The sequence below is a fragment of the Schistocerca cancellata genome, chromosome 6 (assembly GCF_023864275.1).
Source record: "Schistocerca cancellata isolate TAMUIC-IGC-003103 chromosome 6, iqSchCanc2.1, whole genome shotgun sequence".
In the NCBI taxonomy this organism is placed as follows: domain Eukaryota; kingdom Metazoa; phylum Arthropoda; class Insecta; order Orthoptera; family Acrididae; genus Schistocerca; species Schistocerca cancellata.
The window spans coordinates 397,336,598-397,408,686 of NC_064631.1; the positions used below are offsets into that span (position 1 = coordinate 397,336,598).

At 41.2% G+C, this 72,089-nt stretch overlaps 1 protein-coding gene across 1 annotated transcript; it reads left to right on the plus strand.

Annotated features, from left to right (window-relative positions):
- Positions 1 to 4,647: 4,647 nt before the first annotated feature.
- Positions 4,648 to 49,805, plus strand: LOC126191504 (calcium and integrin-binding protein 1-like). Its single transcript, XM_049932394.1, has 5 exons — positions 4,648 to 4,780; positions 26,813 to 26,847; positions 27,142 to 27,389; positions 32,646 to 32,844; positions 48,890 to 49,805. The coding sequence occupies exons 1-5, from the start codon at positions 4,730 to 4,732 to the stop codon at positions 48,909 to 48,911; spliced, it is 555 nt and encodes a 184-aa protein (XP_049788351.1). The 5' UTR covers positions 4,648 to 4,729; the 3' UTR covers positions 48,912 to 49,805.
- Positions 49,806 to 72,089: the final 22,284 nt, after the last annotated feature.

The window sequence follows — 72,089 nt, forward strand, 5'->3', positions numbered from 1 at the left end:
TGTTGGTGGTCGCCTGGTGGCGCTACGGCAAGGAATGTAAGCAGAGCTGACATGGACGAGGGATCATCCTAGCCAAGATAAGGGCTGCAAAAGGAGAAATCCATTGAGATGAGAGACTTTTACAAAGGCCAGATTATTACTACTCAGAGCCCGTGAACACATATTTCGAAAATGGCTAAGCTGGTCAAATGTTAACGAGATGCTGTCGTGAGCATCTACGGGAAGATGGTGATCTGTGGAATCTCTGGCGAAAGAACACATTGTTGGTGCACGCAGAGTGTTTCGGAGCACACTGTTCATCCTGCGTTGTTGAACATGGAGCTCTGCAGCAAACCATTCATATGTGTTCACATGTTTACCCAACGACATCGTCAATTACTATTGCAGTGGGCACGGGACCAGCGGGATTCGACCGTCGATCAGTGGAAACATGACGGCTCTTTGGGTGACTCACATTTTTGCTACACTCTGCGTCGTCATCGAGATGACTCGAAACGTCCAGCGTGACACAGACACAGGCTGATGGGAGCAGTATTATGCTAAGGGAGACATTCTCCTGCACTTGCATGGGACCTGTGGTAGCAATCGAAGACACGCTGACAGCCGCGAACCACTTGCATCCCTTCACGCTTGTTGTCTTCCTCGATGGCCATGTCATCTTCCAGCAGTCTAATTGTCCATGTCTCGGAGCCAGAAAGGTGCTACAGTGGTTTGAGGAGCATTGTAGAGAACTCACGTTGATGTCTGCGCGATCACTTGTTCCTAATGTGTGTGTGTGTGTGTGTGTGTGTGTGTGTGTGTGTGTGTGTGTATGTGTGTGTGTGTGTGAATTCCTAAGAGACCAAACTGTTGAGGTCATTGGTCCCTTGACTTACACACTACTTAAACTTACTTAAACTAACTTATACTAACACCAACACACACACACACACACACACACACACACACACACATGCCCAAGGGAGTACTCGAATCTCCGGCGGAAGGGGCAGCGCAATCCGTGACATGGCGCCTCTAACCACTCAGCCTCTCCCCGCGGCCACATTTTTCTAATGTAAATTCTATGGAATCCATCCAGGTCGCTATCGGGCACCATCGCCGCGTTCACACATCAGGGGCTCATTATTTACGCTAAATGTCTAATGCCACATACCTCTACAAACCCAGTAAAGAACTGTCAGATACTTGGTACGCTGAATCAGTGATGTATTTCGTTCCAAAGACCGACAAACAAGCTATTAAGCATGTCGTCGTAATGGTTCAAATGGCTCTGAGCACTATGGGACTTACATCTGTGGTCATCAGTCCCCTAGAACTTAGAACTACTTAAACCTAACTAACCTAAGGACATCACACACATCCATGCCCGAGGCAGGATTGGAACCTGCAACCGTAGCAGTCGCGCGGTTCCGGACTGAAAGCCTAGAACCGCTAGACCATGTCGTCGTAATGTTCTGGATCATCAGAGTATTATTCTCACGCTGAATACCCACTGCAAGGGCCCCAATACCTATGGGTGGCCGCCCCCTAACCCTCAGGGAAATGAGAAAGTATAGTGTATTCAGGTGTTTCTGTTTCAACAAATCGATTTGAAAGTCAGTATTGTATAAGTTTTTAACATGTTTGGTCTAGCCCTCCCCCCTCTTCTACAAAATTTCTTATGTGCGCCTTTGGATCAGTGTACTGTTTTCTGGTAGGTACAGCGTTCGAATTGCTGTATTTAGAGATCTGCATGGCTGAGAAAATACCTTTACAGAGTGATACTAGTACGAGTAAGTTTCAGATCTTGTTTTCCATAACTTCACGCAGAATACCCAGGAAATGGTATGGTCTTTCCATGTTGGCTCCTTGCGCTATGGTGCCAGGCACACACTATGTCGAAGGGATAATATCATTTGTCAAGCCAGGAATTTAGTGGTCACCAGATCTCCATGATAAACTTTAAAATGTTTGGTTCTGTTCTTCCTGGTAGGCTTTACAATCACCTTCTCCGGCTTAAATTACCTTTAGCTAGTAGATCTGCTTGATGGCAGACGCATAACAGCGGCCAGCAGCTGTAATGTTAAGGTGAATCGCTGAACAATCTATGTTCGTTCTTCAGCATAGCCCCACACACCAACAAGACAGACAGGTAAGCAGGTAGATAACGTTTATCTTCGGTATTAATAAACTGCTTCAGCTGTCTTTAATCTGTTTTTTTAGATCGTTACCAGTTCATGGTACACATCATCAGATGATCATTTAACTACAACGATAGAGCTAAAAAGCTCAGAATTTGGAACCTCATTGAAAAAAACAGCCGGATGCATGGATTGCAGTCCAATACGGTGTACAGAGCCTTTTCTTCAGTCTGTACACAGTTGCAGAACAGGGTAAGTGACTGCATAATGTCTCTTACTGAACAGCGAATGTTGGGTCCTTAGTCCTTAGTTCTAATATATGTTCACCTGAAGATATGGCTCTTAGCATCATGATCCAGAAATCAAAACATTTGTAAGTAGCCTGTTTGTATGTTGGCAGCGCTATATACTGTGTTAATATCACTAACAGCGCTCTGCGCCCTCAGCAAGGGATTCTGTGGTTGGACAGACTAGAAGTTAGCGAGGGGATGGGGAAGTGTATGGACGTGATTTTCTTAATGGAGACTCTGTGTTGGTAGGACACACAATATAAAGTAAGATGAAATGATGTGTCTATAAGAAAATAGTCAAGGAAATGTATGATGATGGATGTTATTGATAATGTTTGGATAGTGGAATTATTGACAACTATATAATTTTTGGAACTGGAGGTTACATGATTAAGGTAAAATTTTCTAAATACATTGTCTGCTCTTCAACAAAATCTTTCTTTTGCTAACCATATGGCTCCTAGTAGTTAGAGTCTATAGTAGTTCATATCTTTTTATTTAGCTAGCTGTCGTCGCTACTTGCTGTAATTGCTGCAGTTCATGTTATGAAGATTTTCTGTGACTAACACACAGTCACTCTAAAAATTAATTTTATTAACTCTTTAATTTATGGTTAAGACTAAGGACTGATTCATGTAGCATTTAACAGAAGGGAATGAAGTGGCAGGCAACATCACTGTCAAATAATGGTGTGTTCACACTTGATGGATCGTCAACACAATATCACTTTGTTTAGCCCTGTAGCGAATTGTGAAAGTGAGGTTATGAGTCACCTTCCATGATGCTAAAGTAGGAATATAATATCGGAATTGTGGAACGATCAATAATAAAATTTGTTAATGACAGAGGCAAACTTCATATGGGCAGTTCTTGATTAAGTTTTTGTGTTAAAGTGCTGAGAAATGAAATAAGAAGAAAAATTTCGTCCAACATTTCAAAACAACGACATTTATTTGCTAACGAAAATATATACATTCGAACACATCACACTATATTTTTAAGACTATACATTGTGTTTTTTTTCTAAGTACCAAATAATGACAAAAATAACCACATTTTTCCATCAATAACCTGGATACTTCATTGCTGTAAAAATGTTGTTCAATGAAAATTGCTTTATCGATTTTTGTTCTTATTTAAACACAGTGAGTGCTCTTCTGCATCCAGTTATTGTAGAACCTAAATCATTTTTCGCTATCAGATATCTGGCCTCTTTTATGGAAGAAGACTCAATGGAAAAAAAATCCAAGTTGTTATGGAAGATTTGCAGAGTGTCACGAAAACAAAGCAGAAATTTAAAATAAAGTCTTACAGGACGCAATAGCGCAAAACCCACTACTATTACACGTGCGAGCACGATGAAAACATGTTAACTTCCGATGTTAACAGGCGACGGCACCGCTCATTTCATCAGCGTCACCGTAAAACTTTCTCAGCAAGAACCATTAACACTGATGACCCGTTCCATCCCATTGACGAGCTGTGTGAACATTGCCATTTGAAATATGTTTCGGAACGTTTTGAAGTTCCATTCCATCCCTTTCGTCAAGTGTGAAACAACTTATATTATAAAGCATACTGAATCTGTATGTTGTATATTCGACGCAACTAGAAGCAAAGGTAAAAACTGCTTTCAGCGGCAATACAATAAACAGAAATAAATTGGAAAACCTCAGTAACACATCCAAGCTAATGCTCTACAGTGGGCTGCCTTCTTTCCCCCGAGAGAGGAGGGATTTTTTAAGTGGTCGTATAGAGCTCATCAGCAAAAAAAAGACATGAAAAAAGCTGACACCTCAGTAGCTTCAGAACTCCTACTAATGGCGATGAGGTACATCATCCAAATGTTGTGTTAGCTCGCGGCTGCGTCCCCTTGAATTTATTTCGCAGGCAGTATGCTGGGTGATCAATAAAGAAACGAAATTATTTTAAACACTTTATAAAGATTTTAACATTAATTCATAGCGGTCCAGCAACGCCACACAGCAGCAAGTGGAACGGTGCCTCATTCTTGCTGGTATTGCTGTTATTGTGCGATCACATTTGCATTTTTTTTAAATTTTATTTCCTGATAATCTTTAGCGTAAAATTTAGCTTCATGAATATGGGCTATAATAATGTCCTCTCATACAGAAGTAATACGAAAATACTGGGAAAATAAACAGAATGCTGTTTATTACCACAAGAAGATCTTTGGTTTGCTGTCAACAACTGTTGTAGTGTCTTTGAAGTTTGAATTGTAGGTGAAAACAATTAGAAAGCATGTGTTGACAGATACGTGGTACAGGAGAAAGGTGTGGTTTTTCGGTGGATGTGAGGATGGGGCAGGGGAAAAGCCAGTTCACAGAAGAAGAATTGCAAGATTATCAGGTAAAAAGTTCAGTATGGGACAAAAATAGTTCAGATACGCTGAGCGGTGTGGTGATAAATGTGCACAGTTTTAAGTAACTCATTCCTTTCTTTCATTCATCTTCTTCTATAAATCCCATCGCGAAGGAGAGCTTACACGAATGTGTAGCGAATCAAGTTATGCATTAACATGGGGAAACAATGATTGTTGACTTACTTAATTCATGCTAACAACAAATTATGACGAGCGCTAATGTATTCAGATTGGTGACTGTATGCTAATTCTAAATTACTTACTAATTGTATGTTAGGAGAAAAAAAACTACTTTGGAAAAAAAATATGACTACCATTCCTGTCCTACTCGGCCGCTGTTTTTTTTTTCATCGGCTATTAATTATCAGCTGTTTATATTGTGTATGCCCTACTGGATAAGCCTAGAGCTTTTGTCATGGAGTTAATGCGGAATTTACTTTCCCGAGTCAACATACTTTGAGAAATTGTGATAGGAGTGCATAACGCAGTATTCTTTCATTTGAAAACTTTTATCCATTATGGATGTGAACAAGCGACTGCGACGACCGAAGGTTCCCGGTAATTACTGCACTGAGTATCCTTTTGTTTCCTTCTTCAATTTTTTATTTTCTATTGCCAGTTTCGAATCACTTAGCTATGTATCATATAATGATAAATCGCCAGGTGACTTGAAACCGGCAATGGTAAATAAATATAAAAGAATAATTAACAAACTTAGTCCAAATAATGGTACTTTTATAATTGTAGCTGTGTGTAGGTCCCCATTGGGAAATATTCAGCTGTTTTTGAAAAAATTGGATTCTTTGTGATAGTAACTGTAGACAGATGGAAGCAAATTATAGTTTGCAGGGATTTCCATGTAGATTTTCTGAAACAGTCCAATAGGAAGTATGATAAATATTACTTAGTTCTTTCAGTTTGACATCATTTATTGATTTTCGTACTCGGGTGGTACAGGAAAGCAGCACACTGATCTAGATAATGTTTTTACAGTCCAAGATAAATTTAATCAAATAAAAACTTTTCCTATTAAAAATGGTCTGTCTAATTATGATGCACAGGCTCTAGTTACAGTGTATGACATAACTCCATACAATAACACAAAACAGTCCTCCAAAATAGTGTTAAGATAATAATTTAACAATTTCAAATTTTAGGGAAAACTTGCAGCATTTAGACTGGGATGAGATGTACAAGGAACACATTGTCAATCTAAAATTTAACCTATTTCTTGATACCTTTTTGAGTATATTTGAAAAGGTTCCCTAAGAAAACAGTGAAACATAATTGTAAGAAAACATCTAAAATGCCATGACTTACTAAAGGAATAAAAAATATTGTAGGCCCTAAACAGAAAAGGGAAATACAGCTTATAACTAGGAGTAATCATCCAGAAACAAACCTTATAAAAACTACTACACCATATGAAAAGAAATTATGCAAAAGTCCAGAAGTAGGCCTATGTGCATTATGTCTGCGATTAGCACCTCTGATCATAAAATTAAAACAATTTGGAATATTGTTGAAAGGGAAACTGGGTGACCAAGAGCATAGAAAGACTGTATTTCTATCAGACTCAATGAAAAGTTAGTTAACAAAAAGTCAGAAGTAGAAAATATTTTTATTAATCATTTTTAAGTGTTGTACAGAAAGTAGGATCCAGCTACTCATTATAAAATGCAAGACTTTATACGGAAGAGGCAGTGACTATGCAATTTGATAAAATTGAAATTCAACCCACCTCTTCTACTGAAATTAGGAAAGTAATAAATTCACCCAAAAGTAAAAGTTTGCATGAGATTGATGGCATTTCCAACAGAGTACTAAAAGCTTGTTCCCAACCGGTAGGATTCTCAGCCCTATGTGTACTAGCTCACTGAAACAGGGCATTTTTCCAGACAGAGTAAAATATGCTGTTGTTGAACCATTACTTAATAAAGGGGACAGGTCCGATGTGAAAACTACCTCCCAATATCATGTCTGAAAACTTAATCCAAAATTCGTGAAAGAGTAATGTATTCAAGAGTAGCTTCACATATTTGTAAAAATGAAGTACTAACAAAATGTAATTTTGCTTTTCAGAAAGGCTTTTCAACAGAAAATGCTATACATGCTTTTACTGGTCAAATATTAAATTCTGTGAATAACCGAACATCAAACATTGGGATATTTTGTGATCTCTAAACGGCTTCTGCCTGCGAATCACGAAATTTTATAGATAAACTTATGTATTATGGTATGAGTGGGACAGTGCAAACATAGTTTTTTATATTTAACTGGAAGACTGCAGATCGCTGAAATTAACAATACAGATAGTATGCAAAAATCAGCAGAGTTTTCTAACTGGGGAGGTATCTAGAATGGTGTACCACAGGGTTCAGTCTTGGGTCTCTTATTTCTTTGCCTCTATGTCCATGAAGATTCAAAGATAGCTATTTTTTCTGATGATACAATTACAGTAATCACACCCAACAAGCAAGAATTAGGTGAGGAAATTGTAAATAATGTCTTTCAGAAAATTAAGTGGTTCTCTGCAAATGAACTCCCATGGAATTTTGAGAAAACACAGTATACACAATTCTGTACAGTAAATGGCATAACACCATTGGCAAATGTACTTCGAACAAAAGTCTATTGCTAAGGCAAAATATTTAAACTTTCTGGCTTTGTGCACTAAAGAGAAGTTGAATTGGAAGAAACACATTGATCATATGCTGAAACGATTAGGTTCAAATACATATGCAATTAGGGCAGTTGCAAATTTTGGTGATAACTATAACAGTAAGTTAGCCTGCTATGCCTATCTTCATACATTGTTTTAATATGCCATCATATTGTGGGGTGATTCATCATCAAGAGAAAAAGTAGTGGTGGTGGTGGTGGTGGTGGTGGTGGTGGTGGTGGTGGTGGTGGTGGAGGAGGTGGTCTTCAGTCCTGAGACTGGTTTGATGCAGCTCTCCATGCTACTCTATACTGTGCAAGCTTCTACATCTCCCGGTACCTACTGCAGCCTACATCCTTCTGAATCTGCTTAGTGTACTCATCTCTTGGTCTCCCTCTACGATTTTTACCCTCCACGCTGCCCTCCAATACTAAATAGTTGATCCCTTGATGCCTCAGAACATGTCCTACCAACTGATCCCTTTTTCTAGTCAAGTTGTGCCACAAACTCCTCTTCTCCCCCATTCTATTCAATACTTCATTAGTTATGTGATCTACCCATCTAATCTTGAGCATTCTTCTGTAGCACCACATTTTGAAAGCTTCTATTCTCTTCTTGTCTAAACTATTTACCGTCCAAGTTTCACTTCCATACATGGCTACACTCCATACAAATACTTTCAGAAACGACTTCCTGACACTTAAATCAATACTCGATGTTAACAAATTTCTCTTCTTGAGAAACGCTTTCCTTGCCATTGCCAGTCTACATTTTATATCCTCTCTACTTCGACCATCATCAGTTATTTTGCTCCCCAAATAGCAAAACTCCTTTACTACTTTAAGTGTCTCATTTTCTAATCTAATTCCCTCAGCATCACCCGACTTAATTCGACTACATTCCATTATCCTTCTGTTGCTTTTGTTGATGTTCATCTTATACCCTCCTTTCAAGACACTGTCCACTCCGTTCAACTGCTGTTTCTGACAGAATTACAATGTCATCGGCGAACCTCAAAGTTTTTTTATTTCTTCTCCATGGATTTTAATACCTAATCCGAACTTTTCTTTTGTTTCCTTTGCTGCTTGCTCAATATGCAGATGGAATAGCATCGGGGAGAGGCTACAACCCTGTTTCACTCCCTTCCCAAACACTGCTTCCCTTTCATACCTCTCGACTCTTATACTGCTATCTGGTTTCTGTAAAAATTGTAAATAGCCTTTCGCTCCCTGTATTTTACCCCTGCCAACTTCAGAATTTGAAAGAGAGTATTCCAGTCGATATTGTCAAAAGCTTTCTCTAAGTCTACAAATGCTAGAAACGTAGGTTTGCCTTTCATTAATCTTTCTTCTAAGATAAGTCGTAGGGTCAGTATTGCCTCACGTGTTCCAACATTTCTATGGAATCCAAACTGATCTTGCTCTCTTTGGGATTGGAATTATTATATTCTTCTTGAAGTCTGAGGGAATTTCGCCTGTCTCATACATCTTGCTCACCAGATGGTAGAATTTTGTCAGGACTGGCTCTCCCAGGGCTGTCAGTAGTTCTAATGGAATGTTTTCTACTCCCAGGGCCTTGTTTCGGCTTAGGTCTTTCAGTGCTCTGTCAAACTCTTCACGTAGTATCATATCTCCCATTTTATCTTCATGTACCTCTTCTTCCATTTCCATAATACTGCCCCTGTATAGACCCTCTATATACTCCTTCCACCTTTCTGCTTTCCCTTATTTGCTTAGAACTGGGTTTCCATCTGAGCTCTTGATATTCATGCAAGTGGTTCTCTTTTCTCCAAAGGTCTCTTTAATTTTCCTGTAGGCGTTATCTATGTTAAACCTCATGAGATAAGCCTCTACATCCTTACATTTGACCTCTAGCCATCCCTGCTTAGCCATTTTGCACTTCCTGTCGATCTCATTTTTGAGACATTTGTATTCCTTTTTGCCTGCTTCACTTAGTGCATTTAGTATTTTCTCCTTTCATCAATTAAATTCAGTATCTCTTCTGTTACCCGAGGATTTCTATTAGCCCTCGTCTTTTTACCTACTTGATCCTCTGCTGCCTTCACTATTTCATTCCTCAAAGCTACCCATTCTTCTTCTACTGTATTTCTTTCCCCCATTCCTGTCAATTGTTCCCTTATGCTCATCCTTAAACTCTGTACAACCTCTGGTTCTTTCAGTTTATCCAGGTCCCATCTCCTTAAACTCCCACCTTTTTGCAGTTTCTTCGGTTTTAATCTACAATTCATAACCAATAGATTGTGGTCAGAGTCCACATCTGTCCCTGGAAATGTCTTACAATTTAAAACCTGGTTCCTAAATCTCTGTCTTACTATTATATAATCTATCTGAAACCTTTTAGTATCTTCAGGTTTCTTCCATGTATACAACCTTCTTTCATGAGTCTTGAACCAAGTGTTAGCTATGATTAAGTTATGCTCTGCGCAAAATTCTACCAGGCGGCTTCCTCTTCCATTTCTTAGCCCCAATCCATATTCACCTACTACGTTTCCTTCTCTTCCTTTTCCTAGTATCGAATTCCAGTCACCCATGACTATTAAATTTTCGTCTCCCTTCACTACCAGAATAATTTCTTTTGTCTCATCATACATTTCATCAATTTCTTCATCACCTGCAGAGCTAGTTGGCATATAAACTTGTACTACTGTAGTAGGCGTGGGCTTCGTGTCTATCTTGGCCACAATAATGCGTTCACTATGCTATTTGTAGTAGCTTACCCGCACTCCTATTTTTTTTATTCATTATTAAAGCTACTCCTGCATTACCCCTATTTGATTTTGTTTTTATAACCCTGTATTCACCTGACCAAAAGTCTTTTTCCTCCTGCCACCGAACTTCACTAATTCCGACTGTATCTAACTTTAACCTATCCATTTCCCTTTTTAAATTTTCTAATCTACCTGCCCGGTTAAGGGATCTGACATTCCACGCCCCGATCCGTAGAACGCCAGTTTCCTTTCTGTTGATAACGACGTCCTCCTGAGTAGTCCCTGCCCGGAGATCCGAATTGGGGACTATTTTACGTCCAGAATATTTTACCCAAGAGGATGCCATCATCATTTAATCATACAGTAAAGCTGCGTGCCCTCGGGAAAAATATCAGCTATAGTTTCCCCTTGCTTTCAGCCGTTCGCAGTACCAGCACAGCAAGTCCGTTTTGGTTAGTGTTACAAGGCCAGATCAGTCAATCATCCAGACTGTTGCCCCTGCAGCTACTGAAAAGGCTGCTGCCCCTGTTCAGGAACCACACGTTTGTCTGGCCTCTCAACAGATACCCCTCCGTTGTGGTTGCGCTTACGGTACGGCTATCTGTGTCATTGAGGCACGCAAGCCTCCCCACCAACAGCAAGGTTCTTGGGGGGGGGGGGGGAGGGAGGGGCATGAAAGCAAGTAATTTGAATAACAGCTGGAGCCTACCCAAGATTACCTTTTCTTCAGTAGTACTACAGCCTTTGGTGAGCCTTGGTTTCTCCAACAATCTTCCTCCACACTTCTCAGTTATTTGCTGCTCTTTTCCACCCCCGGACTCCCATACTGGTGATATCCATTATTACCTCGTTGATCCATCTTCTTCTAGGTCTCCCTTTATGCCTAACTGAATGGATCACACATTTCATCATTTTATTTGGAATTCTATCCTCTGCAATTCTCTCGAAGTGTCCTAGCTATCGTATTCGCTGTGATTTCACCAATTTTACTATGTCCCTGTGTTGTATTAACTCCTGTAATTCGGCATTGTAGCGTATTCTCCAGCCACCTTCCTCCCTTATTGGCCCATAGATTTTGCGTAGAATTTTCCGCTCAATGGTTCTTAGTGCATTTTTATCGTGTCCTGTCAACGTCCATACCTCTGAGCCATATGTGGTAACTGGATGGACTAGGGAATTATATATTAGAAGTTTAGTTTTTATTGTAACAAGGCTATTTTTGAAAAGTTGCATATTTACAATGTAAGCTCTGTTTCCTGTTAATATTCTTTCCTGTATAGCCTTTCCAATAAAGTTATCATTTGTTATTTGGGCTCCCAAGTAGTTAAAAGAGGACACTCCTTTGAAGCATTTCCCATTGATGTTTAGGTTTTTAGTGGTTCTTCTGGCCTCAGATTGTTACATTACCATATATTTTGTTTTGTTTTCATTTACTATGAGGCCAGTTTTTAAGGCTTCTTTTTCCAGTGGCCAGTATGTTTCTAGGAGTGTATGAATATTTCTTCCTACTATAGCAATGTCATCAGTGTATGCACATATCTGGCTAGTTTTCATAAATATGGTGCCTCTTTTGTTGATTTTATTTACTACACTATGCAGGGCTATATTTAATAGGACAGTGGAGAGACTGTCACCTTGATTCACACCTTTATTAAAGTCAGAGCTGTCACTTGTTCTGCTAAGGACCTTTACTTTTGCTCTTGCCATTGTCATTCTGATTAGTCTTATTAGTTTAGCACATATACCAACTTCTTTCAGTACTCTGTGTAGTTCTTGCCGATTTATGCTGTCAAAGGCTTGTTTGAAGTCGATGAATAGGAAATGCAGATCTATATCATATTCATAGAACTTTCCATCATTTGTCTTATCACTAATATTTCATCAGTTGTTCCTCTTCCTGGTCAAAAGCCACACTGATATTCCCGTATTATGCCTTCTGCACACTTCTGTATCCTTTCATTTAATATACTTATGAAGATCTTATAAGCTGTGCTTAGGAGTGTTCTACCTCTATAGTTTTCACATGCTGTTCTGTCCCCTTTCTTATAAATGGGGATTATTATTCCAATTACCTGGCATAGTTTCTGTTTCCCAGATATCTGATATTAAAGTTTGCAGTTCGTTTATTACAGCCACACCACCAGTTTTTATAAATTCAGCAATTATGTTGTCTTCCCCAGGGGCTCGATTGTTTTTTGACTTGTGCAGAGCCTGGGAGACCTCTTATGGTGTTGTCTTTCTTGCCTCATTGGTTTCATTGTCTACTTCCAGCTCCACTCCTTCCTCCTGTATGGCTCTCTCTTCATCTTCTATGCTGGTGCTTAGTGTATCTTTGAAATACTCTGCCCACTATCTGTTTTTCCTCCCTTATCATTTTCCCATCTTTACTGGAACGGGCCATTGGTTTTGGTTGGAATCTGTTCTTCATTTTGCCTATGGCATCATAGAACTTTCTTATTTCACTCTGTTCCTTTAATTCTTCTAGTTCTTCTCTTTCTCTTGCACAATCTGTTAGCTCTTCTCCTTAATTCTCTATATTGTCCCACATTATTTCTGGTTTCTCTCTGTAGCACGTTCTTGCCCTGTTCTTTTCCTCTATTGCTGACCGGCAATCTTCATCAAACCCTCAACTTTCTGCTTAGTGTTATTTGGTAATTTTGTAGTTCATCAGGGATGTTCAGTTTGTCTGTATTCCATTTCATCATCTTTCCTATTCTGTTGCCACTTGTTGGTGACAGTTTCTCTCTCAAGACTGATTTTATCACAAAGTGGTCTGAATCACAGTCTGGTCCTCTGCAGCTCCTTACATCCGTAACTGACGTGGAGTGGTGTGCAATCACTACAATATGGTCAATCTGAGTGACTACTGCATTGGCTGCAGACTTCCAAGTACCCAGATGGATCCTTTTGTGTGGAAAGCAGGTGCTTTTAATAATCATGTTATTCCTTGCTGCGAATTGGCATAGTAAGTATCTATTCTTGTTGTTTTCTATATGAAGTGAATATTTTCCAGAAACTCCATATGGATGGTCATTCCTCCCTATTTTTGCATTAAAATCAGCTATTACTAGCTTCAGGTCATATTTAGGTACTGTGCAGCATACTTTTCCCTCTGTTGGTGTATGTGCATTAACTATTGATATATTCCTAAATTTCCCTCGTAGTCTGAGTCTGCACATCCTTTCATTAATGGGTTCACATTCTAGAAGGCTTTTCTTAAATTCCCTAGTTGTTATAAACCCTGTTCCAAGTTGGCCTGTTCTTTCTTCTGGTCCACTATATACCAATGAGTACTCAGGTTTATCTATTTGCCCATTCCCTTGCCATCTTATTTCCTGTCCCTTGCCATCTTATTTCCTGTAGCCCTATGATATCATATTTGAATTTTAAAATTTCATTGGCTATTTCTTTCATTTTTCCAAGCTGAAGCTTTGTCCTCACATTCCATGATGCTACTGTTGGATCCTTTATCCGTTTCCTTTGCTGGGGTCGTGATACATGCTTTCCGTCCAGTTTCCGAGGCTTCTGTTGAATTTCCGTAATATTCTTTTTTTTACAGTATGGGGTTATTAACCCCATGCCCAACCCCCAACCTGGAGGACCAGAATATGTATAAGGCTTACTCCTCCAGGGAAGCTGGCTTCACTACACTTCTAGAGCCCTCCCTGCCCTATGTTGTGGGACACACTTTGTCTTGCTCCTCTGTCGAGACCAATCCAGCTTGGGTGACCCTGCCAGTGGCTATGCTACTGATGGCATAGCTTTCAACTTCAACGAAGCATGCAAACCCTCCCACCTGGCACTGAAGGTGCCTACTATAAGGTGGTGTTCCCTGGGAGGGCAAGATCACCTTGCCGACATTTATTTAAGGAACTTAGGATATTCACAGTACCTTCGCAATACATATATTCACCTACGAATATTTTTTTTATTAATAACCCATCCCAATTCATAAATAATAGCACAATACATAGTTACAACTCTAGAAGAAAGGATGATCTTCACTGTTGTTGGTTAAATTTGACTTTGGAACAGAAAGGGGTGAATTATGCTGCCACAAAAATCTTTGGTCATTTTCCAAACAGCATTAAAAGTCCAACAGATAGCCAACCAGCAGTTAAAAACAAATTAAAAGAATTTCTGAATGAGAACTCCTTCTACTCGGTAGATGAACTTTTAGCTGCGAAGTAGTAACTGGAAAAAAATGTGCCATGAAAACTTAGGTTAAACTGACACATTACACATCATTATGAAATGTTGAATTCATTATGCATGGAACAAGTATTAATGTAATGTAACAAAAGGTGACTGGTTGTAGTAATTTGTGGGAACCTTCATTCTCGTACTTTTTTTTTAATATTTGGGATTTTTTTAATTTTCTGTCTAATCCCCACGACCAGCTTGCTGTAGACTTTTGCATCAAAATATAAAACTCAAGTGTGAACCATAGATAATGATGTGTAGTCTATATGGGGAAATTATTTCTGCTTTTAGCATATTGTGTTTGTGAATTGCTGAGTTCATCCTAAATTCACTCTTGCTATTAACCATTAACGCCATTTAGTAGTACACATATTGGCATGTGATTGTCAAACATCCATAGTGCTTGAATTGACATCTGGAAAATGTTCAACAACTTTACGTAATGTTATTGCTTTTTTTCCTGCAGTGCTTCGGAAGATTATGCCATAGGACAGAACTAAGTGTAATTTTGCTAGCAGTCCTCGCAGAAGGTCAATAAACTAAGAATTAGTGCCAAAACAAGCAAAGCTGAGCTTATTCGTTAACAAGTGCTCATGCTCAAGCCACCTCAGTTTTTGACATGTAGCCTTATCCAGCTCCTTGATCTCTGCACAATACATTGCTCCTAACATCTACAGGGGTTTTTTAAAGAGCAAACAGCTAGATATTTTGAATGGAGTACTAGAAATTTACAGATCAATGTAGAGAGCATAAGCAGATCTAACTGCCAATATTTATCAGAACTAGTGGCCATCGCAAGTCCTTCACACACATCTCCACTCAGCTAATTACACAGGTGATTTCAACAGCCATTATGAGCAGTGGAAGTATAACTCCAGTGGAGAAACTGTAATTTCCTGGGCAGATCATCACAATTTCCACCTAATTTTTAATTCTAAGGACTGATCTACCTTTAGATCAGCTGTATGGAGGCAAGAGGACAATCTTAATTTATATTTCATACCTTCAAACAATAGCCACCAGCCATTGACAACAGCATGTAGAATTCTGAATGACTTCCCACACAGTCAGCGAAACCCAGTAATACTGGAAGCAGGCTTATAAATCTCACTTGTAAATTCCATTCCCAACCACGCTGGAACTTTCTGAAAGCAAACTGGTCTGACTTCTCTAAAAAGATTGATAACCTCTTAAGATTTATTCCTCCCTGGGCAATAACTGTGGAAGATTTGGGGATACGGTGTTAAGCATACAAAGAAAGTTTATTCCCGGAGGCTACCAGAAGGAGTGGATTCCTGCGTGACCAGAGGGCGAGAAACTGCACAAGGCCTTCCTTTCAACTGGAGAGCAGGAAATAGCAGACAAACTGCTGCATAATCGTGACACTACACACGCCAGAAATTGCTGGGCACTGTTGAAAAACTTGACTTCCGTCAATCAAGTAGAAATGCCTGTTCACTGTTACACAACTATGGAGGTGCAAATCAAGTAATAACCAACAACCACCTCATAAAACTGAATGCTGTCATTGCACATATCATCTCAAGATCTAAACCACCTACTTTCCAATCTCATGCCATATAGGTGAAGCAAGAACTGAGAATCGCAATGGCAGAAGGTCCACATCATAGCCCATATTGTCTCCCATTCATTCCTGAAGATATTTCAATTGCTTTGTAAGACAATGGATCAGATAAAGCTCCAGATTTTGACAGTATGCATCCAGAACTCCTCCTTCACTGTGATAAATACCTTATGCTAAAACAAGGCTAACACAATTTTTCTCCAACATTCTATGAACAGGACCCATTCAAAAACTTGTGAAACAGATTAGAATCATTGGCATCTTACAACAACATAAACCCAACAGTAAACCTCAAACTTACAGTGTTATCGTCCTGAGTACGGCATAAAAATCACTGCTGTATAACAGCATAGCTGTATAACATACATAGCAGAATACTTACAAAGATTCCTGTTGAACTGGCCAGATTTCAAAGCTGTATGGACCAAGTGCTTTCACTAATAATTTAAATAAAATCTGACTCACAGAAATAATTAAAAACTTCTACTGTATTTATTGATCTGTCTGCAGCTTATGATACTGTGTGGAGGTAGGGTGTCATCTGTTAGATGCATTATGTAGTTACCCATCAGAAGAAAAGCACAACTGTTTAGCAATATTCTGACTGACAGACCATTTCAGTTAACACAACTGGTAACTAGGAGACCCTCAACAATGGCCCACCTCAAGGCACAGCCTTACCCCCACTACTAATTAGCTTATATATTGCAGATCTGTCAGCCACTCGGCCCAGGAAGTTTTGAAGTTTCATGCTGATGATTGGGTGATAGCAACACAGCACAAACAAATCAAGTTTACCACACATAAATTAAAAATAAGATCTAAGTAAAGTAGGACAGTACTTATGTAAATGGGGACGTCAACTGAAACCTAACAAAACTGAATGTCATTGCTTTCATCTGAGTAATATAGTAGCCAACCAAGAACTAGATTTACTTTTTGAAGGTAAATGTCTGGCCCATAACAAATATCCGTGGTACTTTGGATTTATGCTTAAACAGTGTCTAACAAAGGCTGTTGCTAAATTGAGGTTGAGAAATGATCTGCAGAAGTTATGTTGTACAATACAGGGTTGAGCCGATTCAGCCTTATGAATTTATGATCATCCATCCTTGGCCTTGTCTACTCAGTGGCTTGATTTCCCTAGATCACTCCAGGCAAATGCCAGGATGGTTCCTTTGAAAGGGCACGGCCGCCTTCCTTCCCCATCCTTCCCTAATCCGATGAGACCGATGACCTCGCTGTCTGGTCTCCTTCCCCAACCAACCCAACTCTCCTCAGTGGCAGAGTATTGCAGCCTTGTCTGGGTAAACAGCAGCCACATGAAGCTGACAGATACAAGGATGTCTGTGCCCAGGGGCAAGGTGGTGAGGGGTCTTGCTGTGCTCCCCTCCCCCTCAACTCTTAGGCAAATGAAGAAGAAAAAAATTAGTGTAGTCAGGTGCTTTTCTTTCAAGAAATTGGTTTAAAAGTTGGTATTACGTAGGTTCCTAACAGGGTCATAACTCGAAATTTTTTTATGGATACTTACAGGTCACCATTCATCTTCCAAAATATTAAAAATACTGCAAGCCTAATTCCCCCCCCCCCCCCCCCCCACACACACAATATCATATGGGCACCTATGGGTAGACACACAACTAAATCAAATAATGCATATTGTTACTGGCACAATCAAATCCACTCCAGTATTCTGGCTACCTGATCTGAGTCGCATTCCACCACCTAACCTAAGAAGAAAGGATAACCTTCTCAGAGAGCATAAGAAAATCTGCAACATGCTCCACTGCAGGCATCCCAACTCAGAACAGCTAGCAACCGGGTTGACCATAACTTTGATCTCAACAATGGTTGGAGGAAAGAGTGCTATAATAATATTCCCCCACAGCTTCCTCCATGACAACAACAGATCACTGGAACCTGATCTGCCCCAGAGGACAGAATCTGGAACAACCACAGGAGATACAGTTGACCTACTGTCCAGGTTGAGAAAGACTACCACTGCAGAGTACACCTGTGGCTTTCTGAGATTGGTTGTAAGGCACAGTGTGGAAGAGTGCCCTCAAAATTGGTACCCAGGAAACCCCTCAGACTTCTTGGATACTAAAGCAGATACGATAAATTATATGAATAGTATGTCTGTAAATTTGTTAATTATGTATACATTATATTGTATTTTGTATTTTTAAAGTGATTCGTAGTTGCCACATGATTAATCTAAAAATCTATCTATGGTACTTGTCACTTTTATAAGTCTGGAACTGCACAAGATTTTGTAAAGATTAAGGATTATGCTGTTGGCTGTGGACCAGTTGTAAGCCTGTTACATTGTTCTCCTGGCTGCCTCTGTAGTGAATTTTATTTTTATTTATTTTTCTTTATTCGTGTTGGAAAATGTTACAGCTTTTAAACCTTCTCCGTACCAAGTACATATTTTTTGTAGACCAGTAACAGGAAGAAGCAGCACCAAAACTTGCAGCACACCATCTTTAAGGGTTTCCCACTTCATAATCTAATCTTGTTTGTCATTTCATTTGTTAATGTGACCCTCTGTTTTCTGTTAAGATACCACCTATACAAGGGAAAGACCCATAATAGGATACCACATTTTATTATCCACACAGTCAAAGGACCTGTAAGTTCACCCAAAATGCTAGCAGTGTAATTTTTCTTGTTTAGCTCAACTAAGATGGAGTCGGTAAGTTCACGTATTGCCATCTCAGTGGAGAAGCCTTTATGGAAGCCAAAGTGAACTCCCTAAGATTGTGCCCAGAAATGTTACAGTATTTTGTTGTAAGCTAAATTCTGAAAAAGAGAGAGAGAGAGAGAGAGAGAGAGAGAGAGAGAGAGCACAACGAGGGGAGAGATCACATGATTGTCTCCACTTCTGTACATTGGTGCTACTTCTGCATCTCCAGTCTTTCAGGAAATCAGCATAAGATTTTACTAGGCCTACTTTGCCTAAGATACGATAATTGCTAGAAGAGTTTCTTCATTTTAGTGATGTAAGGATTGTGGAGTATGCATTGCCTGCCTAAACACGTTTAATTGATCTGCTTTTGATGGACCAATTTTTTGTCCTCCTGTTTTCAGCTACTGTTAGGAAAAGTTGATTTAATAGCCAATGATTTGAATTCTGTATCATCTCCCTTGCTATTCTGTCATCTGGTAGTTGAATGTCACTTGCCTTATTGGGTATGTTTGTACCTAATTAGGCCCCAGATTGTCCTTATTCTGTTCTTAGACTTTTTTATGCATTATACATTGTTCATATGTTTTTGCTGGCATGCTGAAAGAATTGAACTATTGCTTGTAATCAATTTTTAAATGGTGATTCTGTAATAAACTGAGCTCCCTCTCTACTACTTGTAAGAATTTTAATCCCAAAAGCTGTTCATCATTTTTCTTGGCTTCCACTGCAAATGTTTCTGTTGTAAATGAAAACTGTGTTCATTATGTTGGAAACATAGTTTTAGGAAATAATTAAATTTATCATCTACTGTGTGTCGTTGGTGCACTTCTTCCCACTTTTTCTCCTATAAATTCTCCCCAAATAATGTAATAGAGTAATCATTTACAATTTCTTGTAATTTGAAGTTTCCTTTCTTAGTTAGGCATGTACTTGATTGATAGGGGTGCTTTATTGTTGCCATTTGACCTTTGTGGTCATATAAGCCATTTATTATGCGGCTCACATTTATTTAATGGAAGACAGTTGACTTTTGAAATATATTATCAGTTGCTGTTGCACCATGCCCTTCTATTCTTGTTGGGAATCTTACTGTTGGGGTCAAAACATAGCTGAATACAAGTAACAAGGTGCCCTCAATCAGAACTATTCTAGATGAAATTTGTATGTCTGTCATCCTATTAAATGCTGTTTGGCATGAGAAATTAGAGAGTATGATTTGAAAGTTGTGAAACTGCCCTAAATTATGTATACATTTGTTTATGCTGCACTATAAACCAAATGTTGATTTTTTAGCCCTCTTTCCTGTTCATATCCTTTTCAACAGTGCATTTAGCTTCACACATTTTTTTGTATTCCTAATATGGTATTTTAAACAATGGAAAGTCCATGGGGTGGAATAACAATAATATTATGAAAAGTATAGATTGATATGAATTTAGGCCTACTTATGACTGCATTTCATAATTGCATCCTAATAAGGAAATCGGGTATTGGATTGTACAAAAATGCTCAGAAAATAATGAAAATATGCCAATATATGTCTTTAGGAATGATATAAATAAGAAGTGCATGAAGCAAAAGCAAAATGGCTGCAAGTAAAATATAAAGAATCCAAAAAAGAATTGGTTGTTAGGACAGATTCAGCATAGTCCTATAGAAGTGTCAGAACAACCTCTGGTGAAATTAAAATGAAAAATGTCAGTGTTGACAGTGCAATTCCATTTTTAAACATGGAGGAGAGAGCAGATAGGTGGAAACAGTATAGTGAAGGTCCATACCAGATGGAGGAATGATCTGATAACATTTTAGAAAAAGAAATGGGAGTCTGTTCAAAAGAAAAAGGGGATCCAGGAGTAGTCAGAGTATAACATCTGTTTGGAAGTCTCACAGTCACATAAAGCAGAAGGCATGAATAATATTCCCTTGAAATATACAAGATCATTCTGTGCTGTGGAAATCAGATGACTGTTCAAGTTGGTGTACAGAATATATGAAACTTTGTACACAACTTAAGACTTTCAAAAAAATATCATCTGTACAATCCCAAAGATAGTAATGGCATCTAAATGTAGGGACTATGGAAAAATTAGCTTAATAGCTCATACATCCATGTTGCCGACAAGAATAGTCTACAGAAGAATGGGGAAAAAAATCAAGAGTATGTTAGTTGACAACCAGCTTGGAGGGAAGGAAGGGTGCGAGAAGTACAGTTTTCAAACTGTGTTTGATAATGGAAGACAAATCACTGCACATTCCATGGATTTTTCAACCTAAAAAAGCATTTAACAATGTGGAGTAGTATAAAATGTTCAAAACTTTCAGAAAAATGAGTCAAAGTGTGGGGAAAGACAAATATTACACACCGAGCAAGCTGCCCTAGCACAGCGGACTCATATTCGGAAGGATAACGGTCCAAACCTGTGTCTGGCCATCCTGATTTAGGTTTTCCATGATTTCGGTAAATCACTTCAGGCAAATGCCGGGATGGTTCCTTTGAAAGAGCACAGCTGACTTCCTTCCCTAATGTGATGGGACCGGTGACTGCTGTTTTGTCCCCTCCCCCAAATTGACCAACAAATATTACACAGTATGTACAAGAACCAAGAGGGAATAGTAAGAATGAAAGACCAAGAAGGAAGTTGTCAGGTTAAAAAGGGTGTAAAACAGGGATGCTGTCATGAAACTTCCTGGCAGATTAAAACTGTGTGCCGGACCGAGACTCGAACTTGGGACCTTTGCCTTTCGCGGGCAAGTGCTCAACCGACTGAGCTACCCAAGCACAACTCACGCCCCGTCCTCACAGCTTTAATTCTGCCAGTACCTCGTCTCCTACCTTCCAAACTCTCTCGGCAGCTCTCGGTCCGGCACACAGTTTTAATCTGCCAGGAAGTTTCATGTCGGCGCACACTCCGCTGTAGAGTGAAAATTTCATTCTAGAGACGCTGCCTTCTGCCCCTGCTATTCAATCTATATATTGAAGAAAGCAATGACAGAAATAAAATAAATGTTCAGGTTTGGGTTTAAAATTTAGGGTGAAAGGGTATCAGTGACACGATTTGCTAATGACATTGGTATCCTCACTGAAAGTAAAGAGAAATTAAAATATCGTTTGAATGAAACAGTCTCATCAGCACAGAATAAGGATTGAAAGTAAACTGAAGAAAGCAAAAATGAGGAGTAGCAGAAATGAGATTAGGGATAAAATTAATATCAAAGTTGGAGACCACAAAGTAGATGAAGGAATTCTGTTGCATTAGAAGCAATAAAGCAGGCAAGCACAGGCAAACAGGGCATTCCTGTCCAAAAGAAGTCTACTAGTACCAACCATCAGCCCTAATTCGTGGAAGAAGTTTCTTTGTACGGTTGTTTGGACTACAGCAGTGTTTCAAAGTTAGTTGTGGGCAGTGGAGAATCTGTGGAAGAAGAGAACTGAAGCATTTGAGATGTGGTGCTATGAAAGATTGTAAAAAAAGGTGGATTGGTAAGACAAGAATGAGAAGGTTCTCTGCAGAATTGGCAAGGAAGGAAGTATATGGAGAATACTGACAAGAAAAATGGAAAAGATGATAGGACATGCTAAGACATCAGTTAATAACTTTGGTGATAGTAGATGAAGCTGAGGATTATAAAAACAGTAGGGGGAAACAAGTAGTGGAATGCCTTCCACAAATTGAGGAGCGAAGAAATTGGCAGGGTAGAGGGAGTTGTGGTAGGACACCATCCTACCATTCAGAAGACTGATGACACAAAAAAGAGCCACATGGAATAGAAGTGGTATATGTTTGTTTATATCTGCTGAGTTTAGATGCATGATATGCAAATAACAGTAAATTTTCTTATGTAAGCAACTATGTACCATATGTGCTCAGAGATACATTCAGCCACTATCATGATAACTTTGACATATAGACCTCTCTGTTTGTCTTTTAATCCAGTCTGCATTTGGAATCATTATTGGAAGGATAGTTGACTTAATTCTCTTCATGAAGAGATAAAAACAATTTACCAGCTACAAATTTGTCATTGATAGATTTCTGAACTGTCTGTTAAGGATAATTTCCTGGAATATTTTTCTTTATTGTTGGGCAGAAATGTTAAGTCCCCATCTGCTTGCTATAAAATGTTTAACTTTGTTCCAGAAATTGTGAATGCAGAAAAATATTATGAACTCTCTCTCTCTCTCTCTCTCTTATGCAAATGCAGCCCACACACACAACTGCAGTCTCAGGCAACTGAAACCACAATGGTTTCTATTGAGAAAGGCCCTAATGGCCAAAAGCTTATTTGTGACAGTCTTTTTGTTCTGTCTATCTGCGACTTCAGCATCTCTGCTATATGGTTAGTAGCAACTTTTCTTTTCATAATATTGTTACATTCCATCTTGGATTTTCCATTGTTTGAATGCAGAAAAATGTGTTTCTTATTAGCTTATCATTATGATTCTCATTGGGCATTGTCAATGGAAAATAATTTAATTTTTGTTATATTTTGCTGACAAAACACCTACAAATTGAATTATGTTATTCATTTGGGTGGTGTAAGCTGGTTTGGTTCTTGAAACCAGTTGTTTGACTGTTCCTCGATAGTTTTTAAAATTGTACTGGGTAGCAGATCCAACACAAAAGTACATAATTTTCTGCTATTCAGTACTGTGTTGTTCCTTAGGCTGTCACTTATACTGCAGATACTTTTGCACTGTATTTGTTCATTTTCAAGAAAATAAATCGCTGTGGAATTGCACAGCAGTGTGCTTCTGTTCCCAACAGAAACAATACACACAATTCTAATCGGTTAAATAATTTTCAGTGGAGTGTTAACAGAGCTATTTCTTTGCCATGCTTCACATTTTCTATCAGAATTTTACGATATCACATGTAATTTTATTGAAATGAGATAATGAATTTTAAAGTCAATACATTTTTGTGGACAATTCCACTATGTAATCAGCTATTTATCCGTGATGCACCATCTCAATAAAATACTTCTCAGTGAAAAATACACTCTTATGGTGTACAATCGGTTCGCACTTACTGACTGTACTCATTGTCTCTTCTTCTTTCTGATCAGGTCCATTAAAATGTGTAATCTCTTTGGAAAGTGCTACTACTAAGCATTAATTTCACATTTTGATGAATGGCACAAACTCGCCCAGTGTGCACATTGGGTAATCCTGCCACTGCACACCATGTAGATCTGAGGTCTCAGAATTTGTAAAATCTAATTTCAGGGCCAAACTAATTCTAATAAGCAATAAATGTCTCTTTTAAATTGTTTAGTATTCACTTTTAGTTTTATCCCATCAATTTTAACATTCATACATCAGTCTTTCACCCCTGGATAAAGCCTGTTAAATTCCCCATACTGAAAAGCTCACACAGTTTTTTGCAGTAGAGGCAAAACCTTGCTCAGACGTTTTTCCTAGTGTAGCCAAATACAGATCTCAGTTTTTGATTTCTGACTTTCTCACAATTATCTGAGAAACCTCTAACACTGTAGCTGTCTTTCTGGAAGGCCAGCTGTTGGATGCCAGTGTCAAAATATGAATTTTTTTCATTATGACTTGAAGTGCAGTTTCGTTGTAAGTTTGGATAAGAGCTCAGAATGATATTAAGGGATTATGCTGCCAGCAAAATGTATTTTACAATCAGTCAACAAACTGTTGTATTTACCCATTTATGAAATTTTGTGTGAATGTACATTACATAATTTTGGAAATACTTGAAATGTACCAGAATGAAATTAAGGCTCTTTGCTGATAAAGCTAATGTCGACTGAACTGTATTAGAAGTGGCCTCTCTAAGATATAAAGTGTTTAAAATTGCCTAAATATCAAGAAAAACCATTTCTGGAGAAAAATTTGCCTCCAGTTATCCCAAGAATCATCCACTCAGAAAGGTAAATTTTACATATCTGACAAACTAATAGAGAACAAATTTCTAAAAGCATAACTTACTATAACAGTTATGTCAAGAAATAATTCAACCTGAGCTTTGAACATGTTTCGTTACATGAAATTTCTTGACTTTACTCAAAGTAAAGTCAAGCGAATACTATATCAAAACTCTAAACTTGTGTAGCTTATACATGCAAACCATTGAACTAGTGTCCCAACTTGCAGGCATGTAGGTTATGCATTCAAAGAAATAACAAAAACACTTGCATCCTCATCACAAAATTTCAACAACCATGATTTAAGGGGCTGCTCGATTCCAAATATTTAATATTGTGAGCTGAGGATTTATGGAATTACCTGTAATGTGCATAGGTAACTACACACCAATTATGAATGGTATGTGAAGTAATACACTCCTGGAAATGGAAAAAAGAACACATTGACACCAGTGTGTCAGACCCACCATACTTGCTCCGGACACTGCGAGAGGGCTGTACAAGCAATGATCACACGCACGGCACAGCGGACACACCAGGAACCGCGGTGTTGGCCGTCGAATGGCGCTAGCTGCGCAGCATTTGTGCACCGCCGCCGTCAGTGTCAGCCAGTTTGCCGTGGCATACGGAGCTCCATCGCAGTCTTTAACACTGGTAGCATGCCGCGACAGCGTGGATGTGAACCGTATGTGCAGTTGACGGACTTTGAGTGAGGGCGTATAGTGGGCATGCGGGAGGCCGGGTGGACGTACCACCGAATTGCTCAACACGTGGGGCGTTGAGGTCTCCACAGTACATCGATGTTGTCGCCAGTGGTCGGCGGAAGGTGCACGTGCCCGTCGACCTGGGACCGGACCGCAGCAACGCACGGATGCACGCCAAGACCGTAGGATCCTACGCAGTGCCGTAGGGGACCGCACCGCCACTTCCCAGCAAATTAGGGACACTGTTGCTCCTGGGGTATCGGCGAGGACCATTCGCAACCGTCTCCATGAAGCTGGGCTACGGTCCCGCACACCGTTAGGCCGTCTTCCGCTCACGCCCCAACATCGTGCAGCCCGCCTCCAGTGGTGTCGCGACAGGCGTGAATGGAGGGACAAATGGAGACGTGTCGTCTTCAGCGATGAGAGTCGCTTCTGCCTTGGTGCCAATGATGGTCGTATGCGTGTTTGGCGCCGTGCAGGTGAGCGCCACAATCAGGACTGCATACGACCGAGGCACACAGGGCCAACACCCGGCATCATGGTGTGGGGAGCGATCTCCTACACTGGCCGTACACCACTGGTGATCATCGAGGGGACACTGAATAGTGCACGGTACATCCAAACCATCATCGAACCCATCGTTCTACCATTCCTAGACCGGCAAGGGAAATTGCTGTTCCAACAGGACAATGCACGTCCGCATGTATCCCGTGCCACCCAACATGCTCTAGAAGGTGTAAGTCAACTACCCTGGCCAGCAAGATCTCCGGATCTGTCCCCCATTGAGCATGTTTGGGACTGGATGAAGCGTTGTCTCACGCGGTCTGCACGTCCAGCACGAACGCTGGTCCAACTGAGGCGCCAGGTGGAAATGGCATGGCAAGCCGTTCCACAGGACTACATCCAGCATCTCTACGATCGTCTCCATGGGAGAATAGCAGCCTGCATTGCTGCAAAAGGTGGATATACACTGTAATAGTGCCGACATTGTGCATGCTCTGTTGCCTGTGTCTATGTGCCTGTGGTTCTGTCAGTGTGAATATGTGATGTATCTGACCCCAGGAATGTGTCAATAAAGTTTCCCCTTCCTGGGTCAATGAATTCACGGTGTTCTTATTTCAATTTCCAGGAGTGTAGATTGGGAACCACTTGGCATGGAATGAATGAAATACCTGTATGTCCTTTGCTGCTTTTTAGGAATGCTTAACACACACCTTTTTTTTTTAGCAAATGTTTTTGCTGTTTGTCTTTGACATCTTAAAATTCTCATGTGTTGGGGGCTGTTACTGGACAAACTTACTTTTTTTGCCTTTCTTCATCCCATACAAGCAGTTTATCATAGTCTAAATGACTCAAATGTTTGTTTCTTAGTTTGTACTAATTTATTAAACTGGCTTGCTAAATAAAATTTCTGTCAAATCACCTTGTTCTCTATTACGGTAGGTTTTAATTAATTTTATAGTTGCTTGTTGGTTAAAAAAATCTTAGAAAAGGCACAATACACACAAAGCATTTTCTGTATCTTTTTTTTACCTTTAGAATTATTTTTGTTGCAGGATCTGACATACTTCACAAAGAAGGAGGTTTTGTAGTAAGTACAGCCATATTTTTAAATAATGTTTATGGTTAAACATCAGTTCCCTCTACCGATTGCTTCTCAGATCAGAAGCAGTGATGGAAAATAATCTCTCTCTCTCTCTCTCTCTCTCTCTCTCTCTCTCTCTCTCTCTCTCTCTCTCTCTCTCTCTCGCACACACACCTACGCATCTACCTTCTCAAGTTCCATAATTCCTTACCGTTATTGAAATTCTCATTGCATTAAGCTAAAATTTTACTTCAGGTGTTAATAACATGCATCTTTGTCATTATTGTTTTTTATTTGCAGTGCTCATCAGAAATTTAAATCCCTTGCTCCAGAGAAAGTTGGCCATAATAAGAATGCAAAGTTACCAATGAGTAAAATTTTGCAGTATCCAGAGTTGAGAGTTAATCCATTTGGTGATAGAATTTGTCGAATATTTAGTTCAAGTCATGATGGTGATTGTACTTTTGAGGATTTTCTTGATATGATGTCTGTATTTAGCGATGAAGCTCCAAAGGCTGTAAAGGCAGAGCATGCCTTTCGCATATTTGGTAAGTGATTTTTCTCTTAAGTGTAACTTGCCTCTAATACATCATTTATAGAAATGTAGCATGTCAGATAGCAACACAGATTAGTGTGCTTCAATTTATGCTTAAGACTACTGTTATTAATGTAGTAGTTCTGCAGAGAAATTCACATATGTGAAAACACGGATGTGGGACTTGTGACCATATGATTGAAACTGTGACCTGAATCATTGAATTAATGACAGTGACTGCATGCATCCATGTGAGGTTTTTCAAAACAGTTTCCCATTTTGACAGAAGAAAGAATAAGTGACATGTGAAAAAGTGAAGCATCCTTCACATATATAAAATTTTGCAAGGGATGACTTGAGTGTAGGAATCGCTGAAAAAACTCAGATCTGAAATTTGAAGTCCATTCATAAACAGTCAGTGGCATATAAAGCTTATTGACATCAAACTCCAGTTGCTAATTACTTTGTAGTTTTATTCACATAACTGGTTTTCGAACATTTATGTCATTCTCAAGTGCTTATTATAATACTGTGGCTGTCCTTGGCATAAACACTTTCTACATGTGGGAGTGACTTGTAACTGAATGTGTGAATAAAACAAAAAGATGATTGGCAGTTGGGACATTTAATAACAAGAACGTGCAATCTACACTTACAGATCTCATGCGCATTGAGTAGTGGCAGCTCAACCCTTCTTATTCTGAACTTCAACTCAGCTGTTTTACCAGAGTGCATAAAACCTGAATTGTTTTGTCTTAAAGTATAACATTGTCTCCAGTTCCATGAGATGCTTTTCTACTGTGATAAACTCCCATGCCAGGAAGGGACGTAATGAATGTCAACATGTATAGAGCAGATAATGTAGAATGTGTAGATTTCTTTCTTTCTTTCATTTTTTTTAAGTCATGATATTCTGTTTTCTGCTCCAGTTTTTGTCAGTGTTGAGTTTTGTGACCAGAAACACATTCTCAAACAGTATTCATCTACATATAAACTAGCAAATGGTGATGATACGAATACCTGCAGCTGTAAATGCAACTGTAAATCAGTCAGTACAAGCAGTTTCTGTACAAAGAACTAAGCAAAAATTCAGCAGTAGCATAACTTCCCTACTCCAGTGATACCTAAATGGATTTAGGACTTATTTGGAAGAAGTCCTTGACACAGGTGAGTCCCAAGTGCTCTTCTTACTAAGAAACTCTTGTTAGGAGCTGTAGCTTCCACAGAAGACCTCATTGTGGTTCGGACTATGGTGTTGTAGGCATTTTTGTCAAGTATGAACACCATTCTTCTCCTCTTCCTGTTGGCACCAGTATGCAAACTTTAAGCATAACCATGCAATTGTTACATGAGATAACCATATGCTTCTTATACGTACCCACTAATGAGACCCAAGCAACATTCTCAGAAACCTTACCAGATCTCTCTTCCTCAACTCTTCCTGTTTGGGGGTTGTAATACCACGTGCCCCTGAATAGAGCTGCAGTGTCTTATGCAGGCAAAAGCTTTGTCTTCCAAACATGGCTTTACCAAGTACTTCAGCACTGCTGCTGGAACGGAACGTTCAACACCATTGGTCTCGTGATATGCTCTCCAGCCCTTGCAGACACTGCTCAGTGGGATGTAGTCATAAATTTACAATCTGGTAACAATTTTCCTGTATAGCAGATCGAGCAGTGCCTCAAAAAAGCAATGGAAATGATTGCTTAGCCAGACTAACTATACCGTGTACAGCCAGTGGACTATATGTGAATTAGCCAGACTAACTATACCGTGTACAGCCAGTGGACTATATGTGAACATTGTGATGGTGTCCATGAATGGATGATCACATTTTGATAAATATGTTCCATTAAACCATTATAGCATCCATTTCCAAAGTCTTCACACCACACATTAAGACTAACAGTCCACTGGTTGAGTGAGGAGTGTCCTTTATGAACAGTAGTTGACATGCAGCTCTGTGAAGGTCCAAATTCTGACCTACTGCAGAGCCTATCAGACACTGATATGCAGATACTGCCAAATTATAAGCAAGAGCAAGAATAGATAATGTCACAGATTCCTGAACATGGTAAATCATTTCACAGAGTGCATCTTTGTTAGAAGACAATCAAGAGTATTTTCAGAAGAGGTTTGCAGTTAGAGATGTAATTCATGACACATGCCCAGCAGACATTGCTCATGTAATGCAGAACATTTCACAAAAGTGACCACTATAGCCAGTCATGAAACAGCCTTCTGTCATCACAAAGTTGCTGCACGAAGGGCAGGTGGAACTTTCGTTCCTGCAAAAAAACTTAGTTACCCCTTTGCAATGTGTGGGTTAGATATAGCACGATGAATGGCTTATGGCACTGGTTCACAATAAGGTCTGTTACACCATGTTGCAGTACCTCAGGGAAATGCAATGTTAATCCGTTCTGTTGTGTTGAACCAAATTTGGAGGTCAGATGACTTCCCCAACTCTTGGAGATGTTCAATCCTAATATCGTCCTAAAAGCAGAAAACAACCATACTTGTGTGAGTGGTTGTTGTAGGGTTGCTGTAACAAGCTGCACGAAAATGCCTTCAGGTTTATGGTGACTAGCTGCCTTGTCTGGGTTCTTGAATCGAGACAACTCATTGGTTGCTTCCAGTGCAGATCCAGGAAACTTCATTCAAACATTGATAATACAGAAGAAATTCTTACACAAAATAAGTCCGGACTTGTGGTGTTGTGAAGTGTTCTCTAAATTGTAGACTGTTGACAGTACAATATAACAGTGTGGATGCCCAAGCTGTCAACTATCCATGCCTGCTGTGGAGTAGATGCCTGCCCTTTTTGGGGCACCAGGACACTGGGGAATGGCTATCAAGCCAGATGGTGATTACTTACGGTGCAGCTTGAATATGGATAGTAGAGAAAAACTAGTAGAGATTCCTGATTAAATTAGACCACTACCTAATAAATCAAGATACAGATGCATTTTAGTGCCACCCACAGCACAATTCCTACTCTCACGAGAGCTCCTAAACTATTTTGTGATCGTGTGAGTGATGAGCATGGGCCCCCAACTCATTTCTTCTTATCCATTAATTGTGCATGACCTTACCACTACATTAGGTTGCTGATAACAGCAGTACGCTTGTTAAAGCTGAGCCCACGAGCAGAGGTTTTGCTCTTGTTTACCACACAGATGGGCAACGATATTACGCATGCTTCGTGGCCACACGCGCTAGAAGTGGACACACAAGTGTGAAATGTTCGGGCTGGATGTCTTACATGGGTGCAGAAACCTTAGAGAGTAACCAAGGCAAGTTCAGTTCAGCATGCTATGAACATTTTCTTGAAAATGTAATCATCCACGGACCTCGACTTTGGTACCCTGAATGACGTCTCACTTACCAACATGATAATCACCCATCACACACGAGCATTAGGATTCAGAGCTGGTTTCAAAGGAGGGAAAATATTATTCAGTGCCTTCCATGGCTTCCAAAGTCACCTAATCTGAATCCCACAAAGCATCTTTGGCCTCAACTAGAGAAGACTCTGCAAGACAGTTACCCAAACCCTCCTCCAGGAACTGTGAATGCCCTATGGGTTTTTAGCTTTCCAGCTAAAAAGATACTGTGTGTGACACTTAATGTGAGCAGTGTCCCACTGCTGGTGGCATGTGTAATGTCTACACAGGATGTGATGCCCTCACATGGGGACATAGCTTAGGACACTGCTGCACTTTTCAGAAGTTCATCAGAGTTGACATGAGTTCACATTCACCAAACACAGCATTATTTTTCGTATTGGGGGAGTAGATTTGGTATGTCAGGTCATTCAAGCATCCTCTCAAATCACACATTACACATTGTAACCATGTCTTTTTCATAATGGTCTACTCCAACATCGCCTTCTGCTAACTGTGACTGTTTCCTCATCTCCCAAAGTTCCAGTCACATGCAGTATTGTTCAGATATGTTTACTGTTTCGTTCTGTTTCCCTACGACTCAAATAATGTGTGCTGAAAGACTGCAACACAGGCAAAACCATTATACCATTAATCTCCACCCCATTGACTGTATACACTAAATAGTCTTCTATTGGTGGACCATGTATGTTACAATTTTCCACGTACTTCCACATTTGGTCCACAATTTTGTGGCAGATAAATTGTTCTTCCATGCATCTCAAAGGTTACTTAACAAATGAACTTGAGCTCAGCTGGTACTTCATATCTAATATTTCCTGCTGGACGAACTAATTAATATGGAATGAACTCATTTATGAGCAGATAAAAAATCGAAGTAACTCTTATTTGCAAAAAAATCTGTACTTAGTTTGACTAACAGACAAAATTGCTAGCATTCTCACTCTCTGCTATTGCCTGGGATAATCTTCTGAGCGAATGTAGTTGAGGACAGTTAAATGTTTTGTTGTTAGAAAATAAGCAATAAAAATATTGTGTGAAATTGGTACACAAACATATTGCTATGAACTCCTTATAATGTCAAATTCACACACATTACAGCCTATTAATTTACTTAATAATTTTGTTCATAGCAAGCAGTAAATTGGCTTCAGTTGAACTATGATAGGCATGCTCACAAAACAAGATAAAGAAATAATTTAAATAATTTGCTTATGGATATACCTCTGTCTAAGATACAAAATGGACACAAAAATTTAAGGATGGGTAGTAGTCTGCAAGTGATTATTGATAATAACCCTTCTTTTGTGGTTCACTTCTGCTTAAGAGTTTAATACAACTGTGACACTAATGGTAGTTGAGTGTGTGTGTGTGTGTGTGTGTGTGTGTGTGTGTGTGTGTGATATTCAGTATTATACATTATTCTGTTATCCACCAGGCTTCACAGTTTGAGTGAACTGCAGATCATCATGTTGGGCATATGAATCCCGATTGCTTATGCAAGTTGTTCTGCCTCTAGTGGAGCTTTGTCTTCGATTTCTATGTCCACATGCTTGTCATAATTGTTGTATTCTTTTACTTTTACTAGAAATTTGTCAACTGTCCCCCTTCCTCTCCAGTTCATTGCATGTCATGAATTCTCATGTAAAGCTGCATTCCGTTGATGGTCCATCAGTGAAAGTGGAACATTTTCAACGACTACAGGTCTATACATAATAATTACTTCACAGTTAAAAGCTTCTGCAGGTGCACAAATTATAAAGACAGTCTGTTTTGCTCCTAATCTTTGAATGGCTGTGTATGGTAACTGTTCTTTTAGTGTGCAGAGATTTAGCATTCTCGATTTTTAATCTTTTTTTCAGATTTCGATGGTGATGATATGTTGGGAGTATCAGATCTGAGAAAGGTTGTGGAACGTTTGACAGGGCCACAACGGCTAAGTGAACAGGATATGCAGCACCTTATACAAAATATCCTAGAAGAAGCTGACTTGGATGATGATGGTGCATTGTCATTTGCAGAATTTGAGCACATCATATCAAAATCATCTGATTTTGCCAAGTAAGTTACATATTCACTTGCTTGATTATTGGTTTCAGTGATGGGCATAGGAGGATCTGTGTCATTTGGGGACGTGGAGGGGATGTTTTTCATTTGAGATATTGTAGACGTGGTCCATGCCATGTAGAATAATATTATTACAGCTTGTATCATTGTAATTTATTCATTGTATCCTTGGAGTAGGTATAATGTTTAGTAAACTTTGAAGTTCACACAGTGCTGTCAATGGTTCCCAGAAGACATGTGAACAAAATTGTGTAGATATTCAGACTTTGTGTTAATACAGTTATGTGTGAAGGGCAGGAAGTTTTGTTCAACTGTGGCACCCCGAGAGATTTTAATATAATATTGAAATAATGATTTATATAAAACTTTTGTCATAATATATGACAAATGTAGGGGATGAATAACGCAAAAACTTAAAACAGTTGCTTGAACAGTGATAATTGTAGCATTGCAAAACCCAATCCAGCTTTGGGAAGTTTTAAAAATTTCTTTGCTAGTAAATATGAAAGGTAAAAAATTTGTAAAACAGGACGGGTGGGGAATTTTGCAAGCATGTTGTTACCGAAAAAGGAAATGCATCCGAATCCACACCGAATACTCTGTCTGTTTCTTCTGGAAAAGGATCTCTTTGAAGTCCTTACAAAAATATTTGCCCAGTAGTTAAAAGAAAGCAAAGTTAACAACTGTCCACAAGAAAGGTGTCAGAAGTCATCCACAAAACTAACTTTCAATATCTTTGCCATTAATCTTTTGTAGATTTTATCTCAAACAGAATTCCACGAACATCAGTCATACGAAACCCAACTTTTACTTTTCTCACTACATCCTGAAAGCCAGTAAGTCGCTCAAAACCCAACTTTCCTTTTTCTCATGACATCCTGAAAGCCAGGGGTAAGATCTGTCAGGTAGATGCAGTACTTCTTGAGTTCCGAAAATCATTTGATTCAGTAACACGTAGGTGGTTAGTAATTAAAAGACAATCATGCATAGCATCCAAAATTTGTGACTGGCTGAGAATTTCTTGGTAGGGAGGATGCAGCATGTTATTGGATGGAAGATCGTCAACCGAGGCAAAAGTGACTTCTGGCATGCCTCAGGGAAGTCTGTTGGGACACGAGATGTTAATGTTGTATACCCTCCCCCCACCCCATATCCCCCCCCCCCCCCCCCCCCACACACACACACAGTCCTCTCCCTCAAAAAAAAAGATACATTTATGTCTGAGAGTGTCTTGTCAACTAATCCCTTCTCTGAGTCAAGTTGTGCTACATATTTCCTTTCTCCCTGATTATACTACTTAAAGTGCCTCATTTCCTAATCCGATTCCCTCAGCATCACCTGATTTAATTAGACAACTGTCCATTCCGGTAACCGCTTAACACTGGGGATAGACTACAACCCTGTTTCACTCCCTTCTCAACCACTGCTTCCCTTCCATGCTCCTCAACTCTTACAAGTGCCATTTGGTTTCAGTTATAAATAGCCTTTTGATCCCTGTATTTTACTGCGGATGCCTTCAGAATTTCAGTGTATATTCCATCGACATTGTCATAAGCTTTCTTGAGATCTACAAATGCTATAGACACAGATTTACCTTCAACCTATCTTCAAAGAGAAGAATTAGGGTCAGTATTGCCTCACATGTTCCTTCTCCAAAATCCAAACTAATCTTCCCCAAGATTGGCTTCTACCAGTTTTATCATTCTCCTGTAAATAATTCGTTAGAATTTTGCAACTGTGACTTACTAAACTTTTAGTTCGGTAATATTCACATCAGTCAGCACCTGCTTTCTTTGGGATGTGAATTATTACAAACTGGGATTTGAATTATTACATTCTTCTTGAAGTCTGAAGGTATTTTGCTTGCCTCATACATTTTGCACACCAGATGAATAGTTTTGTTGTAACTGACTCTCACAGTGCTATTAGTAGTTCTGACAGAATGTCATCTACTCCAGGTGCCTTGTTTCAACTCAGATTTTTCAGTGCTGTGTCAGATTTTCTCACAGTATCGTATCTCCTACCTAATCTTTTTTCTCTTCCATTTCTATTATATTGCCTTCAAGTTCATGTCGCTTGCGTAGCCCTCCCCTCCTATATACTCCTTCCATCTTGCAGCTTTCCCCTCTTTGCATGGTACTAGTTTTCCATCTAAGCTCGTGATACTCATTTAAGCCCTGTGATATCCAAGGATTTCTGCTAACCTTTTCTATCTGTTTGATCCTTTGCTGCCTTCATTATTCCAAGTCTCAAAACTATCCATTCATCTTCTTCTCTATTCCTTTCCTCTATTGTGTTCAACTATTGTTTAATGTGCACTTTGAAACTCTCAACGACCCCATTTCTTTCAACTTGTCCAGGCCCTGTCTCTTTAATTTCCTCAGATTCTTCAGTTTTAATCTACTGTGGTCAGTCCATACCTGCCCCCTGCAAATGTTGTATAGTTTAAAACCTGGTACCAGAATTGACCTGAAACCTTCTGGTATCCCCTGGCCTCTTCCATGTATTCAACCTTCATTTGTGTTTCTTAAATCAAGTATTAGTGATAATAAAATTATGACCCATGCAAAATTCTACCAGATGACTTCCTCTTTCATTCCTGTTCCCCAGTCCATATTCACCTACTACTTTTATTTGTCTTCCTTTTCCTACTATATAATTCCAGCTCCCCATCATAGTTAAATTTTCCTCTTCCTTAACTATCTGAATAACTTCTATTACCTCATCACACAGTTCTTCAATCTCTTCATTATCTGTGGATCTACTGGCATATTAACTTGCACTACTTTTGTGGGTGTTGACTGTATGTCCATCTTGGCTGTGACAATGAATTCACTGTGCTGGTCGTAATGGCTTACGTGCATTCCTATTTTTGTATCCATTATTAGACATACTCCTGTGTTACCCCTATTTGAGTTTATATTGATAGCCCTGTACTTGCCTGACCTGAAGTGTTTTTCATCCTGCCCCCAAACTTTACTAATTTTTACTATATCTAACTTCAGCTTATCCAGTCTGCTTTTTAAATTTGCTAACCCAAGCCTGAAAAAAGTTGCACAAATATCTAGTCAGATCTTGATCAGTTTTCATTGTGGTGCAAACATTGGTAACTTGGTTTAAGTATTCAGAAACAAAAGATGTTGCACTTTGCAGAATGCAGAAAATTGTACTTTATGTTTACAACATCATTGAGCCACATAAGAACGGAATTAACTGTGAAAGAGTATGACGGTGTGTATGCTGATCTTCATGACCAGTGGAGCACTGGTGGTAATGAGATGAACAAATATATACTGCCTGATTAAAAAAAGTGAAGCATCCAGAAGGGGAGAAAAAAGTAAAATGAAACTTTACTAATTGATAGGGTATGTGATGTTATTGCAATGATTATTCCAGTGATCGAAAAACCAACTCAGATATACTGTAGTGTTTCGGGATGTTTATAAAAATATCCCAACACACCATTGGAAAGCTGTCACAAAGAGGTGCTCGTGAGTAAATTGAATGATAAATGCAATGGGAAAGGAAAACTGTGTGTTTTCCTTTCTCATAAGCAGTGAATGTGGAGCAGTGGTGGAGCTGGTGAGAAGGGGACCAGTAAAAATGGTATTACAACCACTAGTCATCCGGGAGTCATTTGTGCCATGGTGCAGCAAGTGCCTGAATCCAAGAGCCATGGAGTAAACGATGCACCAACATGGGCATAATGAACAATTTAAGAGTGGTAGTTGATTTTCTTGTTTTTATCTCAGGTCCTACAGTATGCTTGTACAGACATTTGAATGTACTCAAGAGAGTGGTGTTACCATAGCAATTGTTGTGTTGTGAAAAGTAATAATGAAAATGTTGGTCAAAATATACCCATTTATGAGAAGTGTGGCTATTTATTTAGTAGTGCAATAGCGAGAACTTTCTGAAGCATTCCAGGGATCTTCACCATAGTTGAATCGATAGGGAGGTGGCAGGAAGGATCCGGACTCCGAGAAGATAGGATAAAGGTAATACTAGTATCATCTGGAGTTGTATTGGGGTTGGCAAAATATTGCCATGTTATATCAGCCAGGGATGCAAGTTCCCACTAGTGCTGGTATAAGACCCACCACAAATCTTACAAAATAAACAGCAGCAGAAAAGAAGGAAAAATTCACCCCAGTACAAAGAACTTGGCAGTATGAGCTCACTTATCAGAATGGCCTGGATGCAGCCACAGGCACCATGATAGTGTTGCAAGGGAAGTTATACATGAGGATGCAGGATGTCAATGATGTACTGTTGTCATCATCAGTTCCTTCAATCACAACCAATCGTGACCTAAAGTCATACCTGATCACTTTCCACACCATAACACCAAAAGTAACTTGCCTGACCTCTCCCCAGGTTACCTTCGAGCTTGCTGATTGTCACCCATGATAGTGAGAACCACGATTTATCACTCAACACAGTGTGACACCATTGATCAGGAGTTGATGCTTCCCAGACATGGCACAACAAAATGCAGCAGTTTGTTTTGTGTTGTTCACGAAAGCCTATGCGTGGGACAGTAATACCTTAATCCAGGAGCTCCTTATCTCTGACTAATGGTGTGGGATGACACAAAATGTTGCAGGGAGTCTGTTACTTGCTGTAGAATGACAGGCACAGATGAGATGGGGTTACGATGTGCTAGGTGTGATCCTCCTTTGTGATGGTCAGACATGATTGACCAGAAAGTTAACGAGTATGCCTACCATCACATTCTCATGCATTCCAAAACTGGACCACTGTTACATCTGAATGCCCCACAAATCTGGATGTTACATGATAGAACTAGTTGGTCAAATGGAGATCCACAGTAGCCTCTTTCAAACTCTTTATCAGGTTCTGATACCGCTGTCTCACATGAGTACAGTACCTCCGTGTCTTCCACGGTGATCATTCAACATCTAACACTGTTCATGTCCCTTAAATATTCTGCCAGGCCTGATAAGAACACTAAACACAGAAACGCTAATGCATTCTGGTAGCTGTTCTACGTGTTACAGAGAACTGTAACTCTGATCACGTACATGCTCTCCAGTGGTGTATACTGTACAAAGTTACAATGACATCTGATCGTGTCTTCTGGGTGCTTTACTTTTTTGGTCAGATAATTTAGAATTCGCCGTTTGCAACATCTATTTTACTACCACCATGAGAGGGACGTAGCATTACGTGAGCTCTTAAATTGTATCTTCCAGCTATATCCTGTCCTTTCTTCTTCTCCCCCAGGGGGGCCACAGTCATTTTGTGGGTACGTGTGTGGCGCGCACGGGGCACCGAGCTATTGCAGTCTCCTTTCCTTTCTTCTCCAGGCTGCATTACCATCCCTGTTCCTCTCCCTCCCTATCCTTGCTCCTTTGTCCCTGCTCCTTTGTCCCTGCTCCTTTGTCCCTGCTCCTTTGTCCCTGCTCCTCTGTTCCCTCTTAGTGGACTTCTTTATGTCGACCTGGCTATCCTCTTGGCTTTGTTTTGGTCCCCATGGGGTTTGACTTCCATTTCCAAAATTTTGCGTTCAGTGTGAGCCATTTGGGGATGAACTCCCTACCTAGCTTCCATGGTGCAGGTTTCTCTCCCCCTCCCCCTCCCCTCCCCTTTCGCTTTGCACCCTGGCCCCCTCCTCCTGCTAGGTCACTAGCACGGTAGCCAGTCCGTGTGGTGGGCCTGTTAAGTACCCACTTGGCTGAGCCCCCTAACACCACAGGGATCACACTACTAGTACGTGAGCTGTTAATGCCTCGTGTATGCCCATGAGTCGATGCTCGTCATTTTGGGGCACCAGAACTCCCAGCAATAGCTGCCATGCCAGACGGCCCTTGCTGTGGCTGGGTGGGGCCCACGGGGTGAGCCCCTGATCGGAGTGGGTGGTACTAGGGCGGACCCCTTGTGCATGAAGCAACAAAAACGTCACGATCCTGGCCATTCTGTGGCCATTTCTAACAGTGGTAGCAGATGTGACACTCCTTCTTCTGATCCTTTGGCCTTCCCCTACCTGGCCACCCCGCTGGGAGGAGGGTCAAGCTCGCTGACTTGGGTTGAAACCTTTCCTTCGGTACCTGGTTTGTACCAGGACAGATGGCGGTAGTTTTGCCACGACCAGGCCTTTGTTTTTTGTGGAGACGATTGAAGAAAAGTATGATGAAGTTGAATCGATGAGTAAAATGTGGTCCGTTGCTTTGCTCATCAAGACATCTTCTGCTGCCCAATCTTACACCCTGCGTGCTTGTGACCGTCTCGGTGACGTCCCAGTCTCCGTCACGCCCCACCAATCTTTGAACTCAGTACAGGGCATTATTTTCCACTCAGCTCTTCTTTTGCAAACTGATGAGGAGCTCTGTGCTAACCTCAAGCGGCGAGGGGTTTCTTTTATCCGCCGTGTGCAGCGAGGTAATGGCGTATCGGTGTGATGTAAAATCTTATATTCCACCACTGATGAGGTGTTTAAATGCTTACCGTTTTTACACGTCTTCCAGCTGTACTACTGACCCCCTCTGTGGTGACTGTGGGGCCCCCCGCCCATGAGGGGAGTGCCTGTGCTCACTCGCCAATGTGTGTAAATTGTAATGGACGGCATTCTCCACGCTCGCCTACATGCCCGGTGTTTGTGAAAGAAAGAAGGCTTCAAGAGTAAGAAACCTTACATCAGCTCACCTACACTGAGGCTCGTCAAAAATGATGGGCTCCATCCTGTGTCTATGACTTCTACTTTTGCTTCAATTAGTCGATTCCCCCTCCTACCGCCTCCTCTTCCTAGCCCCACCCTCTTCGCCCAATGCCTTCAGCCTCCTCCTTCTCCTCCCATCCCCCTCCCCCTCAGTACCCATACCCGCCCCTTCAGGTGCTGCTCCCCCTGCCCCGCCGGAGATGTGCTCCCCTCCTTCAGGGGTCGCAGGTACTGGAACTCCCTCCTGGGACTCCTCTTCCCAGCACCCCCCTGAAAGGCAATCTACTGCTCCACATCGGCAGCGTGATCCACGGCCGGTGGGCACCAAGATTGCCCGGTGTAATTCCGTGCCTGCCCTCGCTGATGTCTGCCCTTCTCTTCCTCCCAAGAGAAGAAGCAGAAACGCAGGAACAAGGGCAAGGCCCCTCTGATACCTCCTGAGATGCAGCCATCCCCTCCTACAGTCAATGAACCAACAGTCTGACCCCACCTATATGGATATTACCCAATCCTTATCGGTGACGGGTAGCGACTTGGTGACGTGACCGACTCCGGTCCATTCGCTTCCACTTTGGACTCTGGCTTGAGAATCCTCCAGTGGAATTGTAATGGATATTTGCATCACCTTCCAGAGTTGCAGCCTCTTTTTTTCATCTACTCTTCCACTTATATTGCGCTCCAGGAGACCCATTTAGCCAATTTTTACTCACCCACCCTTTGTGGGTTCCATGCTTTGTCGGAACCGAATTGGCCCCTTGCGGACTTCTGGTGGTGTTTGCACCTTGGTCCTCAAGCACATAGTTAGTAAATGGGTTCCCCTCCATACCACTCTGGAAGCCATTGCTATCAGAGTCCATCTGGCCACTCCAGTCACAGTCTGTAATCTCTACCTCCCGCCTGACAGGCCGCCCACATCCCACACCCTCACCACCCTTCTTCAATAACTCCCTTCTCCCTTGCTGTTATTAGGAGACTTTAATGCCCACAACCCTCTTTGGAGTAGTCATATGACTACTGTCCTGGGCAGGTCAGTTGAAGCTGTTCTGGCAGGGCTTGACCTCTGTTTACTAAACACAGGTGCTCCCACACACTTCAGTGTGGTGCACGGTACTTTCTCCACCGTTGACCTCTCCATCTGCAGCCCCGGCCTTCTTCCCTCCATTCAGTGGGGTGTCCACGATGACTTATGTGACATCGACCATTACCCGATTGTTTTGACCTTCCTTCAGTGTCTCTCACTCCATCACCCTCCCAGGTGGGCCATATCTAAGGCTGATTGGGGTGCCTTCTGCTCTGCTCCCATCCCCCCTGTATTGCCACATGACAGTGTTGATGAATCTACTCGGACTTTGACTGCCACCATCCTTTCAGCAGCTGTTTCAGCAATTCCTTCTTCAGGTTCCCCCTGCTGGAAGATGGTCCCTTGGTGGATTCCGGAAATTGCTGCAGCTATAAAAGACCGCTGCCGTGCTCTTCAACACTTCAAGTGGCACCCTTCTACTGCTCTTCTTCTGGTCTTTAAACAACTCCACGCCTGGGCCCACTACCTAATCAAATTTCAGAAACGGATTTCCTGGGAACGATACGTAGCTGCCATTGGACCCAACACCCCATCTTCACAAGTCGGGGCGAAACTCAGGCGAATTTTTGGTCACCATCCTCCCACTGGGGTTGCAGGATTTTTTGTGCATGTTGTTGTCCTTACCAATCCGGATTTTGTAGCAGAAAATTTCGCTCAACACTTTGCTCAAGCTTCGGCATCGGCTCAGTACCTGCCCACAGTCCTTCTCCTGAAAGAGCATTCAGAATGACTGCCTTTGTCTTTTGTTTCTCACTGCTCGGAGCCATATAATGCCCTATTCAGTGAGTGGGAATTTGCCAGTGCCCTCGCTCTTTGTCCTGACACAGCTCCTGGACCGGCTCGGATACATAACCAAATGCTCCAACATTTATCAGTAGCTGGCCACCATCATATACTGACCCTCTTCAACTGTCTGTGGAGTGAGGGAGTCTTTCATATCCAGTGGCAGGAAAGCATTGTTGTTCTGGTGTTGAAGCCAGGGAAACCACCTCTTCAGTTGGATAGCTACCGTCCAATTAGCCTTACTAACACCCTCTGCAAGCTCCTTGAACGCATGGTGAGTTGGTGGCTGTATTGGATCCTTGAATCCCGTGACCTTTTGTCATTGACGGAGTGGTTTTCGTTGTGGCCGCTCTACGGTGGATAACTTGGTCCACCAGGAGTCTGCTACCCAGTCAGCTTTTGCCCATCGGCAACACCTTGCAGTCTTCTTTGATCTGCATAAAACCTATGACACCATCTGGCGCCACCACATCCTCACCACCCTTCATTTTTATCCATAACTTCCTTTCTTGTCACTCTTTTCAGGTCCAAGTTGGTTCCTCCCACAGCTCTCCCCATTGGCAAGAAAATGGGTTTCCACAGGGTTCTGTGCTGAGTGTCTCTCTCTTTCTCATAGCCTTTAATGGTCTGGTGACAGCTGTCGGGCCGACAGTGTCCCCTCTTTGTATGCTGACAATTTTTGTATATACTTCGCCTCCTCCGTAATGGGCACTGCAGAACGACATCTACAGGGGGCAATCTGTCGGATGCACACATGGGCTCTCTCCCATGGCTTTCAGTTTTTGGCGGCCAAGGCATGTGTCATGCATTTCTGCCGTCACCATACAGCCTATCCCCATCCGGAACTGTTCCTTGATGGCCAGCCCCTCAAGATGGTGGACACCCATCGCTTCTTGGGTCTGGTCTTCGATGCCCAGTTGACATGGCTCCCACATCTTCGCCAGCTGAAGAGGACGTGCTGGTCCTATCTCAATGTTCTTAGGTTTCTGTGCAATACCTCCTGGGGTGCAAACCGTCTGTTCTCCTGCGATTGTATCAATAGTTGGTCCAGTCTCGTTTAGACTATGGAAGTCCTGTCTATGTCTGCGTCGCCTTCGACACTGCAGATACTAGACCCCATCCACCACTGTGGGGTCCGACTTGCGATGGTGCCTTCCGGACTAGCCCCGTACTTAGCCTTCTCACAGATGTGTATCTTGTGTGCTCTGCATTCGCTGCACCCCAAAACACCCTAATTATGGTCTCCTTTATCCAGACACGGAGGTCACCCTGCCGCAGCGGCAGCCACGATGTGGGCTTACCATGTCTGTCCGCATTCAGTCACTCTTTTTTGAGCTCCACAATTGCCTTTATTGCCTCTCTTCTTCACTCAAGCACGTACCCCTCCATGGTGCATCTCTCGGCCACAGCTCTGTCTTGGATCTTTCAGTCGCTTCAAAGGATTCTGTCCCTCCAATGGCTCTTCGCCACCAGTTCTCCTGTCTCCTCAGTTCTTTTCAGGGTTCAGAAGAGATCTATATTGATGGCTCCATGGTTGCTGGCCACACTGGTTTTGCTTGTACCTATGAGCGACGCAAGGAACTTTGTTCCTTGTCAGATGGCTGTAGTGTTTTTACTGCAGAATTGGTAGCCATGTTGCGCGCACTGGACCATATCCGCCCCTGCTCAGGGCTATCCTTCACTATCTGTAGTGACTCAGTGAGCGGTTTGCACGCTATTGGCCAGTGCTTCCCTCACCACCCGTTTGTCATCGCTATCCAGGACTCCCTTTCTCTCCTCACTCAACATGGATGCTCGGTGGTTTTCATTTGGACCCCAGGCCATGTTGGGATTCCTGGCAATGAACTTGCCGATTGATTGGCTAAATTAGCTACTACCAGGCCATCTCTTGCTATTGGCATTCCGGAAATAGACCTTCGCTCGGAATTACATTGTAAGGCTTTGGGCCTTTGGGATGCAGAATGGATCACTCTTCCTTCACCGAACAAGCTCAGGGCAATTAAGGATTCTACAACTCCATGGCGGTCCTCCTTACGTGTCTCTCGGTAGGCCTCTTGTCATCCTATGCCGGCTTCACATCGGCCATACTTTTTTGACTCACAGTTATCTCCTCTGTCCTGAGGATCCCCCTTTCTGTCATTGTGGATCGATGTTGACTGTGGCTCACATCTTATTGGACTGCCCTAACATAGCCACCCTACAATGGACTTTCAACGTTCCAGACTCGCTACCCCTGGTGTTGCCTGACAATGCCTCAGCGGCAGATCTCGTTTTGTGTTTTATTCGTGATGGGGGTTTTTATCACTTTATTTATGGGAGGGATCTTCCGCCTTATCGGTGAGTGGAGGGGCTGGTGGGTCCTGTTGCCTCCCGCCTTCGCCCCAACTGGATTGCTTCAACTGGGCTTTGTGGTTCACCCCGGCCCTCTGCCTTCTCACTGCTTTCCTTACGGGATTTGTTATGTCTTGAGCGTCTCTCTTGTCTCCTGTGCTTCTTCCTTCCTTCCCTGTCATTAGTTTATCATTTTATGGACATTGTAGTTCCCTCTCCTAATGTGGGATTTTTATCGGTTTCAGTTAATCTAAGGTCGGAGGGACTGATGACTGCATAGTTTGGTCCCTTCTCCACCCAACCAACCAACCAACCAACCTTTCTTGTACTGGGAGATTTTAATGCACATACACCTTTGTGGGATTGCCATAAGATCACTAACTGTGGTAGCTTATTAGACCAGATGTGGACCTGTGGTCTTGCCCAAAATTGTACCCTTTTATTCAGTGGAAGATTTACAGTGACCTCAGTAATAATCATTACAACCTGATTATTTTCTCTCTCCCACACTGATACTGCACTAGACTCCCCTCATTGGATTCTTAAGAATGCTGACTCTTTTAGCACTTCTGACATTTGATACAACTTTCTGTGGGCCTCAAGGTGTCCCTTCAGAGTCCAGTCCCTTGGTGGATGCAGGAAGTCTCTGTAGCAATTAAAATGCCGCAGAAGGGCACTTCAATAATATAAGTGCCATCTGCCGAAATATTCCATATTACCTTTAAATGTCACTGAGCCTGAGCCCCTACATAATAATAATTATTTATTTTCTTTTTCTAGTGCTTGCTCCCCCCCCCCCCCCCCCCCACCTGCCTCCTCCCCTCCTTCCCAGGCACCTGTCATGGTTGTGTAGTGAAATCAGACCTTACAGTCAGTTCTCGTAACTACCCTCCACCATCCATCACACTGTCTTTCAACAGGCAATATATGGAACCCTTTCTCTGAGTGGGAACTTCTCACAACATTTTCAATGTTCTGATATACAACTCTGGGCCCTCATCGAATATAAAATCAAATGTTGCATCACCCAGCTATAAAATGTAAGCACTACATCCTTGCTCTTCAGAAACACTCCATGAAGGTGTTAACTGATGGTGCTGTTGTACAGTAGAGCACCAGAAAAATGTATTGAAATGGAGGAAAGACCTGCAGAGGATTGATTCTGGTACAGTGACTAGCAGTTTGCCAACTTACACAATGTACTGCACATAAATAGACAGAAAGGCTCATTTCTTACATACTCCTTTCTGTATTATTCATAATCACAATTATGACAACAGTCACCACCAGTTTTGACACTACATTGAGCATCTTTGAAATAATTGTTGTCATATGCCTTTTCCACCAAATGCCACCTATGGTGAATAAACTCTGAAGATGGCCAATTTGTGGCTGAAGCTAGTAGTGATTATAATTATATTATTTATGTTCTAATGTCTAAATCCTGCATGGTCAGTGTGTATTTTTCCCAAAAGAACCATTAGTGTTTGGTTGAAGACGACTATTTACAGCCAAGAGTATGCATCTTGATATTTATTAGAAATGACATTCATGTGACCCCACTAATACAGTAGACCCTAGCTCTAAAACTCCTAACTTAATCTTGTGTTTGTCTAGGGTTGCAGATCCACAAATAGATTTTGTTATTTATAAAGTTAAGATCACATTAAACATATAAAGTCTTCAGTGGGATGCACTGAAATATCTCATTGCATCAGTGTTCCCACATTTACACTAAGCAAAACAGTACAGTGCTATCTAGAAAAATATGTACATCTGTCAATACTGTCCCAAGACTCAACTGGAACTACTCCCCTTCAGCTGAGGCTGTGCCTTTTATGCTGGTGACTTCTGACCCCATTTCCATGACATCAGAAAAGCTCAGCATCAGAATTAAGACTGGGATTTTGAAAAAAAATTAAATTTCATGTAATTTTAAGTTTTTACTGGTGGCCAATTATACAGTAATTCAGTACATCCAAATGACATTTTGGACTCCCACAGAAATTATTGGTTCTGTTTGCAGGCAAATAGTGTTTGTAATATATTGATTGAAATGAGTCTGAAGGAAGTGCTAAGAACATGCAAACACAAAAAACACTAGAAAAATTCTAAAATAAAAATCACACAATGGAAACTCCAGGTAGGAATATCAACAGTGCAGGAAAAGATATTTTGCTACTCGCTGTAAAGAGGACACGCCAAGTTGCAGACAGGGACAATTAAGACACTCACTTATAGCCCACAGCTTTCAACACACACACACACACACACACACACACACACACACACGAAGTTGGCAATCGTGTGCCTGAGGTGTGCTTCCTTGTGTGTGTGTGTGTGTGTGTGTGTGTGTGTGTTTTTACTGATGAAGGCTGTGGCTGAAAGCTATATTTGAATTTATAATTGTGCCTGTCTGCAACTTGACATGTCTTCTTTTACAGTAAATCAAACAATATTATTTTGATGTGTATCAAACAAATTCATTTGATCAGAGGAATACAAAACTGAGATCAGATTTTGTCAAGCCAAGAGTGAAGAGTTACTGGCATTTTGATTAATTAATAATGATAACAACACTATCTTTTAAGTAAAACTAGTTATTATAATCAAGGTGTTTTGATATTGGGCTATGACTGAGCTACTTCAAGAGGCTTCACTTTAAAAAAAGTGTCAATATTAAGATAAGCAGTGCTCTCATATCAGGATCTGCAGGATTAGTTCATGGAACATGCCCCCACAGAATCTAGTATATCACTGCAAATAAGAGGCATATGTTAGTAGAGTTTGGGATAATTCCCAAAGAGGAACCATGTATGAAAGAGATGCTCTTGTAGTAAACAATAGTTAAAATCTGTATGGAAATGGACACAGAATACAAAGTAGTGGTCAAAAGCATCTGGTATATAACACCAGAACAAAACCGGACTTCATTTTTTTGTCATACTTCACACAGAGCTATCATCTGAAGCAGTCAATTGGGACAGATAGAGTAGTTGCAGTTGACCTCAGATTTGTGGAAAACAGTGGTAAATTCTATAGAATGATACCACAACCGAAAGTGATGAAAAGTTAAATAACCACCTAAAATTAGTTGCAGGAGAAGTAGGTACAAGACTGAAACTTATTGGAAGGATCTTAAGGAAATCTAATCTATTAACAAAGGAGGTCACTTAAAAAATCATTGTCCAGCCACTTCTTGAGTATTAAGTCACAGATTACTTTTTCTAAATAGCAAAAACAGGAGGGAGGGGGGATTCAATCAGCCATTGGGAGCCATAACATTCCTACACTCAGTAGGCATCCAGTGGTGGTAGCATGAAGTCTGTGTCTGTATTGCTTCGCTTTCTGTGATATGTTAAAATGTACTCGACAATAGAAAATCCCACCAATTGTGAGATGCATTCTGTAATTGGGTTTTTCTTGGCAAAAAATAAAATAAAATAAAACTACAAAATAATTGAATTTTATCATGACCTTTTGTGACATGCATGGAAAAAGGAATAATGAGTGAAACCTGAGTGAGGCAGTGGTGCATTGATTTTCAAAACAGCTGTACCAGTGTTCATTATGAGGACCGCAGTGGTAGGCCTAGCCTTGTGACTGATGAACTGGTGATGAAAATGGACAAAATTCATGACAGTCATCACTCTGTGAAATTTGGGGAAAATGTTCCATAATCGCAAAGTTTGGTGCATGAAATTGTGGCGGAGAAGCTTGGTTACAACAAATTTTGTGCTAGTTGGGTTCCCAAAATCCTAACAGAAGACCACAAAAAACAGAGGCTCACTGCAGCACTGACCTCCCTCAAAGATGATGAGAAAATGGTAACAAAGTTAAAGATTGTATCATAACTGGGGACAAGACATAGGTGAAGCATGTCAGTTGTGAAACAAAAAGGCAGTCGATGGAATGAGGACCCATAAATCCTCCCAAGTGTTTGCAAAAGCTGTCAGCAAGAAAGATCGAGGCCACTGGAGTGATTCTAGTTTATTTCCTTGAATATGGCACGCAATTAACTGAGATAGTTGTTGTCAAACGTTGACAAAGTTAAAGTAGTTGATACAAACCAAGCGTTAGGGAAAACTGAGTGCAAAAGTTTTGTTTCTTCAAGACGACACACAACTAATCATACCTGAGAGATCTGGTGGGTTTTTTAATAGGAGGTGTTTGATCATCCACCACACAGCCATTATTTGGCACTGAGCAACTACCACCTCTTCCCACAATGTTTGATGCTGATGCTGTGTCGATATAAACCTGTGGTTGCAATCGCAGGAGGCAGATTTCTGTAGGGAGGGTATTGAAAAACTTGTCATGGTATGATAGTGCCTCAATTTGAATGTCGATTATGTAGAAAAATAGCTTAGGAGCTTACCTTTAAAATGTATATAATAAAATTTGGTTTTTCCATAGTGTTAATTTTTTATTTCAAAATGTATGTTACTTTCTGGTTAGCCTTCTCAATTACTTCCTTCCTCATATATCTTACTAAAGTCAAATAAATTGAAGCTCATATGGAAGATTATAAATAGGTAGTCTTCCCCATGCACCATTCACACGAGGAACAGAACAGGGGAAAATGATCATGGTACATGAAATTTCCTCCGACAACCACAGTAAACTAGCTTGCTAGTGAATAGATATACATAAAAATTACTTTTTATGGGCTTCTGGTCTTTTTTTTTGTGACTTTCCAGAATAAAATAATTTAGTGAGACCAGTATGAAGTTGATTGCATAATTTTTTTGGGGCCGTTAGAGAAAACTAATTCGAGGAACCAGACTGAATCTTTCACACTGAAGTTGAGTGTGTACGGTTTTGAAACTTCCCAGCAGACTAAAATTGTGAAACGGACCAGGACTGGAGTCCAAAACCTTGATTTTCATGAGCACAACTCACAACACACTTGCACAGTTTCAGTTCTGCTAGTACCTCTCTTTTACTTTCCAAACCACACAGAAATTCTCTTGCACAATTCTTAGGTCATTCCAGGTAACTGTTAATAAAGGTTAGTTTTATTCTTTCACAGTCTGAACTGGGAAGTTCAGTATCTTATGATGTGATGTCAAATAGCATTAATAGATTAACTGTGACTGGTCAAGTCCAACATTATTCTTACATAACATGCTGTTAACAAGTTTTTCTTTTTTGTTTTATTCCAGTGCTTTCAGAATTCGCCTGTGAACAAACCCTACGGATTGGTGTGTGGTGTTCTATGTATTGCTCAACAGTTGTTGCCAAAGTTCAGTCAGTTGATACTGACTGTAAAACTCTGGGTGCTAGCAGGAATCTCATCGTGGCTAGTCATAGTTCAATATTTAGACAAAAGAAAAAAAACTTCTGAGACACAATTATGGTGCCAAGCCCTTTCATGCACAAGATTTTTTTTAGTGTGATACATAAATATTGGTAATCTCAAGACACAAATGATCTGACATCTGGGGTTGATACAGAGCCCCTGTTCTTTCAAAGCACAAATTATTTATAAAACATCTGGAGCAAGAAAGAGTCTCCATTATCACAAAATTCTTAGAGGGAAGGCTCTTTTAACTGTTATTGATCAGTGAGACTTCTTTTTATTATAGAAAGAAAATATATGCAAGAGAATACAATTTATAGCATGTCAGTCTTCACCACGAGTATTGAAGTGGCATGTTGATGAAAGTAAACTGATTTTCTCATTACAAGTCAAAACATTAGAGAATGTAATGGTAGTTTGTAATAGAAGCTAAAAAATGTTTTATTTTCTATATTGGGAGTAAATGGCACTAAATTGACTGCAGAACTCCTGTATTTATGATTGAAGGGTATTTAAAGCACGCAACTTTATTCTTGTAACTACTGTGCTAACATGTGAAATTTCAGATTGCATAACCAATATATGCATTTGTTGTAGCCTGGAACAGTATTTTAAATGTACAAATATTTACTACTAAATACTCAGGAGTATTCCTAATCACTGTTTCTCACTGCAGTTATTTTACAATAATAGTCTTATTCCTGACAATTATGCATTTATCTTTGTAGAAGGTTTACTCTAGTCTTGATCTTTTTTGTGTAAATGTTGAACATTGAAATATAAAAATTAAGTAGAAATTATAATGCATCATTGTTCTGACAAATATGATTTTGATGCTGTGATAAAAATAATTTGTGATTGACATTTCAGAGTGTTGGTTAGCCACATGCTTGTTGTGTTGCCCATTTTGTAGGTACATGCTAAACATTGTCAAGTGCAGTTGGCTGCATCTCAACAACACAGCCCCTTCTTCCCCATCTCCAAACTCCAATCACAAAGTTATTTTATTTGAACAACAGTGTGTGAAATCCTACCCTTTGAGAGTAACTACACAGCAACAAAGGAAAGTGCACAGTTTCAAACATATGTTGCTGTATTTGAAATTTTTCATAGACCCTCAAGATATTTACATTCAGTGTAATAATTAAACATTCATTGTATGATATAATTAATGATCAAATAGAAGTTGAAACCTGGCATTACCACAAACAGTGATAAGGTGGCATCTAAAATATTGGAAACTTTGCAACATGCAGGTGTTAGAAGTAGAAGGATGGTTCCATATATCACATTCAATACATATGTTAGCAGTGGAGTTGAAAAGGATTCAGTTCCATACAGTAGTTGCCAGTTCAGAATGTAGCTTTGGAAGAGAATAATGTCTTGAGTTCTTGCATTTGGCATAGGGGTGTTTTCTCCTTCCATATCCATATACTGAACAAGTTGCATGTATAGGAATGATGGTACTTGCCATGAAATCTGGATGTGGCTCAGAGGATCATCCCCCTGTAACCAGCTGGGTCAGTCAGTTCAAAGGCAGAGGAGGCCAAGTGAACACCACCTCCCACAGGACCTTGCTTAGTGAAGCACTGTGGTCTTCAAACCAACCTTTGGGTTGATTACATCTATCTTTACCTTGTCAAATAAGGTTGTTGGCCATCTTATTGTATTCATAAGGTTACTTAGCATAAGTGGTTGGATGTACAACACTAATAATACCAAATTTTGACAGAAGTTGCTATTTTTCTGAAGGTGAAACAGTCTGCGATAAAGATTGCCCCCCTCCCCCAAAGGCACTCTTCAAATGAAAGTAATTTGAACATTTTCCACTGCAGGTAGGCAGAACTATTTATAAATGGGAATATGCTAGACTGTGTTCCTTATTTTTCCAAACTCTCGTCATTACTTTAATAAAGGCCTCATTGCTACTGCTGTGGAGGCCAAGTTGCCCTGTGATATTATGGTAGGCAGAGTTTGTGAAATGGCTTATGGTGCAGTACACTGCTAAGACAGTTTCTCCCTGGCACTATAGCACAGCTATGCCTCAGCATCAGGTAACAGGATAGGAGAATGAAGGTTCTACAACGCTCCAACAAGTTAGTAACAAAGTCACACAAATGAGGCAAAAAGGTTTACTTACCTTTGCATGTAATATAACACAAGATACCCTCAATGGCTAGTGTAAATAATGTTAAGTAAACTCCACAGTACATAGCAAATGCTTCTAAGAGTTCACTGAAGGACGTTCCCTGTCTAAGTTAGCCCTGGACAATTATTTATAACAAAGTGGACAAGAGCTGCTGTTCTATCTTTTGAGTAGGCTTCTGCCCATTGTCATCTGGTCATTGGCAAATTGTACTCAGCTGTCAATTGGCTGAGGCAAAGTCAATATCTTCATCATCAGCGCTGCCCATGGCACTGGTGGAACCCGCACAAGTGGCGAGTCTCCATGGCACTGTCACCAGCTCGCATCTTTGTGCCAGTGGTGTTTTTACCGTTTTTGAGAATTCTGTAGGCAATGCCCTGCGTTGAGATATTCTTCCGCCAGGCACACCTGCAAGTACTTCTAGAGGATTTTCGAATCCTGTCACTTGTTCATCCATTTGTAGCCAACAAGGTAATGGTGTGAGCACTTTCTGTACCAAATAGAGAAAGAAGTCATCTTTAGGTGCCATTTTCAAGCCCCAGGCATAATTTCGTATCACTAGGAAGTGTTACACAACATGCCTAGACGGCATGCTGCATAAATATGAGTGAGGCCTAGTGCAGGCCTGTTGATGATGCATCTAGGCGAACAAGAGCACTCATGCTCACTCGGCACCCATGAATGGAGCAGCCACATGACATTGCGTAGTGCAGGGGAAATAAATGAAATGTGGGTGTGGCTAGGGCCTCCTGTCGGGTTGACAGGTTGCCTGGTGCAAGTCATCGTAGTTGATACCGTGTTGGCAACTTATGTGTCAGCGAGGCTGATCATGGAGCTCTGTTTCTGCATTTCCTGAGACTGTAACTTTCTTTACCCATAGCCCAACTGTACTCCTATCAACTGCAGCATCACCATACACTGGACACAAAGCTTTATGTATGTTCACCATGGTCTCTTTTTTTTCCTGCACACAAGAATTCAATAACAGCACACTGCTTGTAACATAAGTCTTATGTAGATGTCATTTTGATGCTGTACTATGGCAATTGTTAGCCTCATTTTCATAATCTGCCACCACAAAACCACTCCTTTTAATACATTTACACGCAGTTTTTTCGAAATTTTCCCAAATTTCTCCACCCTTTAACGTGTTTTGGCGGCAACACAACCACCTAACCATTGTGCACATGGTTGTTTACCAACCCAAGTTCACCACAGGATCAACATAGCTCAACTTTAACCAACACTTTTTCGACTTTTTTCACACCAGATCTCCAGTTGCTTTCTAGTTCACCTTTATCTCTCCCCATATATTTTCATTTTCATTTCAGCCTCATGTTACACTTTCCACCTTCTAAAACCATGTCACCCTCACAACATCCCCACAACAACCCCATTAAGTTTTATTTACATTCCCTCCGCAAACATGCCTTCGCCCTAGCCAGATTACGTTCCCATATTTTATTTACTCAGGCTTGTCTGACATTTGGCATTACCCCCAAAGGCCTCACACTTAGTTCCCATCTCTGGCTGTAACCCTTCTTTCCATCAGTCCCTATACCAGTTCCAAACTAAACAATCCATTGTCCTCACCCACCTAATCCTTCACCTACACATCAACTCAGCCAATGAACACACCCGTCAACTCCTATCCTTAATAAAAGTCCTCAACCTTTCCTCTCCCACATCCACACTGGCTGTTCAGAGCATCCTCCTACAGGCCAACCACAAATTAGAACAGCATGCCACCCTCCAACTCAAAAAACTATCCAATCTCCTGGTTTCCCATTTCCGGAAAGGCAACTCACTCACCCTCCTCAACCTTTCCAGCAAACCTCAACCTCCTCTCATTGCACACAGACCCAGTCTCTCCCATCTACTCAATCTCCCACTTCCAGCTCCACTCCCCCCAAAACCTCAAAATTCTAATCAACACAATCTGGAACCACAACACCCTAATTCAGTAGTTAACCTTTCCTCCAAACCTCTCTCCCAATCCGAAACCTCTGTCCTATCCAAAGGCCTCAGCTTCAGCCCTACTCCCAGATTCAACCAAACAGCCCTCGTCAAAGATTTACTGTCCTACACTCGTACTCTCTGCTGGAAATATCACTTTGCCACGAAGAAAAATGATCCTAATCCTACTCCTAATGATCCAACTTCCCAAGACGCTATCCAAATTGAACCCTGCCTGAAACAGTTCCGTCCTCCGTCACAGTGGGACCCATCTCCTCTTCCTCAAAATCACCCTCTCCAAACCTTCCAGGAATTCCTCACTTCCAGCCTTGCCTCTCAATCCTTCTTAAAAAAACCTTAATCCTACTCCCAACATCACCACTGCTGAAGCCCAGGCTATCCGTGATCTGAAGGCTGACCGATCCATCGTCATTCTTCCGGCAGACAAGGGTTCCACGACTGTGGTACTTGATCATCAGGAGTATGTGGCTGAGGGACTGCGTCAGCTTTCAGACAGCACCACATACAAAGTTTGCCAAGGTAATCCCATTCCTGATGTCCAGGCGGAGCTTCAAGGAATTCTCAAAACCTTTCACCTGACTCCATCAACCTCCTGACCCCATCGACACCCCGCACCCCTGCCTTCTACCTACTTCCTAAAATTCACAAACCCAATTATCCCGGCCACCCCAATGTAGCTGGTTACCAAGCCCCCACAGAATGTATCTCTGCCTACATAGATCAACACCTTCAACCCGTTACATGCAGTCTCCCATCCTTCATCAAAGACACCAACCACTTTCTCTAACGCCTGGAATCCTTACCCAATCTGTTACCCCCGGAAACCATCCTTGTAACCATTGATGCCACTTCCTTATACACAAATATTCCACATGTCCAGGGCCTCGCTGCGATGGAGCACTTCCTTTCACGCAGATCACCTGCCACTCTACCTAAAACCTCTTTCCTCATTACCTTAGCCAGCTTCCTCCTGACTCACAACTTCTTCACTTTCAAAGGCCAGACATACCAACAATTAAAGGTAACAGCCATGGGTACCAGGATGGCCCCCTCGTACACCAACCTATTTATGGGTCGCTTAGAGGAAGCCTTCTTGGTTATCCAAGTTTGGTACAGATTTATTGATGACATCTTCATGATCTGGGCTCACAGTGAAGAAGAACTCCAGAATTTCCTCTCCAACCTCAACTCCTTTGGTTCCATCAGATTCACCTGGTCCTACTCCAAATCCCATGCCACTTTCCTTGACGTTGACCTCCATCTGTCCGATGGCCAGCTTCACACATCCGTCCACATCAAACCCACCAACAAGCAACAGTACCTCCATTATGACAGCTGCCACCCATTCCACATCAAACGGTCGGTCTTCATGGCAAACGAATCTGCTCCAGTCCAGAATCCCTGAACCATTACACCAATTACACCAACAACCTGAAAACAGCTTTCGCATCCCGCAACTATCCTCTCGACCTGATACAGAAGCAAATTACCAGAGCCACTTCCTCATCCCCTCAAACCCAGAACCTCCCACAGAAGAACCCCAAAAGTTCCCCACTTGTGACAGTATACTTTCTGGGACTGGATCAGACTCTGAATGTGGCTCTCCAGCAGGGATACGATTTCCACAAATCCTGCCCTGAAATGAGATCCATCCTTCATGAAATCCTCCCTACTCCACCAAGAATGTCTTTCCGCCGTCCACCTAACCTTCGTAACCTCTTGGTTCATCCCTATGAAATCCCCAAACCACCTTCCCTACCCTCTGGCTCCTACCCTTGTAACTGCCCCCGGTGTAAAACCTGTCCCATGCACCCTCCCACCACCACCTATTCCAGTCCTGTAACCCGGAAGGTGTACACGATCAATGGCAGAGCCACGTGTGAAAGCACCCACGTGATTTACCAACTGACCTGCCTACACTGTGAAGCTTTCTATGTGGGAATGACCAGCAACAAACTGTCCATTCGCATGAATGGACACAGGCAGACAGTGTTTTTTGGTAATGGGGATCACCCTTTGGCTAAACATGCCTTGGTGCACAGCCAGCACATCTTGGCACAGTGTTACACCGTCCGGGTTATCTGGATACTTCCCACTTACACCAACCTGTCAGAACTCCGGAGATGGGTACTTGCCCTTCAGTATATCCTCTCTTCGCATTACCCACCAGACCTCAACCTCCGCTAATTTCAAGTTGCCGCCACTCATACCTTACCTGTCATTCAACAACATCTTTGCCTCTGTACTTCCGCCTCGACTGACATCTCTGCCCAAACTCTTTGCCTTTACAAATGTCTGCTTGTGTGTGTGTGTGTGTGTGTGTGTGTGTGTGTGTGTGTGTGTGCGCGCGCTCGAGCGCGCGCGCGCGCGTTGTATACCTGTCCTTTTTTCCCCCTAAGGTAAGTCTTTCTGCTCCCGGGATTGGAATGACTCCTTACCCTCTCCCTTAAAACCTACATCCTTTCGTCTTTCCCTCTCCTTCCCTCTTTCCTGACGAAGCAACTGTTGGTTGCGAAAGCTTGAATTTTGTGTGTGTGTTTGTGTTTGTTTGTGTGTCTGTCAACATGCCAATGCGTTCGCTTGGTAAGTTACATCATCTTTGTTAATAGATCTCAAAAAATGTGGGAACATCATTGAATGACCATCAGATTAATTTCAAAGATGTATGACTCAGGCCATTAAGATGAAACACTATTTGTGGAATAGACAGAAAGGCAACGAGATCACAGCTCGTTTTTCCAAGTTGCCATGTTTAACTATGGGAAAAGGAGTGAAATTTTAAACAGTATCAAAATATATTCATTGGTCGTCTCCACAAATTTGAGATTCATTTTGAGGATTCTGAAATATTAAATGAAAAGTTCAGTGTCTTCTCACTTGATAGTAAAGATATGGAAACCGAGCTATAGCTATAACTTAAGGACCTACAGTTGCGTTGTAAGTTCCTTAATGAAATTAGTCTCAAAAAATGTTTATAAGAATTTTTCTCAACGTAAATTTCTATGACTTTACAAGTTTGTAGCTGCGATTATGTCAATGTTTTGATTTACATTCTTTGACAAGCAACTTACTTCTACAGTGAGGAGAACAGAATCTGCCCACAGAAGCATACTGACAGGTTTCAACTTAAAACCGTTCAAAAAGTAATACAGGACATTGATGCTTTAGTGAATAGCAGAAAAGCAATATTCATTGACACCCTGTGTTTCTATGTTTAATGTTTAAATAAAATGCCCACCAAATACAGGTTTGTCAATTTAAATTTCATCCTAAAATGACATTAATCATAAGGCTGCACCAACTGTTAGAAATATTAAGGGTTGCTTCATTTTGTTGTTATTTCTAATTAATACAACAGTTTTAGAAAATACATTTTGCTATAAAATGCACTAAGGAGACACCATAAAGCAATACACCTCCGTGTAACATGGAGATTATTGGCTGCAGAATTGAAGACTCATTGCAGAGCTATCATGTTGCACTTCCTCCCTCTCCTCGCCACTCCTCTCTGCACCTTATGTTGCCTTGAGCCAGCTCACATGAGTAGGTCAGTGAACAGACCTGCTCTACTGCATACAATTTGGAGAGTAATTTAAGATGTGAAGTGATTGTCCTAAACACTGAATGTATTGTGCGTTTATTGGTTTGCTTTTACAGAAAAGAATAATCACAAAGGACAATAGCATCTCATGATTCCTCGAGAAAAGAAAAAATGTGAGATATGCAGTCTGTGGCTGACCAAAACTGCACAAATCCTAAGCTAAACTCTAGGTCCAAGCGGTTACATTACTTCCACCTGTATTTCAGTTTGGGTGATCAGGAATCCTGTATCTGTCAAGATTAGTGCACTCAATAATCTGAAGAAAGAAACCATAAAAAAGACTTGACTAGCACACACAGTTTACCTTCCTGTTTTTATTAATGACCTACGTCTCAACTTCGTCTAGATAGGTTACTGATGATGATTAAAAGCAATGGCAAGTACTGCATTGTAATTTTCAATAAAGGAAAAGGCTTCAAACAAAATTCTGCTCTTAAAAATTATTCAGATTTTTACCGAATCATTTGCAATAAATACTGTGAAACAGTTTTTCTCATGTGTCTGTCTTGTCTGGGCTTCTGGAGTCTTCAAAATCCTCAGACTAGGTCAAATTCCTGTTGTCTTCCCTGAAACTTGTACGGGCTAAATGTCACTAAGCAAATACTGGCAAGAGACCAAGCCATAGGCAATATTTATTATGTGACAGATAATACTTTGAAAAGGTGTCGTTTTACAAATAAGGCACTCCATTAAATCTCTAGCTCAGTCAGAACAGGGCAACAATCACTAATATAAATTTTTGTCTTTGTTGTACTCACGGATATCTATTATAAGAACTGAAACCAAAAATATAGTGTAGTGTAACTACCACTGGAGACAAAAGTCTTGGCATAGCTATATGCACATATACAGATGGTGGTTGTATGGTTTACACAGAAAAGAGCAGTGTATTGGCTGAGCTGTCACTTTCACTCTGGTGATCCATGTGAAAACGTTCCTAGTGTGGTGATGGCTGCACAACAAGAATTAAGACTGAATGGTACCTGGAGCTAGATGTACGAGACATTCTATTTCGGAAATCGTTAGGGAATTCAATATTCCAAGATCCGCAAAGTCAATAGTGAGCTGAGAATACCAAATTTCAGGCATTAGCTCTCACCACAGACAACATAGTGGCCAATGGCCATCACTTAACGACTGAGAGTAGTGGCATTTGTGTCAAGTTGTCAGTGCTAACAGACAAGCAACACTGCATGAAATAACTGTGGAAATCAATGTGGGATGTACGACAAACCTGTACATTAGGACAGTGCGGCGAAATTTGTCATTAATGGGCTAAATAAACAGATGACCGATGTGAGTGCCTTTGCTAATACCACATTGCCTGCAGCACCTCTCCTGGGCTTGTGACCATATTGGGGATCCTAGACAACTGGAAAACCGTGGCCTGGTCAGATGAGCCCCGATTTTCATTGGTAAGAATTGATGGTAGTGTCGAAGTGTGGCACAGACCCCATGAAGCCCAGGACCCAAGTTGTCACAAAGGCATTATGCAGGTGGTGATTCCATAATGGTGTGGGCTATGTTTACGTGGAATGGACTTCGTCCTCTGGTTCAACTGAGCTGATCATTGACTGGAAATAGTTATATTTGGCTACTTGGGAGACCATTTTCAGCCTTTCATGGACTTCATGTTCCCAAATAACGATGGAATTTTTATGGATGACATGCACCATGTCACCAGGCCACAACTGTTCGTGATTGGTTTGAACAACATTCTGGACAATTCGACAGAGTGATTTGACCACCCAGATGGCCCAACATGAATACCATTAAATATATTTATGGGACGTAATTGAGAGGTTAATTCATGCACAAAATTCTGCACCAGCAACACTTTTGCAATTATGGATGGCTATAGAGGCAACATAGCTAAATATTTCTGTAGGGAATTTCCAATGACGTGAGTCCATGTCACGTTGAGTTACTGCCCAACACCGAGCAAAAGGAGGTCAAACACAATATTAGGAGGTATCCCATGACTTTTGTCACCTCACTGTAGTTTTTAAAAAAAATGCTGTTTACAAGACCTGATGAGAGGGGAAAATAAATATGCTACAAAATTATTTGCCAAACACATGCAGTACTGGTGGTAATGGTTGCTTTCATCGTAGGAGCCATTTGAGTCCACATACTTCTGCAATCATTTCTTCCACAGCTGAAATTATTTCTGTGACGCTGCACAGGATATCCACAATGTTTGCTTTCTGGCGCAGTGCAAGAACTCATCTATAGTAAACTTATGATCCAGTGCAGCTACCAAGATTGCACACAATAGTTTCTCAGAGATGTAAGCAGTCTCACATATGTGTGTGTGTGTGTATGTGTGTGTGTGTGTGTGTTTTACTCACCTCAAAGTTTCAGAATTGTGGTTCTGGAGGAGAGTTACAAGAAGCAAATTGGACTGAAAAAAACAAAGGAGATGGTTCTACAAGAAATAGCAGAGAAGAAAGAACTACTGAAAGTTGTCTACAAAACATTTTCAGAGCAAAACATAAGTAAGGAAGTGAGGGGACAACTGAGAACATTGTATTTAAAAATACAGTCAGTGAGATAGAGATGTTCATACATGGAGATAAAGGACTGTTCAAGAGAAGCAGCAGCTCTGGTTCACTGCACACTACACGCAGAAACGCATGGCAGAGCAGCAGGGCCTCTGCAGTTCAGCGCATAATGCTTGCACAGTACAGGACGCCGAGTTTGAAAGGAAGCGGCAATTTTACAATCGCAAAATTTTTTTCAGATTCTATCAGGAAAGCAGATGACTTACAGGACCCTGCATACCTCACATGGTAAACCACTTTCTGAGCAACAAAATATAACCCTCCTTAAATTTTTGTAGGTGATGAGGGGTTTTGATTCTTAAAGCTTTGTGACCCTACCTTGAATGTAAAATCACTGATAATTGGAAAAACAAAGTTTTTAATACAGGCTTTCTCGTGCTTGTCAGTGGAATGTACATTTGCTATACTGAGCTCCAGATTTCATGTGTTTAGAAGACCCTTTGAGTGTGAGCTGGGGATGGAAGATAGAATAGTGACAGTTACATGTGTACTACATCATTATTTGAGGACTTAAAACAATACATAAAGTGATTTCGCTGAGGAGGACATGAGACCACTCAGTTCTGAGCATCATCTCACACACGCTCGACATAGGTACAGTGCACTGAAGCTTTTCTCAAGAGATAAAAATTCTAGAAGTGTTAGTCCAAAGGCAGCTAACAGCTTTTCTTTTTTTTAAAAAAGGAAAAAAGCCTAGTGATACTGAAGTGATGAACAAGTTGTCTTGTTTATGTTCATAGTTTGAAAAGTTCCAAATAAAATAAGTAAACAACAACTAATACAATTCCTTTGCTATCTTCTAACATATTTCTTCCTTTAACTTAAGTCTTATGTAATCCAGATGACTGGTATCATATAAAGTGTTAGGTTACCTTAACTGAATGAATCACATATTCCACCATTAAATGTTTTTTTTATATCAACAATGAGAGTGAACTATGGTTACACATGCACACATTGCTTCTGAAAGCTCAGCACACCGAGAATGCAGACAACGGGTGCGACAGAGAGAGAGGTAAACTATGCTTCTTGGACAATGTCAGAGGCCTGCCCAGCTTGACTCCCTGCTGTGCATCTCTGCTGGGTTCTTCACAGTGCTTCATTGGAGTGTGTGCTTTACAACAAACACCGGCAACCCTTTGCTCTGCCTCTGCTGCTTCTTTTGGAAAAGATGAGAAAGAAAGAGGAGGTTTTAGTCGTGGTTCAGAAACTGAGGGGTGCAAGTGTTTAGAAGAAAACAATTATCTTGCTGGATCAAAATTTGGTACAAATCTCAAAGAGCTTGATCTCATGGTGGGTTAATCACTAATGGGTTGGATAGATGTTTAAGGCAAGACAGTCAACAGAATACAGCTTCTTGGGCACCAAATGCTGCAAAGCAATACTGCACTCAGTCAAATATACAACACGCTGTCCAATAGGAATTACATTTACTGAACTTCACATGGTACACCCATGGATCCTACTAATCCTCCAAAATCCACTCTATGATTCAGATAGGCTGTTAGCTCTCCCCCCCCCCCCCCCCCCCCTTTCCAACATACATAAATATCTTTGGGTGTCGATTTTCACTTTGTCGGCATTGTTGCTGGTGAGATCCCCCCTCCCACTTACTATTCACTTGTGACTATTCAGAATGCATTATGCACATGATGTGTCTTTAACCACCATTGTTAACATACACAATTGCTTGCTATTCAATGGAAAAGAAGTATATCTCTCACAATCATACAAAACTGTTAAGGCTTTCGTGGCCACTTCTTGACAAACTGCCTATTGGCTTCTGTCTCAGATTCTTTGGCCGACATTCGTCTTATGATTTTTCTTGGTGTTTAGCTAACACGAGTGGCTGACATGGTCAAAGTTTCACTCTCCCTTTCTGGTGGTGGACTGATGCCAAGCTCGTGGCCGCAGACTGTATGTACCTGGCAAACCAACATCCAAGGGCTTCTCCACGGTTATTTCTGGTGCGGTTGCTATCTGCAGTGGTCATTCACTGCAGCATGGGGAGCCAGGTTCTGCTTATCTTGAGACTTTCTTCTTTCTTGTTGAAGCTATTTTCGTGTTTGCGTATTTCTATAGCTTCTCTGAACAAGCAGGAGTGATCACTCCTTTCTACAGCCAGAACTTCCATGTCGGCGAATTTTGTTACGTGATCGGTCTCCACAGTAAGTGATCTGCTATGGCCGATGTCTCCACCTGTCCCAACCTGCAATGACACTTATGTTCTGTGATCCTGGTATTGATTGATTTTCCACTAATTCCAAAATAAAGTTTTCCACATGTGCATTGTATGCGGCATATTCCCGACATTGCAAGTGGTTCCCTTTTATCCTTCGCTGATCTAAGACACTCTTTGATCTTCTTTGTTGGTTTATAAACAGTCTTTATGCCGTGTTTGTTGTTGGTTTATAAACAGTCTTTATGCCGTGTTTGTGCAATATATGGTTGATTCTGTCTTTCACTGAGGGAATGTAGGGCAGAAAGGGTGCACCTGACATTTCTTTTTCTGATGTGTCACTTCACCGAGTCTTTGACTCTGTTATACTTTTAATATAACTTGCGGAGTACCCATTGCTCCTCAGAACACTTTCCAGGTGTTGCATCTCACGGTTGTGGTTCACATATTTGTCGTGTTTATGTTACAAGCGTATTAATCATGCCTCTTTTCTGGCTCAGGTGGTGATTTGATAGTTTGTGCAGGTATTGGTCCACGAGTGTCAGTTTCCGAGGAACACCTAAGTGACTTCCTACGACACTTGAACAGCTTCCATGCTAAAATTTACCATGGAAGTAGGAAAGCACAAAAACTACCATTTCTAGATGTGCTGGTCACAATGCACAATGAAAACATGGGACACAGCATTTATCAGAAACCGTCACACACAAACTGTCAAATCACCACCTGAGCCAGAAGAGAGAGTTCGTAATGCGAGCAAGACGAATATGTGAGTTGCAGAACATCAGATGCAAAATGCAACATCTGGAAAGTATTCTGAGGCGCAATGGGTACTCCACAAGTTATATAACAGAGTCAAACACTCGGCGAAGTGACACATCAAAAAAAGAAATGTTGGGTACAGCCTTTCTGCCATACATTCCCATAGTGACAGACAGAATTGGCCGTATATTGTGCAAACATGGCATAAAGACTACTTAAAAACCAACAAAGAAGATCAAAAAGTGTGTCAGATCGGAAGAGGATAGAAGGAATCCACTTGCAATGTCAGGAATATACTGCATACCATGCACATGCAAGAAAGATTGTGATGGAATAAGTGGACAATCAATCACCACCAGGATCACAGAACATAAGTGTCATTGCAAGTTGGGGCAGGTGGAGAAATCGGCTGTGGCAGAGCATGCACTGTGACAGACTAACCACATAGTAAAATTCGCCGACATGAAAGTTCTGTCGGCCAACCGAATGAGGTAGCACATTGGTTGGCACACTGGACTCACATTTGGGAGGACGATGGTTCAAACCTGCATCTGACCATCCTGATTTAGCTTTTCTGCGATTTCTATAAATCACTAAAGGCAAATGACGGGATGAATCCTTCAAAACGGAAAGGCTAATTTCTGTCTGTACCCTTCTCCAATCGGAGCCTGTGCCAGTCTCTAATGACCTCACTGTCGACAAGAGGTTAAACACTGATCTCTCTTCCCCCCACACCCCCTTCCCTCCACCACCTTACCCAATAATATTTTTCACAAATCTACACAAAAACAAACTTCTTGTAAAATACTTCAACCTTTTGTGGCTCTTCAGATTTTGTACATAACTTTGTCAAATTATTTGCCTCTTCTTACCACTCCTGAATAAGAAATGTTCATCTTCAGTTGAAACTTCTGGACGAGAGGATATATATAAACGTTTCGTCTCCATCTGTGCGAGACATCTTCTGAGGTCGTCCAGCTACTGCCACTGAGGCTCCAGGTACTCTCGCATTTATGGAGCGCATAGAGGGCACCACCATTCATCGCATGATGTCGACGGTATGCCTATCTTTGGAAGGCGTCATCATTCTCGATTAAGAGTAATCGATTGTCATTCTGCTGGCGCAACAACGACAGCCATATTTTATCCAACTTCAAAAGTTCCTCTTTTCTATTAAAATTAAATTTAATTTCGTGGTTGCCATCTCGAAAAACATTCTCAGCTACGGCCGATTTTTCGATGTGTCCTAAGCAAGTTTCTTTTATGTTCAGGCTAAGTGGGTGTTTACACTTCCTTTTCGTTGTTCCAATATATAATTGTCCACAACTGCATGGAATTTTGTATACCCCAGGTGTTGCTAGGGGGGACGGGCATCTTTTGCAGTTCTTAAATAGTACTTAGTTTTCTTGGTGGGTCTGAAGATTGTTTCGATCCCATACTTGGCCAGAACTTTCCCGATACGGTCCTTGACTTTATTAATGAACGGTAGGAAAACTTTTCCAGTAGGTGTGACCATTGTTGCTCTGGACTTCTGGCTTCTTTTCTTCTTTGATGGAGGACTCGATCAAATTCCTTGTTGGTATATTCGTTTTTCATGAAGGCTGACTGTAAGTGATTTAGTTCGCTCTGTCCACCCAGGTTTTCATGACACCTTTTTTTTGCCTAGGATGATGGTTTGATTCCTTGTGGAGGTATCGATCCATGTGAGTGTTCTTTCTATATAACTTGTGACCCAGTGTCCCATCCACCCGTTTAATTACCGACACATCCAGGAAATTGAGTTGGCTGTTGCTCTCTTTCTCCATCGTAAACTGTATCTTTGGGTAAATACTGCTCAGATGCACCTAGAAGACAATCCAACTCTTCTTCACCATGAGTCCACACTACAAATGTGTCATCAACATAGCGGTACTATTTAGCTGGCTTTTTACGGCAGTCTGCAGCACTCACTGTTCGAAGATCTCCATAAATAGTCAACAGCTGGACTGAGAGGGCTTCCCATCGCCACCCCGTCGATCTGTTCGTAAAACTCGCTGTTGTACTGGAAATAAGTTGTTGTCAGGCAGTGTTTAAATAAAGCCACTTCGTCAGTCGGAAAAATATCTGCTATATATGAAATAGCTTCGTTTACAGGCAACATGGTAAACAATGACACTACATCGAAACCCACAAGAATATCACTTGGGCTGATGTTAATCTCCCTCAGTTGTTCAATAAAATGTGCTGAGTTTTTAATGTAACTGTCTGTTCTGCCAATGTATGGTTGCAGCAAGCAGGCATATTCTGGCCACCTCTTGTGTTGGAGATCCTTCCTATAGCACTCACAATTGGTCTCAACGGGACCTGTGGTTTATGTACTTTGGGGGTCCATATAGTCTGGATGAATAAGCTACCATTTTGCAGAGTTGTTTAAAATCATCCAAAGAAAGAGAAGATTGTTTTAACAGTTGACTGGTATTTCTCAAAATTTTGGTTGTAGGATCCTTCTGAAGCTTTTTACATGTAGTGGGATCCAAAAGGTCACTAATCTTCTTACGATAATATTCGGTGTTCAGCAAAACCGTAGCATTTCCTTTATCAGCTGCAAGTACAATAATGCTCTTATCCGCATTAATCTCCCTCAGTGCCCTCCTTTCCACTTGAGACAAATTGTTGGTAGGTGGTTTTGCTTGGCATAATATTCTGGCTGTTTCAGTCCTGATTTCATCCGTGGAATGCAATGGTAACAAATGGATTTCTGCCTCCACATTTGCTATAATGTCTTCCGTAGGAACCTTAAGTAGCGTGACTGCAAAGTTGCCTCCTTTCGATAGAACTGAATGTTCCTCTTTTGTTAATTCTCTCCCAGACATGTTAATCACAGTTTGAGAGTTGCCAGTGACTGACGTTTCACTTCTACCTTTCTGTAGGCCATCAAATTTCCTCTTCTGCCTATTAGTTGCTATTTCTACACTGAGCTCCATGATCCTGAACGTTACACAGTCCACATTATTCCAGTCATAACACTGCATTATGTTACTGATATACACTCCTGGAAATTGAAATAAGAACACCGTGAATTCATTGTCCCAGGAAGGGGAAACTTTATTGACACATTCCTGGGGTCAGATACATCACATGATCACACTGACAGAACCACAGGCACATAGACACAGGCAACAGAGCATGCACAATGTCGGCACTAGTACAGTGTATATCCACCTTTCGCAGCAATGCAGGCTGCTATTCTCCCATGGAGACGATCGTAGAGATGCTGGATGTAGTCCTGTGGAACGGCTTGCCATGCCATTTCCACCTGGCGCCTCAGTTGGACCAGCGTTCGTGCTGGACGTGCAGACCGCGTGAGACAACGCTTCATCCAGTCCCAAACATGCTCAATGGGGGACAGATCCGCAGATCTTGCTGGCCAGGGTAGTTGACTTACACCTTCTAGAGCACGTTGGGTGGCACGGGATACATGCGGACGTGCATTGTCCTGTTGGAACAGCAAGTTCCCTTGCCGGTCTAGGAATGGTAGAACGATGGGTTCGATGATGGTTTGGATGTACCGTGCACTATTCAGTGTCCCCCCGACGATCACCAGTGGTGTACGGCCAGTGTAGGAGATCGCTCCCGGTGTTGGCCCTGTGTGCCTCGGTCATATGCAGTCCTGATTGTGGCACTCACCTGCACGGCGCCAAACACGCATACGACCATCATTGGCACCAAGGCAGAAGCGACTCTCATCGCTGAAGACGACACGTCTCCATTTGTCCCTCCATTCACGCCTGTCGCGACACTACTGGAGGCGGGCTGCACGATGTTGGGGTGTGAGCGGAAGACGGCCTAACGGTGTGCGGGACCGTAGCCCAGCTTCATGGAGATGGTTGCGAATGGTCCTCGCCGATACCCCAGGAGCAACAGTGTCCCTAATTTGCTGGGAAGTGGCGGTGCGGTCCCCTACGGCACTGCGTAGGATCCTACGGTCTTGGCGTGCATCCGTGCGTCGCTGCGGTCCGGTCCCAGGTCGACGGGCACTTGCACCTTCCGCCGACCACTGGCAACAACATCGATGTACTGTGGAGACCTCACGCCCCACGTGTTGAGCAATTCGGCGGTACGTCCACCCGGCCTCCCGCATGCCCACTATATGCCCTCGCTCAAAGTCCGTCAACTGCACATACGGTTCACGTCCACGCTGTTGCGGCATGCTACCAGTGTTAAAGACTGCGATGGAGCTCCGTAAGCCACGGCAAACTAGCTGACACTGACGGCGGCGGTGCACAAATGCTGCGCAGCTAGCGCCATTCGACGGCCAACACCGCGGTTCCTGGTTTGTCCGCTGTGCCGTGCGTGTGATCATTGCTTGTACAGCCCTCTCGCAGTGTCCGGAACAAGTATGGTGGGTCTGACACACCGGTGTCAATGTGTTCTTTTTTCCATTTCCAGGAGTGTATAAATGGAGATACAGCAGCTTACTGCTAGTTGCCACTAGTTCTCGCCACATCTGGTGAATTCGTTCTCGTAGCATTGCTACTTCTATGCGGTTGTAAATACATTGTGCTTGCGCCAAGTGAAACAGTCTCCTCACCTTCAGAAACTTCGGCACTGTTACAGTGTCCCGGCAGCATAGCAGGAAAGTAAGCGTACACCATTGTTGAGCTTTCTTCTTGCGCAGTCCCTCCAGTCGCCAAACCAAAACTGACATTTCCTCCTGTAGAGGCGTTTAATCATACAATGTAGGCTTTCACGGCTGGTGTTGTCTTCAGTTGTAACTTCCAGGCTGAGAGGCTGTGGTCGATGTATAAAATTTCCACCTAACGTTTTGTCTCCATCTGTGGGAGACATCTTCTGAGGTCATCCGGCTACTGCCACTGAGGCTCCAGGTACTCTCACATTTATGGAGTGCATAGAGGGCACCACCATTCGTCATGTGATGCCGACGGTATGCCTATCTTAGGAAGGCGTCATCATTCTTGATTAAGTACGACGACGAGTTTTTGGGGTGGCAATGAGAAGCCCTCTCAGCCCAGCTATTGCCAATTTATTTATGGAGATCTTCGAGCAGCGAGCGCTGCAGACTGCCAGTAAAAAGCCCGCTAAATGGTGCTGCTATGTTGATGACACACTTGTAGTGTGGACTCATGGTGAAGAGGGATGTCTTCTTGGTGCAGCTGAACAGTATTAACCCAAAGATACAGTTTACGATGGAGAAAGAGAGCAACTGTCAACTCAGTTTCCCGGATGTGTCGGTAATTAAACAGGTGGATGAGACACTGGGCCACAAGGTATATAGAAAGAACACTCACATGGATCGATAACTCCACAAAGAATCAAACCATCATCCTAGGCAAAAAAGAGGTGTCATGAAAACCTTGGTAGACAGAGAGAACAAAATCTGCAAGCTGGCCTGCTTGCAAGATGAACTAAATAACTTACGGTCAGCCTTAATGAGAAACGAATATACCAGCAAGGAATTTGATCAAGCCCTCAATCAAAGAAGAAAAGAAGCCAGAAGTCAGAGCAACAATGGTCACCTAATGGAAAACTCCTACCATTCATTAATAAAGTCACGGACCATAATGGGAAAGTTCTGGCCAAGTATGGGATCAAAACAATCTTCAGACCCACCAAGAAGATTAAGGAATACTTAAGAACTGCAAAAGACACCCAACACCCCCTAACAATACCTGGGGTATACAAAATTCCATGCAGTTGTGGACAAGTATATATTGGAACAACGAAAAGAAGCGTAAACACCCGTTTAGCCGAACATAAAAGAAACTGTTGCTTACGACACATTGAAAAATCGGTTGTAGCTGAGAATGTTTTTCGAGATGGGAATTTAATGAGACAAGCGTTCTAGCACTAACATCCCATTATCATGCGCGCATGTATAGAGAAGCAATACAGATTCACGAACACCATAATAATTTTAATAGAAAAGAGGATGTTTTAAAGTTATGGATGTCCACATTGCACCAGCAGAATGACAATCAATTACTCTTAATCGAGAATGATGATGCCTTCCACAGACAGGCATACAGTTGGCATCAAGTGACGAATGATGGTGCCCTCTATGCGTTCCATAAATGCGAGAGTACCTGGAGCCTCAGTGGCAGTAGCCAGATGACCTCAGAAGATGTCTCCCGCAGATGGAGACGAAACGTTAGGTGGTAATTTTATACATCGACCACGGCCTCTCAGCCCGGAAGTTTCAACTGAAGACAACACCAGCCGTGAAAGCCTACATTGTATGAAGAAATGTTCATGTTGGAAAAACTAGATTTTACAATTATAGCAATGAAAATATATTGTAACTGGATGGATAAAATGCGTACTCACGAAGTAGCAGCAGCAGCAGCAAAAGCAGAAGAAGAAGAAACACATATAAAAGATTTGGAAATACACAAGCTTTTGGAGCCAGGGGCAGAAGTGTTCAAGCAAAAGTACGAAGGAAATAAACTGGCAAGGTTTACGAAATACAGAGTGTTATGGAAAAGTCACCCAGAACCCTGGGTCTGGGGAGACTTACTGTGTGGGATGAAAAGGAAAGACTTATTGTTGGTGCCTGCACGGAATGAGGCTTGAAAACCTGACAACTTAAAAGTGAAAGATTGGATAGTAAGCAACCAGTGCTGGATCACTTGGTATGGATTGACCCTATGGAAAGACACTGAGCAGAAAAAAACCACCCACTGCGGAGTGGAGGCCCTGAGTAGTGGATAGGCAGATCAATTGTGTTAGCATTGCTGAAAGTGTAGAACAGATTAACACAACTGCCAATAGTTGCCTTTTAATTTTTGTTGTGATTCAGCCAATAAGGGCACGAACTTGTTCATGACTTCCCATTCCAAACAATTTTCCATATCTTATTTTAATTTCTGTAATCTTATATGCACTTTCATCAAAAATATGTATGTACTTCATAAGATAAGATAGTCCTGAATGGAATAGCAACTCGTTTTTTTTTTTACTCATTGAGTAGTAAATGATCTGCTACACCGTGGCACATACATCTGGTGCTTAAGTCTAAGCCTCCCATTGGTAACTCGTGATTAACATGTTCTTGCCCATGGTAGTTGACAATAACAGATTTTTATATGTAAGGTACTCACAGTAATCAGTTGACCCATGTCCAGCACCAACACACCTGATCTACTGTGAAGTAGTTTGAAGAACTCTAAAAACGTTAGGATACTAGGCTCACTCAAATGTCACTTGAACAGAATTATATTTTCCATGACTCAGACAATAGAAGAAAGAGTATGGTTTGGACCCAGGTGAACCAAACTCCTGACAAAGAGCCAAAGTCATGACAATTAACCACTTTCGGTAACCTAAAAGTGGTCTTTTACATGCTACTATGAGATCTGTTTGGTGTCAATTCCTTCAAACTCTGCAAGTGGGATGTAATCCTTTCCTTTCTGCAGGCTAAACACCAGAACTTATTCTGAAAACTGTTTTGCCTGATCTCTCACCCCCTTTTCAAACCTTTACATTAAACTATCCCATCATGCTCTCTTCTTTCTACATACAGTATAGTTGTGAAACTGCAAAATTAGATTGATAGATGTTTCAATGCTGCATTAATCCACAGTATAGTGCAATCTTAATATACAACGTGTACAAAAATCTGACCTCACTATGATTTCTTGCAATGCGAACCACCATGATGCATACAAACAAGAGTAGCAGAAATTCTCACTGGTTTATTGAACTCTCAGGAGAGTCACAGAAATACTGAAAAAACCTGAATAGGTAGATACTAGAAGTTAGTTCTCAATATCCCTCAAAAGCCCACTTACAAAGTTTCATGAACAAGTGTTAAGTGAAGAATCAAGAAATACATTATGTAAGTGAAAGGGATGAATGAAACTAATACACTGTAGATTTGGGAGTACCCTCTCCCTTGCACTTCACAGTGGTCAGCAGAGTATGCATGAACATGCTACACACATTTTTGTACACTGGTCTTTGTTTCATTTCTCAGGACCAATAAGTGTTTGTTCATATGTATATAGACTGAAGCGTGCCAATGCAGGGTCTCTCACCTGGGACTACTGCTTAATAGGCAGGTGCATCAGCCACTGTGGTTCACACAACTGTGTGGATTACCCCGGCATGCCTCCCCCTCAATCCAAATCCTCACTGCCGCCCCAATCTACTTTAAACTCCTCTTACATAGGAACAGAATTCCCGAGACTCTCCACAGTCTGGAATAGCTGGATCCCCCATTTACGTTAAATGCTGAGGTGCTATTCCAGAACATGGAGAGCCTAAGCAATTCTGTTTGTGTGTAAGGGGGGCATTTAAAGTAGGCTGGGGCAGCAGTGAGAGTTTGGATCAAAGAGAGAGGCGTGCCAGGATAACCCGTGTAGTTCTGTGAACTATTGTGCCAAAGTGGCTTACTAGCTAATGCACCTGCCAAGTAAGCAGGAGACTCTGGTTTGATTCCCAGCTTTGGTACAAAGTTTGTCTATATTCATCAATTCATATACATATGAGACTGGTCAAGCCTCTGAAATTGTCATTTTAATAAGTATTTGCTTATAGTGATGAGAGCTTCCTGTCAGGCCTTTGGTATTAAACTGTAACTGTATGACAATCATATAACAATCTCTTTTTTACAATCAATCGATTTAATTATTTTATTCCCCTTTTATCAGGAACACACAGCTTGCCTAACACCTAAAATTTGTTTATTGTGTATTCTCAAAGACAAATACAGAATATGTTTTGATTGTGGTCATAACTCTGTAGGAACAATTACAAATAAAAAACACTTTGTATACCTTGATGTCTTTTACTTAAAAATATTATAGGCATAAACTAATGTATTTTGCTCCTGAAAGGAATTCCTTATTATTGTAAAACATTTACAGCAAGAAACTCCATCAAGGCCATTTCAAAGCAGCTTCCACTTGAACTTTTTAAATTCTTTGGAATCCTGTTATAAAACAAGATCTTAATGTAAAAGGGGCTGTTGTCTGCACATTGTGTTGTATACCTTTCCAGATGATAATCACATTCTCTCGCAGCATTATAAATATGATATGTACATCTCACTCTATTGTGTTGTTTGTCTTTTAAAACTAGTTAAACAGTTTTATAAACATCCTGACTCGGCATCAGTGAATTCTTACTTTTGAACATCAGATGTCTGCAATAATCATGACATGAATGAAAAATATAGCACATTACTATGCATTCTTTACTTTATTTGAAAACTGTTTTCCCATGAAAGTAACTCATATTACCCAAGGAATAAAGGTATCTTGTAGGACAAAAAGAAAACTTCTGATGTTGATGCTGTAGCTTGTTAAAAGTAGTATTGCAAAACACTGAGGAAATTAGTGCTTAATTGATGCAACTGTACTATGAGAAAAAGACAGTCACATTTGGTAACACCTCTAAGACAATATGGGATCAGTACAACCAAAGGTTAGGAGCAGATAGCTTTAAAAACAAATGATACAGTGTAGTAAAACCTTTTAACAAGCATTTCATAACTGTTGCTGAAAAAAATAGTTTGTCAGGCTCCTGTGACAAAAATCTAGACTAGCCATTACAGGTAACATCCGTAATACCAATACGCCCCTCACTACTCCAGAAGTATTGTCAAACACAAAATTATAGTGGTTATAATAAAATATCAACAAAATTAATCAGTCATGTCACAGGAGCCTTTCCTGACTGACATATGCTGAAGTTGTATTAAAAAGGGTCTAATGAAATACCATCAAACTTCAGTCCAATTTCAGTAGCCAACATCCTTGATTTTTTTTTTTTTTTTAGCCTCACAAAAGTGGCTTCTTAATATATTGTTAAGAGTTTAGATTACTTAAGGGTAAC

Coding starts and splice junctions, on each gene's coding strand:
- LOC126191504 (XM_049932394.1), top strand. CDS start 4,730: ATGGGGCAGGGGAAAAGCCAGTTCACAGAAGAAGAATTGCAAGATTAT. Junction 26,848..27,141: donor ACAAAGAAGGAGGTTTTGTA/GTAAGTACAGCC, acceptor TTTTATTTGCAG/TGCTCATCAGAAATTTAAAT. Junction 27,390..32,645: donor GCATGCCTTTCGCATATTTG/GTAAGTGATTTT, acceptor TCTTTTTTTCAG/ATTTCGATGGTGATGATATG.